This window comes from Lygodium microphyllum, chromosome 19, assembly GCF_053477565.2.
Source record: "Lygodium microphyllum isolate KBCC chromosome 19, Lygodium_microphyllum_v1.1.10, whole genome shotgun sequence".
Lineage (NCBI taxonomy): Eukaryota > Viridiplantae > Streptophyta > Polypodiopsida > Schizaeales > Lygodiaceae > Lygodium > Lygodium microphyllum.
Window position 1 is genome coordinate 2,523,826 of NC_141153.1, and position 72,089 is coordinate 2,595,914.

At 39.4% G+C, this 72,089-nt stretch overlaps 1 protein-coding gene and 1 pseudogene across 2 annotated transcripts; one reads left to right on the top strand and one right to left on the bottom strand.

Annotated features, from left to right (window-relative positions):
* Window positions 1-13,354: 13,354 nt before the first annotated feature.
* On the bottom strand, window positions 13,355-45,329 carry LOC148019497 (uncharacterized). Of its 2 annotated transcripts, none has more exons than XM_087700763.1 (6): window positions 44,769-45,329; window positions 44,600-44,661; window positions 44,305-44,521; window positions 13,977-14,048; window positions 13,787-13,891; window positions 13,355-13,682 (listed from the first exon to the last, which is right to left on the bottom strand). In XM_087700763.1, exons 1-6 carry the CDS (start codon window positions 45,249-45,251, stop codon window positions 13,500-13,502), a joined length of 1,122 nt encoding a protein of 373 aa, XP_087556889.1. In that variant the 5' UTR covers window positions 45,252-45,329; the 3' UTR covers window positions 13,355-13,499. The 2 variants fall into 2 exon arrangements, with proteins under 2 accessions (XP_087556889.1, XP_087556890.1); XM_087700764.1 differs by having other exon boundaries at window positions 13,518-13,710.
* Window positions 45,330-55,289: 9,960 nt separating this feature from the next.
* On the top strand, window positions 55,290-56,408 carry LOC148019498 (uncharacterized; annotated as a pseudogene).
* Window positions 56,409-72,089: the final 15,681 nt, after the last annotated feature.

Sequence of the window (72,089 nt, forward strand, 5' to 3'; positions counted from 1 at the left end):
ACAAGGCCCAAAGCGACACTGCCCAAGACGCAGGCCAAAACTCCCAGGAGGAGGAAGGCACAAGGGAACGTCCGGGGGGTAGTGATTAATGTTAGTTAATTTTTTTACTTTAGTTAGTAACCTTACTAACTTATTAATTTGACTAACTAACTTTTGAACTAACCAACTCACTTTTATTGCGTGGAAATATTACTGCCTCATCCTACATTAGTCAGCACTAGTACTCAATTTTAATGGGAAACACAGTAGCAATAGCCCTATACCATTGATTTATCTATAGAAAAGTCACAAGAAGACTAAACCAAGCCGAGCTCACTGCCCAAGCCTCAATGAGCATTCCATCTTGATATACTCAATACCTCCACACTTGTTGCACCTAACAAGATTTCTAGGCCCATGCAAGTTTATCAACCAAAGTACCCCACTGTGAACCCTTCAGTTCCTCTTGAGGTACACACATCACCAAAATTTGAGCATCTGGATGACCAAATAGCATGATATTCACATCACAACCATCCTTAATCAACCACCACTTCAAGAAAGCATTTATAATACACCTCATGCCTTAATTGGTCTCCCTAATGAGCAAGACCTTACCGTGTCTCCCTTTAGGATCAGTATTACATATAGTGACCTTTGGTCCATTTACAATAGAATTGTGCTCAATCTACATAATGGAAAAAAGAACTAACCCATCAAACCAAATGATCTTCCACGGAATGCTTTTTGAAACTCAACTCAACCTTTGGCACCTTCACCAAATTCCTTGCCATGACCGCTTTAGGTTTAGCGATGACATGATTATGTTCACATCCCAATGGCACTCTATATGGTAAAAAATAAAAGAATTTGTATCACAAAAGCATTTTAATCCAAGAGAAACTCTCAGATGAACTATGTGAGAAACAACTACAAAAGGACCAAGTACTTCCCACCTATGTACCCCTGTCAAACTTGTAGACCCATACAAGGTTGAAGCACTTAAGCAACAATGTACCTCCTCCAATTGCTTTGCATATAGTTGGTATTAACTATGGTACGAGACATGGCTACTAAGGGCAACTGCCTCATCACCTTGGTGAATAATATCAGGCAATTATTTTAGTAAGATGTAACTCCACATATTGCCCTCTATTTCCTTACAATCCACCATCGAGCTTGCAAACTAGACATACCAAAAGACTTAGTTCATCACCTACTTTTGGATGAGGTCTTGATTGAAGAGGAGCTCCATATCACTAGTCAATTTAATGGACCCTTGTTGCTCAGTGACATTACGTCTTAGTTGTCTATACTCATAATTAAATCTTCAAACCAAGTTGCCCTAATTGAGCTCAAGTATAATATTGCTTTCTATGACTTATGGGTCCCTAACACAATTGCTATGCATAAATAAAATCTCTTATTGTAAATGTCAATAAAAATATCATTCTTATTTAACTCAAAACTCAAAAAGTTGATATGCACACTTAGGTCTAGTTCCCAATCTTGAAAGCTTCTCTTTTTTTCTACAGGGAGAGGAGAGCTCAAAATTTATTCTCCAAAACTTTAAACTCATCCATATGAGAGAAATTGTCCATCGCAGAGGACCTTAACCACCACCTACAGTAAACTTTTTGCGGTAAAATGTTGAGTTAAAATTCATTCTTTCTTGATGTATAATTCCAATGGACATTTATCTTTTTTGTAGATGGCAGCTCAACAGGACCCTCCAATGCAATCCACACCTCTTTCAATATTGATTGGAGACCCTCTAAATGGAGATAAACTAGTATTTACCACACAACAAAGGCAAGACTTTGGCTTGTAGATAAGCATGCAGGGAATGGACTCCTACGATTCCAAATCTTGACCAATCTTAGTGAATAGGTACCAAACCACTCCAAGAGCTCATGCTTAGTTGTGGCTTTACTAACTATGTCCAAGCTATAGCAACCCATGTTCATTTCAACTCTCATTCAGAAATTATAACCCAGATACCAAGATCAATAAGTTTTCCTATGCCCTGAGGTTTGGCTAATGATTTAAAGAGAGAGAAACAAATTTTAACTTACTTCGAAGCTACTAGAGGAGACACTAGCAATAAAGGCTGGAACAGTAAAGTCCCAAGGAGTCCACCTTATAGAACATTTAAGACACCACGTGAGTTAAAAAGAAAGGGTATTATATTTAGTAAAATTTACAAGATTATATTCACAAAAGGGGTTTTCAAATTATAATTTGAAAAAAAATCGTAAGTTTAGTCAAGTAAAAGAGATCATTTTAAGGCCTTATAGCATGTAAAGAAAGGGTATTTCTTAATATCCTTTGAACGCACGTTGTATAGATCATTTCTTATTGGTGGACTTCCTAGGAGTAAAGTACAAAAAAGCACAAAGAATACCCCAAGTTGCATAAAGATGGGATGATATCTTGGTAAACAATGAACAAGTCCTTTTGAAGGCCATACCTAATGAAGAGTCACAACATAGGTGTTTCATCATCTATTTACCTACAACACGGCTATGACCATCTCAATCAAGGTGCCAAAATGGTTATTTGAGATATTATATTTGAGAATCTAGTCCATTAGGACCTAAATGCCCTTTGGTTTGAATGTGTGGATAAATTTCTCTAAAAGGATCCATTGATGAATCTCAATTGCATAGGAGCAAGACACACCATTGTCAATCAGGACAATGCATCCAACCACATCATAGTTGGTAGTGTAGGAGTACTCTTACAAGAAATCATGCCATCACAATATGTGCATCCACCAAAGGACTGAACTAAAGAGCACAATACTAAATGAAAGGAAAACAAGCAGAGAGAAGAGGCTGAGAATCCTAACACTACTTATTACCAAGACAAGCAAAAAAAGAAATAGAGAGAAGAAATAGAGTTGAGCTCATCATCAAGAGATTATGATGAAGAAGAAATCAAAGAGTAGTGAATGATCATTTGAGGTGCTAATAAAGAATGGAAAGATCACAAACTAAAGACAGTTGGTCTTTTGCAACCAAAAACATCCCTTCTAGCATCCCCCTTTTCCACAAAGCCACCAATAGTCATGATTACCCCCCCCCCCCCCCCCAATCTACCATGATACCCCCCCATTAATCTACCAAAACCACTAGAGTTCAATGCAAGTGAATCAAAGGAGTAGACAACAAAAGATGAGTATCAAGAGCAAAAGGAGGCATACATCACCATGGTATAGACACTAAGAGCACAATCACAAAAGGTGGCTGAATACCCTCTTTCCCTTAAGCTCCTACCACAAGAAGCAGGAGAAAGACCCAGAGGAAACTATGTCAAGGTATATGTGAAGACAAAAATCAGGCAACTTGGTAGTCTTTGACTTCAAGGTGAGCGAGAAACACAAGTTCAAAATACCATTATCCCTATGCACAATATGGCTTCTCATACGCATAGTAGAGAGTATAGCAAGTAAGTGACTCAACTCTTTAGATCTCTCTACAACTCCAAGATATTGTTGTGCACGTGGAAGCAGGGGTAAATGTTTCAAGTCAAAACCAAGAAAATCATGGCTAGGTCAACTAGAGTGGCACTAGCCCATCTTAGAAAATAACAAGAGGACATGGGAAGCCTTTTGCTAGTCACATGAAGATGACATGGTAGATCCACTTTATTGCCCCTACACATGGAAACATAGCAAAGAGTATCAAGAAAGCAAACATGATATGTACAACTTTTCTAAGATTTTTAAATATAAGATCCACTTGTGCTAATAAGACCTACCTATTCTTGCCACATACCTAGTGCCATCCTTTGGCCATTTTGTGAGAGAGAATTTACCAATTGTCGTAACCCCGCCTTCATCATATTGCAAGCTCTTGATAAAGCTACTATAACAATTAGTTACATTATACAAAGATGGGCTCAAGCCACTATTTTTTTACATAAATGCAAATACTGTTCGAGTGACAATGGTTCAACTTCACTCAAAGCTACATTGTTACCCACATTTTATGTGCAGTTGTTGCTAGAAGACATGGTGGATAGTAGGTTCACCATATGTACATATCCTTTCTACCTCAAGTCACCATTGCAATTGCATGAATCTATAAATGAATATTTCATTACCAGAGGATGCCTCTAGAGAATACTTCAACCACTCCCCAATTAGTGTGTTAACTTACATGCTCTCATTTGTATTTTAGTCAAAAAAAAAATCATGGCTTTGTCTATTAGACAACCACCATTGTCCCACTCTTAGATGCAACCCTATCAGACTGCAAACAACTTTTGACTCAGCAAGCTCATTCTGCTTTACCTAGATCTTCAACATCAACCACAATCCCTTCTCTACCATGACCTCCTTATTGGCCATCCAAACATTCCTCACCTACAAGACAACAACCTACCTTCGGCATGAGTGCCATGGGACACTTGTTTAGGAGGGGGCATAATGTTAACCACAAATATAAAAGGCCCCATAATTTTTTAGGAAAAGATTATTGTATAAATCAATTGGATATTTTATTGAGAGTCGAGCTCCTTTTCATGTAAACTGTATTGAATTAAGCAATATCATAAGAGTAGGATATTTTATTGAGAGCTTGGCTCATTTGCATGCAAATTCAAGTAACATCATAAGACTAGGATATGCACTAGTTAATTTTTCATGAAAACTAAGATCTAAGTGCATGCAAAAGGAGGGAAGACCAATCATGTGGTCACAAGGGAGGGCTGGATCCCCAAGGGAAATCGAACAACCCTAAGCCTAAAAAACATGTATAAAAGGGATGGAAATGAATAGAATAAACTATTCATATGTGTGTGCTAAGTTGGTTTCCTATCTCTCTTGCTACCCTATTATCCAAGTGTGGAAGAGTGAAGGAGAGGGAGTGATGGAGAGGGTGTGGAGTGAGGGACTTGTGGGCTGTGAATTTTCATCTATTATCTTCTTTTCTCTACATCTCCATCTGTTCGTAGTGAATTGAGAGCTTCAGCTAGAGTACATGGTGTTGCATTTATGAGGGAGTGAGAGATGTGCAACATGAATCTCTCCTCTCATTCATGGCACCAAATTCTCTTAAGTGTGTGGATGGCAATAAAGTCAAGGAGGCAAGTAAGGAAGTACATGCATGGATCATGGAGCGTACCTTGTCGATGTGGATGAGTACAAGGAGGTGAGTATTGGTAAGTGTGTTCACTATATTGCATCGATTTGTTTAGATTCCTGTGAGTGTGTGAGTAGGCTAGGTGAGAAATAGTGTTATGCTTTGTATGTCAAAACCCTTGAAACAATAAGAATGTGGCTTGATGGTGCCAACATTGAGCTCATGGAGTGTAATAAAAAATTTTAGTTATATCAACATTCATCTAAACATGCACCCTCGTTAAGAAGCAACACCTCTCCTTATGAAACTAGAGGAGGGGGTAATGTCATGAATGCACAAGCTAGTTGAAGGATTCTAGAAAACTTTAGAAAGTCCTAAAAGGATCTATAAAATTTTGGAAGTCTCTAACAAGATATCAAAGATTCTAGAAGTTTGTAAAAGCATTTGAAACATTGTAGAAAGATCTAGAAGGCTCTAGATTTGAAAGATTCTTGAAAGATCTCAAAGAAAATAAAAGCCTCTAGAAATATCTTGATCTAGAATATGCTAGAAATCTCAAGACAGAACAATCTAGAAGGTTTTACATGATCCTTGGAAGTTTCTGGAATTGTCTTGCATTGTACTTAAGTCATGATGTATTCAAGCATTGTCTTGTATATGTTCTTATATATCAATCTCGTAATCAAGAATCATAGGTTTGCATTCAATCATATTTTGATTTTATATGATCTATCAAGTTATCATCTTCTACTTTTGTGGGATTTTTACATGCAAAAATTGTCATTCTCACCTTCTTACCACGCTCATAATACTCAAAGTATTCAAAAATCCAATAGCTTGAGCTTGATGTTTCAATGAAGGGTGTATCCTTCTCAATTGCAGTAACAAGTGTCTGACCCTCTAGGTCAATTCAAGCACCCATGATATGTAGACATGATGTTCAAAGGAACGGTACTTTGAGATAACTAGAGGCTGTTGCAAGGATTCAAAATTTTCCCTTGAGATATCAAAGTGAGAATACCTCAAGTTGACTCTCTCTAAAGTGAAATGATATCCACACAAGTCAAATTCAAGTCTCAAGCTCCTAAGTTAAAAAGTGGTTATAATAGTGATGGCATACAAGGCACTCCAAGAACTTCTCAATTCCTACTTTGGTGTTCTAGGAAAGAAAATGGCTCAATTTGATTTGATGCCTTGAGGTATTAAACATGGGAGTGTAGTGATTTGTTGCATAAATGTAGCTATTTATCTTCAAGTCAAGTCCTTATGCAAGGAGCATCAACTAAAGTATTCAAGTTAAATATCTCTAGATTTCTAATTTTTCAAGTTTCAAAAGTATTTTTCAACCAAATCAAACAAGACAACATGCCCCTTAATACCTATGATTAGTTGGAATGTTGGTGTCGAGATTACGAAAATTAAAGAGTAGGTGGGCAAAAGCACTAATTTAAACTCCTATGAATGGTGTTAAAGATCAACCCAAGGCATTACAACCCTAATGTCTCTAGTTTTTATGTTTGAGTAATACATCATTTTGACTTATTTTTTATATATTGGACCCATCTAGAGAGCACTTGAGTACTTTTATTTTCTCATAATGAGACTCCATACATTGTGTGGCATAGTGCCTTTTGTTCACTATGGGCTGTTGCGTAGAAACCACTTCTAATGCAGGAATTGGCTGAAAATTTTAGGTATTTCCAATGAAGATCTTGATTTGGCACACATTCATACAATGTCTAGTGCAAGACTTGAGCTCTCAAACCTCAAGCAAACATTCCCTCAATATGCCACTCCAGTGCATGGTAAGGAATGCATCATTGATTATGAAAGACTATCAAGTTTATGGAGAAAATCAAGTACAAGCTCAAGAATTGTTAGAAGCGGTCATATCACATGTTCACGGGGTCCCACATCCTAATTTATGGGCACTTTCTTTATTCTTTATTTGGTAATTGGCTAGCCTATTTTGTGGTACTAGGACAACTCCATTATTTTTGTCTATAAAAGGAGGGAGTGTGGCCAGAGTCCATTGTCAATCACACTTGTACTTGCATGTTCTTGGTGTGGAGAGAGGGAGCTTGTGGAGTGTGTGAGCTCTTGTCATAATGGATTCCTGTTCCCAATTAGGTCCTCTGCATTGTCTCTTTCATGGATCTTGTGTCTTTCATTATTCCATCTCGTGTTTTGGCTCTTCTAACATGGTATCAGGCATTAAGGTTTGTTGCTTTCGATATGCTCATTTTGGATGGTTGGCCACAAAATTTAGATGTTGAGACTATTTGCGTTCTATGAGTGCCTTGCAAGTTGCACTTGTGGCTACATGGACCTTTGAGCTTGAGTTTTACCGTGTGTTGGCATGTACTTGCTTGCTCTTTGGGATAGCTCAACACCCAACAACTAATGAGTACGCCTGCTGTCGTCGATTGGCCCCACGACCAACTGCGCGGCTGTGGTGATCCTTTATCGTTGCATTGGTGCTTGGCAGACTGCGTTGATTAGCTGGTGCGGTTTGTCATTATCGCTGTCGACTGACTCTATGTCGCATGTACACCTTTCACTCAACGTTGAGTATTGTCGCTATGAAGTGTTGGCCTGCTACTCGCTGACTTCATTCGGTACTGCCATGCCAACAAATGTGCTATTGCTGACGTCTGTCATGGTGCTATTGACATTGTGATCGCTTGCCTTTTGACATTGTTGATCCTGTCATCACATAACATGTCTTTTAGCTGCCCACCATGTGTGGCCTTCTGCTGCTGCCATTACCTGGGCTCCCTTCGCTTTCACGTGTGTTGTCAGCGTTTATTGCTGCGTATACTCTGCCTTGCGTTGCATGTTGACGTTTTGAATCCATGTTTGACGCTGACCAATTGGCCTTTCTACATTTTATTTTTTTTGTAAATCATTGCTTGATATACACTTTAATGTTTAATCCTCTCTCCTGAGGCTAGTTCACGTGTATATTCTATACCAAGTGGTCATATGTGTGGTTCCTAGCTGTTCGTGACTTGCTTCATTTGTTTGAGCTTAGTGGTTGCAAAGGCTGTTCACACTCCCACTACCACTCTCTCCTTATCAAGGCAACAAGCAAGTCTTTTTTAGTTCTCATTCCACTTCATTATGATTGTGCTTATACCCTTGTGATTGCGTGTTTCATTCTTCTAACATGTATCACGAAGGTGTGGTTGAGCGTTCCTACACTCACTATTGCTTTTCAGAGAAGGTGTTGGATTGCTCCAGTCTTTGAAGGCATCTCTACGTATATCATGATGGAGCAATGTTGTCATCTTGCATATGAAGGTGACAAGACGGAATGGTGTGGTAAGGAAGATACGAAAGGCATGTTGCTACTTTGTGTGGTGGATATCCAGATTGTGCTTGGTGGAGCACAAGACCACGTCTTGTGTGTCTGCATCCTCTTTGTTCACTTAGGGCCTACCACTGGCTCCATTGGATGGTTCTTCTCAGCTTTAGTGATACTACATCCCCTCACATGCTCCTAGCCAAAAGGGTCAAGTGTGAGGGTGGAGAGAGCGCATGCTAATACTCTTTTGTTATGAGTGGATTTGATGTGTGTCGTTAAGTTCACATCTTCTGGAAATCCAAACCTTGGACTAGTGTGTCCACTACCAAGTTCATGCTAGGGACGAGTGACATGATGTGTTCGTATGGTGTCGCATGAGGGGACCCAAAGGGCATGCTAATGCTCTACTGGAGGAATCTTGATGTCACAGCAAGCTATCCATGGAGCTTGTGGCTACAGGAGGTGTAGGTGGCTAGCTTGACTACTTTGCTTTCATAGAGGGCTTATGGCATTTGGACCTCTTCTTCAAAGTACTTTCTTACCAAGGCATATCTAGTAGAGTGCACACTACTAGAGTATCCATGGTGCATCTTAGGTATTCTTGTTCATTGCTTGTTCACCTATGCTTTGAGAGAGGATGTTAGAAGTGGTCATGTCACAGGTTCACGAGTGCCCACAGCCCAATTTATGGGAACTCTCTTTATTCTTTATTTGGTATTTGGCCAACCTTCTGTGTATTCAAGCTTACAAATGCAAGAAAGCCAAGGAAAATTAAAGAACGATGTGATAGGCTTACTATAATCTACCTCTCTTGCCATAGTGCACTCCATTCAGAGGAACTCCAATCACATCACAATTAAAGAGATGCTCTTTTGGTTTTCTTCAAGTTACCTCTTCCATCTCATCCATCGTTTATTTCCAAGAATGCCACATTGAGAAGAAAGAAAAGAAGATGATGAATAAAAGCAAGAACTTCAAATAGAAGCTTCTTCTTTGGTCCTCTCTCTCTCTCTCTCTCTCTCTCTCTCTCTCTCTCTCTCTCTCTCTCTCTCTCTCTCTCTCTCTCTCTCTCTCTCTCTCTCTCTCGCAAGGCTATGGTTCCCTCAAGCTCTGCACAAAAGGATGAACATGAGATGAAAAAGGAAAAGCAGGAAAGACATGAGAAAAAAAAAGATAGCAAGATCTCTCAAGTTTATATATAAACCAATGGCCTCACAATAATAAGACCTCTACTCAATTTTAAATAGTATATACATCAGGTTTCCTTTTGAATGGGTACCCTCAATCTTTTCATGTCCCTCTCTTCTCCACTTACAATGCTCAATCTTTAGACTTCTATAGAATTTTAAAATGCATGCATGGGACTCTACACATACTTTCAATGTATAGTAACTTACTATACATCTCCATTTTACTTGCAAGTTCTCACGATTTGCACATGAGTGAACCCAAGTTTACAATAAACATTCTTTGCATATTTTGGGTATTTTACATGTTGGGTCGAAAATGATGTTGATCAATCTTGGTACTAAAAACCGAATAGAGATGAGATTTAAAGAGATACTAAGGTCTTACATATGCATCTAAAAATCCATTATTTACTAAGCCATGCCTTGGTCTCTTCTTGCTATTTTCAATTACAATTCATTACTTCTTATTATTAGACTTGTTATTTATGAAAGCTTGTGAAATTAGTGCTTTTAGTAACCTTGAGTACCTTTGATAGCTTCCTTCACACTTTTAAACCTTAGTAGCTACTATTTTTTGTAATTACTATTTTTTACACTTGCTAGTTTTAATGTTCCTAACCATCTAACAATTGACCATGCATAGACCGTGCTGTCAACATACTCTTATTATTGTCCATGAATGCACAATGCTAATCGATGCAATCTTTGGCATCAAATGTGTCTTTCCTTCTAGATATTGATATCTAATATTGCATCACCTTTTATCATTCTTAAAGCATTAGTTTGTGATAACTCTTGTTAGTGCTTGACCTAGCCAAATTGGATAAAGGGCATCAAATGTTCACACTACATAATCCTTTCTAACATCTAGTGTAGGATCTTAGTATATCCCTACTCGAGAGGATGAACGAGAAGGGATGCATATCCTAGCTACACTAGACTAACCATTCGCAAATAAAGGGTTTAAAAAAGCAACCAAGAGGTTTAAAATGAAGAGTTTGAAGCATGGTACTTGTAAACTAGATCTCTCGTCATGAAGATGCAAACATTGAGAGTGAGATCAAGAATATATTATTGCCAGCACTAAATGCAACACATCAACTTGTTTAGAGTAAATTAATTACTTGTGTGATAATAGTAGAGTAGTTGTAGTGGTGCTTTGAAATATCTTTATATTATGTGTTGTCCTCCTTGGTTGCTCCAATTTGTTGAGAACCTCCTCCCAATAATTTGTTGTTTGAAAACTAAACTAGAATACTCTAATTGCATTCTATTTTTCCAAACCCACTATGTCCAATACTAAAGAAATTGTAACAACCAAGTTTTACTAATGCGTAATTCATCATGTATCTAAACATGGGGGCCATTTTAGAAAGCATAGGTTTTCCTTCTCCATCTATTTTTAATAACTCGGTATCACCTTTTTCCAACCAATCAAGGGTTTTTAGATGCATTTCATATTGGATTATAAGAATATTACCCAACAAATAAGAAATATAAATTATAACGACTTTAAATGTTCAACCAAGACATTCAAGCAATCAAATAGGTAACCATCAATACACCTTTTAGAGTTTGGGACTTGGGTATATACTTATGACCACGATCAAAAAACCTCCAAGAATCTAGCTCAATCGTTCTAAATGTTCCCTTGTGGAGACTAGTAGTGTGAATGAGCAAAAACCTATCTATTCTTATTTTTTTTATATGCAATGACCAAGTTGAAGTAACAGTTTTGATGAAGCCTCTTTTTATCCTAATTATCAAGTCAAAGTAGCAAGTTGATATTTATCAATCCTAACGTAAAGAATCTTTTTTTAGCATATGTCAAATTGTTACCTAAGCCATCACATATGCCAACGAGTCTCCCTAAACATCAAGCTCCTCAACTATTCACATGATTGCATATATTGTATATTATCATGAACATTATCTCTTTATAGACTAATGTCCACTCTTTTTAGATATTTCAAGTAGTAAGCTACTAAACTCGTTAATTTTAGGATCCATAAGGCCAAAGCCCTATTGTGAAATATCAATAACAATCTTGTCCATGTTGATTCTATCTCATGCAAAATGTTAACTTCTTTATAAACATTCAAAATCAATAGTAGGTTCTCTGTCCATAAATTCTTACATGAAACTCTATAAGCCTTTTGTTGATGTGCATTGTCGTTTGCCTTACTCAAATTGCTATTGGTGGTTAGGCCTACGCACGGGGGATGTGTGTGTGTGTGTGTGTGTGTGTGTGTGTGTGTGTGTGTGTGTGTGTGTGTGTGTGTGTGTGTGTGTGTGACATAGATTATTTGCTCTAGATAACTTAGCCATTCATAACAAGAATAAAAAGTCCAAACATACATGCATGTTAATAAACAAAAGCTACAAAGTATCCCAACAAACCCTCCTTTAAAGGAAGTATGGATGAGACCCCAAGATATGAAGAACATCATCATTCACCCTTCTATAGGAGCAAATCTCATCACCACAACCTCCACTTACGTACCACGACTTTCACTTTAGAGATGAACCATTAGAACCTATGGGACTGAGTTAAGCCCAATCCCAGAAGACAATCAAGGTATCTAAAAACCTAACCTTTCTTTAACACCTTGAAACCATAGTCATTAGCCCCCAATCTAGAGGATCATCAAGTACTAGGAGTAAAATCTTAGTTTTATTGCAATGCTCAGTGACATAGAGGTGTCCGAGAAGTCTTGAAAGACTTCCAAGAATAGATCCATCTAATCCTTCTCAACCTTAATTAATCACGTTGGGATTATCATTCACCAAGAATTGCAACACAAAGTGACCATCCCTTGAGGCTTGATGAAACCCTTTTGAACAACACACTAATGTGTGCTCACATACTAGGATAAATAAATCTAACACTAGGATAGCTAACTCAAAGGCTATGCAAAGGATTGCTAGTAAATGAAAAGAGAATTAAGAAATCTTAATGGTGTGAGGTATCTAACGAGAGAAGGAACCCCAATCTCATGCAAGTGGTTTGGCTCTATCATGGTGCCTGTGATGGTAACTTCTTACCCATTAGTGACAATCCTCGACAAGCCAAAGCCATGTTTAATATAGAAGTAAGAAAATGGCTAGATTTGTGGAAGGTTAATGCGCTCCTCTAGCTATCCCCTCCGAGAGATTGCTCAAAAGGGGAAGTTATTAAATATTGAAGCAAGTGAATGGTGGAGGTCCTTTTACATAGGAGGGAGGATTGACCCATCTTATTCAAGTTCTAATCTCTAAGTTTATTTAAGTGCTTAAGACCAAGAAAGAAAATTTGTCAACAGAAGCTTCTAAGAGAACAAACTTTCAATTAGGAGGAGGAAGGCACATCTTCAAGACTTAGGAGTATTGGAGGAAGAGATACCTCAAAAGCAAGCTAAGGACTTGGACAAGAAGAAAGGTGCATTTGCATAAGCACACCATCAAAAAGACTAGATCTTGTACTTTAGAAGACCATCATGAATAAGTTCTCCACCAAGGAAAGGCTCAGAAAACCAAGGAGAATGTCCCTTGTGTCTTTTGTGTAGGCACCATGCGGAATATTCCGCACTTACTTGGGGAGTGTGTTAAAGCAAAAGGACTATGGGGTGCTCTTATGAAGGGATTGAACTTGGTAGTTTCTTTGGCAAGGTAGGTGTGAAGTGTGCTCTTTCTAGAGATTGTGGTCACCTAGAGGAGGCTACAGCTATCGTGTGGGATGTAGTAGGAGCAGTCACTATGAGGTTCATTTGGAAACATAGGAATGCCATGCTTTTTAGGGGAACACACATGTATGCTGGTATGAACAAACAATTGTGTAAAGATGAGGTGTCTGTTATACTCAAATTTCTACGATTAGAGCGTATTACAAGTTTCAGAGAAGAAGAAGAAGAAGATGCTGAAGATGCGCGTGTTGGATTTTTGGTTTGTTTTCTAACATCATCTCTTGGAGGACCTCAGTTTGAGAAAATTGTCCATGCGCTCTACCATAACGGGTGGCCAACGCCTTATACGGCTCAGCCAATACGAGTCCCTGTACAGACCACAGTTGTCGAATACCTGACCTGCATTGATGTTCTCGCAGGTGAAGCGCCACTCCTCTTCAGCAGCTTCCTCCTCCCCCTAAAAACGAAAATGTCCATACGCTTGTCTAGATGAGAAGTTTTCATGGCCTCCATTGGGGATCGTCAACAACATCATCCTTGTGTAGAAGAGAACTGTCTTACCCGTGACCAGTACAAAGCTGCAAGAGCAGCACGCATGTCTATACTTGCAGGTGCTCGCCTAGCGACTCCCATTAATTCTTTCATGCCTTTCTCATCATCGCCTAGCTGTAGTGGAAACACAGATTGAAAGTTGAATAATACAAGAAAATGTATGAAGTTGGAGCTATTTGATGCTACACGTTTTGACGACCTGGATGCGCATAAGAGCTGCATTGCTGGCTGCATAAATGGCTCCATCAAGTTCCTTGGCTTTCTGAAAGCCCTATTATTTCAACACAAGGCGTCTTTTAGCTTCACACCATAGTTAAGTCGATCATAAAAAGGTCTGATGATACATACAATAATCAGATCACCATACTTGAGTTGATCATAACAAGGTCTGATGAAATATAAAAAACTTACTACCTAAAAGGTAGTGTTTCCACCTCACAGCATGAATGTCAACCAAAACATTTCTAAAGATTTAATATTAACATGACGGATTTTGAAAGCCAGTGCATGGTCTTCTTAATTGACCATTGCATCGACACAATCGGTAGAAGCATTTGCCTCTTACATTAGTGGTATTACCATAGTTGATAATAAAAGGACAGCTCTAGACGTGACGATGAAGGTTCTCTCTTGCTCCCTCCCTTGGAAACAGCTTTCCTTTGTGAGATCATGGAGAAAAATCATTTGTTTACAATATTCAATGAAGCGATGATATTATGATTATAAGCCAATAATAATTCGTGAAGATCGTGCCCTTTTGTTTGTGCCTTATCACCTAATCAAAGGTGGCTGGTGCATTGATCAATTGAAAAAGAGTACGCAGAAGCTCACAAATACTAAAATAAGCGTGAAAAGCTGTTTTGTGTGCATCTCATGGTATCATAATTTACATTAAACCACTTTTTAGATCAATGGGGTTGTAGGCTTTGGACTGTCAATTTGGAGAATGGGGAATTGACAGTCCATCTAAAAATACTGTCAATTTGGAGAATGGGGAATTGAATGGAATGAATTGGCCAACCTTTCCTTCAATGGTTATGCAGGTCTTCCACTTTCTAAGTTGTTTTGCTTTCAAGGCATTCAAATTATTTTTACATATGCTTAAAATAAAGCAAACAACCAGTTTCGATGAAAAACATTTTTTTAAGTATACGAAAACCTTCAACCTAAAATTTTTGGGTCATTGTTGATTCAAATATTTGCCAATTAATTCTTGACTTTTGGAAGTTCCACCTCCTATTTTGAGCATGGATATGTGAGGTTTACCTTATGTTTCAATGCATATCAAGAATCAGAAAGCTCAAGATCTACAATACAAAAGGTATTTAGATTTGTCATTGTTGTCTCCAAGCTGAAATTGTTTCAACTTCCCAATGTAAGGTATGATTGACTTTAATGAGTTACAATCTTGTGCATTAACAACTTGCTGGAATTCTATTAGAGTCTAATGTCTGTATTCTTTAAGCCAAGCTCTTTATGGCCAATTGCCTAGTGACAATTTGTAGAATTTATCAAGAACAATGTTTGCTTCCCTTTATACTGACAATCGTTGATGATCTTGGGATCATGATTTGTATTTCCCACTATATTGTGTATGACTTGATTGTAGCAGCTTCTTTTGGTTCGTTATTAGAGGCCTTGTTTTTCCCTCCATTAGGATATTGCTCTGCTATGTGGCATGTTTATCTAGCTTTTCTTCTTTAAAAATTGTTGTGCTTGGCCGTACTATTTGAGCAGAACCATGGAGCAGTGGCAGGTGCATAGAGGGCGGCAGCCATAGAACCAAGAAAAGGAAAGATACGGCCCTCTATGCACCTGCCACTGATATATATATATTTCAATAGGGATAATGATTGAGTCACAATACAAAGGATCTACCTTTAAACACCCTGAACTTAACTTTCGGGGTTGCCACTTCTTTAAGTCTAGAAACTTCCAAAGTAGCTCTAATTGTCATATTGCTCAACTTATGATGCCTCAGCATCGGAGGGATAATGATTGTGTGCTTAGTGCAATACAAAGAGTTGAATATAAAACTCCACAAAACTGTAGGCCATCTCATGGGCTATGCATTGATGCTGTTTGATGCATGATCCACACTTCCTAGGTATTTAAATTGTTATCAAAAACAGTTGTTGGCCCTAGTGTCCTAGGCAATAAGTGACATTAGGATTAGGATTTCAATTAGGTTTTTTATGATAGTTAAGTTGTTTAAGACTAGTTTTTATTATAAAAGGCACTTTGTGCTCACTAGTACACAAGTGTGGCATTTTTTATTGTGATCACCTGTACTCTCTCCCATTCATTAATACATCATCTCTCATTTTATGATTGAATATCATTGTGCATCAATTTTTTCATTCATTATCTTTTATTCTCTATCAATTAATCGTGCAATTACTTCACCTGGGCCAATAGTGGTATCACAGCCACTTACCTCCATCTCCATTGCCATCACTCACAACCACCTTCCTCAGCCATTGCCATTGAGCACCACACTTCGAGCAACCGGCTGCACAAAGCCATTGCCATTGTGTTTGCTTTCATTGCCCAAACTAGTGTTTGTCAACGATTGCATGTCACCTATTGCCATTGTCACCATGCCCCGTCATCATCTAATCAATGTTTTACTGATTCTACTACCAACTCCTCCATTAGACACTGATCCAACCTCTCCTAAGCTACGTTTGCTGCTGTCTAACATCTCATCTATTGTGTTTCAAGATCCGTCTGAGTATGGCACACTCTCTTACTCATACTCTCTGCCTCGATCCTTGAGGCACGAGTTCGAGGGTCAATATTTAACTTTTGCATACTCTCTACCTCAATCCTTGAGACACAAAAGTTCGAGGGTTAGTATTTCACCTTTGCATAGTGTATTTGCTGCATTGAGCATCGTATATATATTCATTCATTATCTTCTTCAATGTTCATTGTCTCCAAGTTACCCTAACCCTAACTGTATTCTTTATCAGTATGTGCTTTGTCATACAATTGTGTTTGTTATCTATAGACAAGTATTTCTTTACATTCCTCATGTTGTGATCCAAATTCAAAGAAGCCTAAATGCCCACATTGTGGGAAGGATTACCATCACAACGAAAAGTGTTGGAAAAAAATACCCTCACCTTTGTCCAAGAGCAAAGGATGAAGCTAAATCCTCTAAGCCTTTATCTACCTCTTCACCAACTGCTACACATAAGTCCATGTTACTTCATATCCATGAGATCGAGGAGCCTTCTTCATCAGTTGTCTTATCTTTAGAGAGGCCTTGGCTTATTTGCAAGATCTTCGTCCATTTGAGAGTATAGCCATTGTTGGTGACATTTTTTAGTGTCAATTAGTGGTATAATCAACTAGTTGGTTGAGCTTGTGCACAATAGATTATAAGAAAAGCAGCATCATCAACATCCTTATTTCTTCTCCTCTCAATACATTCTTCTCATAGGTCATGGGTGTGGAGCAAGGGGAAAAAGGAATAGGGGCAACCTTCATTTATGAATACATAAGGTAAGCAAATTATTGAGGTGACTTTATTTTATATTTTTGAATACTTGTCAATCTTAATTCTTGAATCTTCTAATGTTCTAAGTTCTACTTATAACTTGTTACTTTATCTACTTCATCTAACGTTAGATCTACCTCATCTATCTCGTCTATCTCAATCTTAAATGCATCTATTCCTTTTCCACTTTTAGCAATCACCTTCCTCTTGTGATGTGTGGGTTGGTGTGGCCAATGTGGAGTAAGTAGTCGCCAACAATGGTGGGAAGCTTGTTAGAAGCCGAATTTCCAATCATTGCATGGACCCCATGTGCCTCCCATTACATTGATATTGGAAGATATTGGAAATCTAGATTAGGTTAAGAAGATTGTTAAGGACATGTGTCTTATAGTTAGTTTCATCACAAATGAGGTGAAAGTATTTGATCATGTTTTGTGTATTCGGTGATTTTATATAATGTGTAAAACAAAATTCAATAAACTATGGGACACAAATAAGCTACCATCCTTGCAATCCATAAGTCTAAAATTGATTATCACTTGTGACTATGACGGGATGCTGTATCTAGGCATGATGACATTTTTTATCTTGTGGAGAAAGGGTGAAATTGGATGTATAGACCATCCATGGACTTGCTGCCCTCTTGCATCTTGTCTATAAAAGCCCCTCTCTTTTGATGGCTTAAGAGCTAGTACGAACAGAGATACCTATCTCCCCAAGGCATTGGATGGGGAGAAGCATGGTGCGTTCTTGCAACAACTCATCCATTATGGCGACTATAGAGGAAATGGGTTTTGCTAGCACAATGTGCTAGAGGAAGTTCTTGTGAGAATGTGCAATGGAAGAGATACATGAATAGGGAGAGAGAAGGGAAGAGCAGAATGCAATGAAAGAAGAGAATGGTAGAAGAAAATTTGCACCGAACTCCAAAAGAATACTGAATACAAATAGGATGGATGAGTCCCTTCATGCAGCCCAAGGCATTATTGAGGGCACTAGATTAGGTTGATGATGGAAGGTACCACCAGAAGAGGGAGGAGAATCTGAATATTGGAGTGTTGCTGAAACTCGCAAGAATGATGACTACCCAAATGAGGAGGGTAGAATAAATAGACTGCTGCTCACAAAATTAGCTGATTGGCATCATACCAAGCATTTAATGCTAGCTGACCTGCATAGAGTAATGCAAAAAATGCTAGCATTGAAAATAAATGTAGATCACAATAAATAATGCACAGCCGCATCATGGATATCATCCCCCTTTGAAAGAGATGGAAGTTACGAGGGAACCGCCAAAGGAGATGGTGGGGACTGGGATGGAACCTGTGAATAGATGGTACACAATTGGGAATGGGTGTGGCAAGAGACAACTGTCTTAGAGGACCTTGCACAATAGAAGGAAAACAGAGCGTGTATAGTTCTCTCTCTTATCAACCTGTTACTAAAATGACTCTTGAAGAAGAATCCTCAATAAAGACGACTTGCTGATGAAGATAACTTGGGGCTAGAGTCTAGTAAGGTCATAAATTGAAAGAAGTGGGAAGCCCAAGTCTAGAATATGTAGGACTTCCGAAGCAGAGTGCAATGGACAGTTTGGCAATAGTGGCAAAGTGCCAATAAATGTCAAAAATAGTGGATGGTTAGGCAATAGCAGCAAAGCCTCTCCCTCTCCTCGTTAAGAGTTTTGGTCAGTATGTCATTACACGTAAACCCATACCACCCCTCACATGTGTCAGTGGCAACTATGGCTTTGGCCATCATTCACCATTTATCTACTCTAAGCAAATGGGAAATTGCACCCAATGATAGCATGTTCTACATTCCTTTGCCTCTATTTAAGGAACGACAAAGGACAAGGAGCATCCCACATAGCTTCATGTAAAGTGTCACAGGGACATGAAATTTTTGAGATGCTTTAATCTTGCTAGTAACATTTGATTGAGTTAATAATCAAATGTGCAAGGTTGTTAAGCACATGTGTTGAACATGGCAATTATTTAATGATAACAAGCCAAGGACCTCGAGGATACAATGGGTATCAAAGGCAAAAGTTGTGACAATTATGCTTGTTAGGCTTCGATAGTTAGTTGGTGTCAAATTTGACCCTAGGATAGTTGTTTGACCATTAAGCGTCAATGGTGGCACTAGGGACTAGGCATTAATTAATTGTTTACTATCAATCTAAAGGTCAACAAGGGTTGGGGACCACTCCAAATTACAAATGGTCTAGCCAATTTATTTATGGATTGGCACATTTAATTTTGGACAATGTTAAAAGGGCTGAAGTTAATTTTTAAATTAATTAATTTTAAAAATTAATTTGATAGCCAGATAATGCTCAAAAATGGATTTAGAAGGCTGCCACTTGGCAAAATACCCATGCAACTAAGAAAAACGTTTTTTGGGTCTAGTTTGAGCCATTCAATCCAACCTATGCGAGAGAGAAAGGAGCGACTGCTAGTCTGATTTGCAGCCCTCTAAGAGGACCTTTTGGGGCAACCAACAACAGAAGAGGACCATTTAGAAACAGACGACAGTAGTTTCAACCCTCCCAAGTGCAGATGACAATAGCAAGGGGTCGATAATAGCAATTATTCCCCTGTCGACAACAAGCGAGCGCATTAAATGCAACCTGATACATGCAATTAGATTTGAGCTCTTTCTCGCATTGAAAATCAAGGATTTCTCTCTCCTGCATTCTCTCACAATTTCCAACCCATTCTCATGTTATCTCAGCATTTTCCAGCCATTCAGAGAATATCACAACCAGATTTTGCAGATAGCAAGAGAAATTCTGCTATAAACCCTAATTTATAGCAATAAGTAGGGTTTAGCAACCACTTTGGGACCTGTGCCATTAGTCAAGGGCACGTTGTCGTGTCGCTACGCGCACCGTGTAAAAAAATCTAGAGTGTGACTTTCTTTTAGATTTAGAGAGCCAATGCCACTTTAGGCATTAGTATTAGTGTCCATGGTTCAAAATATTAGAATTTTTCGGACAAGTTTTTAGTCAATTTTTTATATTCTAGATATTATCTCTTGTAAAAATCCATAAAACTATAGATAACTTCTAGATTAGGAGAACATGTAAAAGAAAGCATGTAGCTTTCAGCCAATTTGAGAGGATTTTATGTTTAAAAAAAAGAGATTAGAGAAATCGCACGACGCGCGATCGCTGTTTTCAGGTAGTGAACAGCACTTCGAAAGTGGAAGATGAAGAAGGACTGATCTAGCAAGATTCTAGCCAAGCGTCCTGGTATTTAACCCCCCTTTCAGAGCCATTGGAAGCATCAGATTGGTGATCTGAGCAGCATAGAGGAAGGTATTATTTTGTACCCGTTTTTATCTATTAGAGTTATATTTTCTCATAATGCTGAAAGAAACTGATAGGCTTCATCTCTATTAGTATTCTTCTATATTTTCTAATTCTTTTTTAGAGTATTTTTCTACATCTTCAATCTCTTCGAACCCCTTCTCTTCCGTCTACTCCTCTTCTTGAATCTACCTACACCCTACTGTCTCTTATCTTTAAGAACTTGGCTTGAAACCTTCAATCTTTCTATTATCTCTACCATCTCCAAAGTCTAAGCTCTTGAACCCCCATACATTCTTCTCTTACCAAACCCCTGTGGTGACCTTCAACCCTACGCGCTACGACATTGGTGAACCCAACGTGAAGGTCGATGTAAGAGAACTCCAAGATGGGGGATTCTTCAGGAGATACTCTACAACAATTGGTGCGCATACTGCAGCAGACTTAGCAACAACAAATCCAAATGTTACAACAACAACAACAAAGGCAAGACGAAGAGAAGATTGATTCCACAACTATCATGGCCCTAGAGGAAGTTGGGCGTGAATTAAAACAATTTAATGGTCAAAATGTCTCTGTTTTTATTCACTTATATGTTGAAAAAATGTTCTTCTTTGGTGTACCACAACATGCATGGAGCCGTTATTTTGCCAGACTAGCCAAGCATGGTCTTCAAGAAAGAATCCATGGTCTTTTTCAACAAGATGCGAATTGGGCTGCATTCAAAAAAACCCTACGCGAAGAATTCTTCTTAGAAGACTCTGGCCTAATGACGAAAAAAAGTTTCACTGAATGGGTTGAAAAACCCAATAAAGGTTTAGCTGCAACAGCTCTATACTATGAGTTTGAAAGTAAATTTGGACAACTTGATGCTGAAGACCAACAAAGTATGAAAGTTTAGAAGATTGACTTATTCCTTAAGGCTGCAGATCCCATTCTACAAGAGAAGCTTGTTGATCGCCTAGAAAATGCTACCTCCGAATCAAGAGTCAAGACTGCATGGATAGATGTTACTGATGCAGTTAACATGATTGCTCGAAGAGAGCGGATGCGACTAAGATTGGGCTCTACTTCAACTTCAACAACTCCATTGATGGAGCTTGTTCCACCTTCAAAATCCCCTATTCTTTTGACTAATCAACCAGCTCTTTCTTCTTCTGTTCCTTCTAAAAATGATGTAATGGATGAACTTATTAAAAGCATGTGTGACCTTCATCTGAATCTTACAGAAATTAGTTTCAAAGTAGAGAAGCTGGATGTCAAAGTCGAAGAGCGAGGACAAGCATCAACTCAAAAACCCATGAGAGAAGGTTTTAAGAAGCGTTGTATTTGGTGTGATAGCTAACAACATGACAAGAGGGAGTGTTCTGCCTTCCATGAGACTGAAGCACAGAAGCTCGTTTTTTGGAAAGACAAAAAAATTCATGCAACTGAAACTGGTCTTCCACTGGAGCCAAATTTTGGCAATGGTGGAATGAAGAAAAGATTAGAAGATTTAGCTGTAAAGAATGCCTATGCAGTAATTGATGCAACTACCTATGGGCTGCAAATTGAGCCAATTAAATCAAGTTTGAATGCATGTAAAGCTAATGTGCAATCTAAAGTATGGATGCAAGCACTAGATCAAATGAAACGTGGTAAAGCAGTCAAAGAAGATTTGACTAACGCCAATCAGTATATTCGAGGAATAATTGGTTGGAAAGAACCGGTAGATTCTTTTTCTGCCTTTGCATATTTGACTGACGTCAATCATAAAGAAGTCTTGATTGAAGAAAAGAGAAGAAGAGAAGATGAACCAGAGCCTTCCTCTTCTGGCCCTCCAAAACGGGTAACTAGAATAACACCTGAACAACCAAAGATTGCTGAAAACATAACCCCTAATCAAGAGATGGAAGATGCACCACAAACAAAGAAGACCGAAGAAAAGAAGAAAGGCAAGCAGCCAAGCTACAAATAACAGTCTGACATAGAATCTGCAACCGATCTCAAACGAGTCCTAGAAGAACGAATTCTAGAAAGCAAAATTGAATTCACCTTAGGCGAAATTCTTGGAATTGCCAAACGTGAATTCCATTATGTAATTATTAATGTAATCAAAAGGAAAAGACTACGTTGGTGATGAAAAAACAGTGCATGCTTTTTTGCAAGTTCTTCGAGTTTTTGTGTAGGATGAAGAGAAGTTGACTTCACAAGGAATTCAACTTGAAGCACTTAAAGAATTAATTGCAGCAATTGAGCTTTTTTGCAAGTTCTTCGAGTTTTTGTGTAGGATGAAGAGAAGTTGACTTCACAAGGAATTCAACTTGAAGCAATTAAAGAATTAATTGCAGCAATTGAAGCTGAAGATAAAGAAAACATGAATGCAAAACTTAAAGAAGTGAAAGCTGAAAATGTAATGGTCGGCTGGTCCAAACTAGTTGGACAACCCACCTCTCAAAAAGAAGGCCGTCTACAGCACATGCATGAGGAAGAAGAGGCTTGGTTCATTCCAAGCAATCACTACTCCCATACGCATTGGGCAAGAGCAACAACGGAGACAGTCATCAAAATTGGAGAAAGAAAAACACCATGTATTGCACTCTTAGACCATGGCTCGGAGATAAACGTCGTGGCAAGGAGTCTCTATGAAAGTGGCGGATGGCTCATAGATATTGATCCAGGTTGGCGAATGAGAGTTGCAAACAACTCTTCTGGAGAGTTATATGCTGCATGTCCTAATGTGCAAGTAACTATTGAAGACATAAAAAACAATTTTCACTTTTTTGTTCAAGACTCTTGTAGTTACCCTATCATTCTTGGGCAACCTTACATTTCTAAAGCCCGCTCGGAAACAAAAGCTCTTGATGATGGTTCTTCCTATGCTCGAATCCGAAGCAAGGATAATGAACGAGCTGTCCAATTGCTTACTATCTGTGTTAACCATCATCAAAACAAAGATCGACTGCGTGATTATCCTGTGCCTCCTAATGCCCAAGAATTCAAGGGTTTTCGGACTGCACTACTATAAAGGAAGGCTATGGTAGTGCGTCATGTAAAAAGATTGAACCTCCTCATGCAACAAAAACTGTCTCTAGCAAATTTATATGTATGTACAGCCAATAGTATGGGCTGTTATAAGTCTCTTCCGGCCATGACTAAGGTTGAAAGAAAATATTTATGTCATATAAAAAGGTAGCCGAAAACTTATGACATGATGGCTGAAAATGAAGATATTTCGGGCTTTTTTCTTTTTCTGATTACTACTGACACATTGGTTGAAATATATGCAACTGCTCATGCAGAAAATCAGACAAAAAATCAGTCCATAGAAGTACGTACATTGGATTTTTATCAAACAATTCAAGAATTTGTTGAACAGGAAGACAATGGTTTACTCAACAAGGCTGAAGCACAAGTGGAAACAAAATATAAGACAGTGGATAAGAAAGTCAAACCTGTGGCAGTCCAACTGTCTCCTGAAAGTGAAGGACTCGCTGATAGGGCATCAAATCAGCCAAGTCTTCATGATCCTTCCAACATTGGTCACAAGTTCACATCTGAAAGTATAAAAGAGCTCAAAATAGGTGAAAATTCTTTCCTTTCGCCAGCTGAAAAACACTCTTTTATGCAAATGCTAATGAAACATGGAAAAGCTTTTGCTTTTCAACCAAGTGAAATAGGCTGTGTGGATCGAAATATTGTGGCTCCTATGGTCATATTTACGGTCCCATATGTGCCTTGGAACCTCAAGCCCATTCCCGTTCCAAGGGCGCATTTACCCAAATTATTGGAACTTCTAAATGAGATCAGAATGAAGATTTTAAAACCTTCTTCAGCTCCTTACTCAAACCGATGGTTTACTGTGCCTAAGAAAAATGGATCTTTACGATTCATTCAAGATCTACAGCCTGTTAATCGTGTCACAATCCAAAATGTTGGTCCGGGTACAATTGTTGATGAGTTTGCTGAAGCTTTTGCAGGTAAAGCAATTTATTCTATGGGCGACCTATATTTAGGATATGACCAATTTCAGCTTTCATTAGAAAGCCGAGACATTACCACAATGAAGACACCTCTTGGATTGGTCCGCATATGCACTCTACCACAAGGTGCAACAAACTCCGTAGCCCATATGATGAATGCCATGCACAAAGTCTTAAGGGACTTTATTCCATAACCTACTCTTCCATTTCTTGATGATATATCTATCAAGGGATGTGAAGTCAATGAAAAGAATAAGGAGCTTGACAAAGATGGTTGCAGGACATTTGTAGTTAACCATATTCAAGATTGTGACAAGATTTTGACAAAGCTAGAAAAGGTACATCTTACCCTTTCTGGAGCTAAGTCGATTTTTGGTGTAGAAGAAGTCCTAGTGATCGGTCATCTATGTGGCCCCTATGGACGCAAACCTTCTCCAATCAAGATAGATACCATCAGCAAAATGCAAGAAAAATGCACAAATGTTTCAAAGGTAAGAAGATTTCTTGACGCATGTGTATTCTATCTTATATGGATACCACATTTTACTCATGTAGCCGAAAATCTTTATCAATTATTAAGAAAATGCCAAATATTCTCTTGGAATAAAGAGCATACTCTCACTATGCGTAAATTAAAGAAGCTATTAATTTCAACCCCCACTCTCAAAAGGGCTCACTATTCAAATGGTCAACCCATCATCCTTACTGTGGATACAAGTCCCATTGGGATAGGATGGGCTATTGGCCAAGAGGATCTTGAAGGTAGCAGGAATGTAATTCGTTTTGGAGCAAAAGTTCTCAATGAACGTCAAAGAAGGTATGCACAAGTAAAAAGGAAATTGTGGAGAGTTATAACAGCATTAAAGTGTGATTGTGAATACTTTATAGGTGCTTCTGTAGTGGTAGAAACTGATTGTCTTCCACTCTTGGGCATGATTGCCAACTGCTCTACACCCGACATTGCTATGCTAAGATGGATTGCATATATTAAGTCTCTCAACCCCGAATTAAAACATATTACAAGGAAGGCGAATCCAGTTGCTGACATGCTATCATGTACAAGATATGACAATGAAGAAAAGCTGATGAAAGAAGATGAAGCTGAAGAATCTATACTTGCTGAATTTCATTCCATGGCTGCTGAAAATACATTTTCAGTTACTGCATATATTGGTCCAAAGCTGAAAACAACAGGATGGTCAACTAGAAGCCAGCATGCTCATTGCATTGCTCAAGTTCTAGTTCATTTCCTTGAAGAATATTGGCTAAAGATTGGCTAATATTTGAGCACAATGAAGAAGAAGGAGACTTGGACTGATGAGGAGTTCAAACATATCAAGAGGAAAGCTTATGGCTTTTTTATTAAAGAAGGACATCTATGGAAGTACACAAAGAAGAAGAAAGGAGCGTCTGTCCGAGTTTTAGGTAACAAAAGATTGCAACAACAGGTAATGAAGGAATTTCATGAAAGCCTGTGGGCTGGCCATAGAGGCATATGGGGAAGCTTTAGCAAAGTCAAAGAAAAATATTAGTGGCAAAACATGTATCGGAACATAGCACATTTTGTTGAAACCTGTTATATGTGTCAAATGTATTCTATGGTCAAGCATCCAAATGGGTTACAACCAACTTATCCTTTGTCTATACATTATAGATGGGTTATTGATCTCGTAACCATGCCTACAAGAATATGAAATATGCGATATTTAGTGCTTGCAAGAGAGGATCTAACCAATCAAGTTAAAGGCAAAGCCTTAACAACCAAATCCACTCAAACTGTTTGTCGTTTTTTGCTTGAAGAAGTGTTTTGTAGATATGGTTGTGTGGGTTAAATAACTACAGATAGAGCAGAGTTGGATGTTGATGAGGCATGCAACTTCTTTGCTCAATTGGATATTAAGTTGGCTTTAACTTCATCCTACAACCCTGAAGGCAATGGAAAGAGTGAGAGAGGTCATCAACCTATTCTCAAAGCTCTAGCAAAGTCTTGTAGAGGAAAGATCAAAGAATGGCCTAAAATGCTACCTTTTGCATTATGGGCTGACCGGACTACTCACAGTTCAGTGATTGGCTATATGCCAGCTGAACTTATGTATGGACAATAACCAATTATGCCAATTGAAGAATCTATTCTCACATGGAGTCTTCTACCTTGGGAGGAAGGCATTAGTAGAGAAGAGTTGCTAACTTTGCGCATATGGCAGCTAGAAAGAAGGTCTGAAGATGTTCAAGCAGCTATTGAGAAGCTAAAGACAGCAAGACTAAAGAACAAAAGAAGATTTGATAAGCGACATCAACTTCGGCCAAGAGCAATTCAAGAAAATGACTGGGTGCTTGTCTATGACAGCAGTCTAGACAATCAATACAGTGCTTTAAGGAAGATGGTAAAGCGATGGTTTGGCCCATATGTGGTAAAGGTCGTTCATGACAATGCCACATATTCATTGGCTGAATTGGATGGAACAAGCATAAAGATACCCATAGCTGGAAAAAGAATCAAGCTCTTCAAACAAAGAGAAAGTTCAACATATGAGCTAGAAGACTTAAATATAATTCAAGAGCATGAAGACATAGAGGAAGAAGAAGAGGCAGAAGATGAAGACATTGATATAGCAAAAGATACTTCTTCTGACACTGCAAATCCGTAAGACTTTGGCACATGCCAGAGGATGTGCAGGTTAGGAGGGGGTAGATGTAGTGTCGCTACGCGCACACCGTGTAAAAAAATCTAGAGTGTGACTTTCTTTTAGATTTAGAGAGCCAATGCCACTTTAGGCATTAGTATTAGTGTCCATGGTTCAAAATATTAGAATTTTTCGGACAAGTTTTTAGTCAATTTTTTATCTTCTAGATATTATCTCTTGTAAAAATCCATAAAACTATAGATAACTTCTAGATTAGGAGAACATGTAAAAGAAAGCATGTAGCTTTCAGCCAATTTGAGAGGATTTTATGTTTAAAAAAAAAGAGATTAGCGAAATCGCGCGACGCGCGATCGCTGTTTTCAGGTAGTAAACAGCACTCCGAAAGTGGAAGATGAAGAAGAAGTGATCTAGCAAGATTCTAGCCAAGCGTCCTGGTATTTAACCCCCCTTTCAGAGCCATTGGAAACATCAGATTGGTGATCTGAGCAGCATAGAGGAAGGTATTATTTTGTACCCGTTTTTATCTATTAGAGTTATATTTTCTCATAATGCTGAAAGAAACTGGCAAGCTTCATCTCTATTAGTATTCTTCTATATTTTCTAATTCTTTTTTAGAGTATTCTTCTACATCTTCAATCTCTTCGAACCCCTTCTCTTCCGTTTACTCCTCTCCTTGAATCTACCTACACCCTGTTATCTCTTATCTTCAAGAACTTGGCTTGAAACCTTCAACCCTTCTCTTATCTCTACCATCTTCAAAGTCTAAGCTCTTGAACCCCCATACATTCTTCTCTTGCCAAACCCCTGTGCTGACCTTCAGCCCTACGTGCTGCGACAATGCACATTGAAATCAGCACCTGAAATTCAAGGAATTGTCAAGGATTTCAAATGCCAGTGCATCCATTGCAAATTTGGGGTGACATTTGGCCAGTTGGGATTCCATTATAGAGTAAGTCTTGGTGAAAATCAAGGGGCAATTGGCCCAGATTGCTTGTTGATTGTTTGGACAGTAAGAAGCTTTTGGATCAGCAAAGGAGATTGTGAATCTAAGCTTGAACGTAATCCATTGGCAATATAAGTTTAAAAAATACTGCAAGGGGTGCCAATTTTGGAGCAAACACGGTGTCTTTTGTCCAAGATTTTTGAGGTAAAAGTGTACATTTCAATTTATGATCATTTATCGATTGTTGTAATTGAGTGCTTAATTAGATATTACCACCCTATCCGAGAAGAAAGGCTGGTTTCATAGAGCAAATTGGCTCTCAAGCCTCTTGTTTCCAATGGTGGAGGTAGAGAATTGATCTTAGTCAGGGTGACTAGACCATCATCCTCCAGAACCTGTCTGATAAAATGATACCGAACATCAATATGTTTGGTACGTGCATGAAACATGGCATTCTTAGCCAGGCATACAGTGCTTTGGCTATCACATCCGAGTACATGTGTTTTGGTGGGCAGCCCAAAATCCTTGACCAAACGACCAAGCCAAACTACTTCTTTTGAAGCTTCAGTGGCTAAAATATATTCAGCCTCAATGGTAGAGAGTGCTACTATTTTTTGCAATCTAACGTACCCTTGCCATAGCAAATACATTTTCTTTGTGTGCCCTTAAGGTACCATAAGATACATTTCACTACTTCCCAATGTACTTTGCCAAGATTTGACATGAACCTACTTACAACTCCCATTACGCAAGCAATGTTAGGTCTAGTGGCAACCATAGCATACATGAGTGAACCACAAGTTGAAGCATAAGGAATATCCTTCATAGTACTAGCTACCTTATCATCTTTTGGGCAATCTGCTTTGCTAATCTTAAGATAAGGTGAAAAAGGTACACGAAGAGACTTGGCATCAGCCATAGAAAAACAATCAAGTACTTTGCTAATGTACTTTTCTTGTGAGAGAAATAAGAGCTATTGCTCTCTATCTCATGTTACACGCATGCCCAAAATATGTTCAGCTGCACCCAAATCCTTCATGGAAAAGGCTGAATTCAGCTGTCTTTTCAATGCATTAATCTAGCTTTTATGCTTACCAGCAGTAAGCATATCATCCACATAAGCACAAGTATAATAAGGCTTCCATCATCAGCCTTCTTAATATATAAGTAGTGATTTGCACTACTTTTAAATCCATGTGAGAGCATGAAGGCATTAAATTTTTTATACCATTGTCTAGGAGCCTATTTCAAACCATACAAGATTCTCTTAAGCTTACATACCAAATCATCCTTTCCATGTACAACAAAGGCTTCGGGCTATTTCATGTACAGCTCTTCTTCCAGATCACCATGTAGAAATGCAGTTCTAACATCCATTTGATCAAGTTCAAGATCCATAGATGCTACAATGTCAAATAATACTCGAAGAGTGGTCATTTTGACAACAAGAGAAAACACTTCCTGAAAATCAATGCCCTCCTTTTGTATATAGCCCTTAGCCACAAGTCTGACTTTGTATTTGGGTTTACCATCCACACATTTGATTTTATAGACCCATTTGTTAGGAATGGATTTCCTATCCTTGGGCAATGTAACCAAATCCCAAGTATCATTCTGATACAATGACTTCATTTCTTCCTGCATAGCTAGCTCCTACTTTTTCTTTAACTCACATGATAAGGCCTCTTTATACGTAAGAGGCTCACCTTCATTTGTGAGCAAAATGGAGTCCAAAGAAGGATCAAATCTTTGTATAGGTCTTCTGACACGCGTAGACCTTCTTACCCAATGATCAATGTTATCAGGCAATGGATCCACATCCAAGGGAATGTCAATGACCTCATTGTTTGGCTGCTGAACTGCATGTTCAGGTTGCTGTAATACAATTTCAGGCTGCTGTAATTCATTTTCAGCATGCTGATTTTGGTACTCAAGCTGATGTTCAGCATCTCCTTGCTGCCCATTTTCATCTGGCTCAATAATGATACACTGATTGTCAAAATCAGCATAAAAAGGAGCTGAATTTTCGGCGGCTGATGGCTGCTCAAGTAACTCATCATGCTGAAATTTAACTTTCTTTTTGTTTGAGTCATTAGATGTGACATTTTTGAGTAGCTTTGACTCATTAAATACCACATCCCAACTGCGTAGCACCTTTTTCATGCTTAGAACCCAAACTCTATAGCCCATTTCACCTTCATCTCCATAACCCATGAAGATGCCTCTATGAGATTTCATGTCAAGTTTGGTTCTACTAACAACGGATACATGTACATAGCATTCATAGCCAAAGACTCTTAAGTGGTCATATGAAGCAGGTTTGCCAAACCAAACCTCTTTAGGGATGCCACTTTCAAGTGCACAATGTGGAGATCAATTGCAAATATGCACCGCGGTTTTAAGTGCCTCTCCCCAAAACGATTGCGAGAGATTAGCTATGGACAACATGCCCCGAATCTTCTCACATAACATGCGATTCATTCGCTCAGCCACACCATTAGATGATGGATTGTAAGGAGCTGTAAGCTCTCGTTTAACCCCATTGTCATCACAAAACTTATTGAATTCTTTAGATACATACTCTCCCCCATTATTTGTTCTTATGCATTTTAACTTTAAGCCTTTTTGAGTATTAACCAATGCATAAAACCTTTTAAAAGCATCCAATGCCTCACTTTTCTACTTAAGCAAGTAGACCCATAGTTTTCTAGAATGGTCATCAATAAAAGACACAAAATAACAGAAACCACTAGAGACTGCAAACCCTTTTGGCTCGTATGTCCAAGACGCTTGTGCCATAACTTCATGTACAACTGTACTTCAACAACTGCAACAAACTTTCCAAAAAGTGCCTTGCAGTAGAGATAATACAAGCCTTTTTACCACCTCTAGTGACTAGCATAGATCCTTTCTGTATTTTCCACATACCACTACCAAAAGTAGTGAAGTAATCTTTGTTGTCTAGCTGCCCAACAGAAAGCAAGCTCTTCTTGATGCCAAGTATATACCTAACATCATGAAGAATAAATTCCTGACAATTTTCTATAGCCAGGTGTATGGTGCCCATTCCTTTAATATGATATGCATGATTGTTGTCAAGGTAGACTTTTCCAAGATTATCTTCTACATAAGTAGAAAAACACTCTAGAGATGGAGTTACATGAAAAGAAGCACCGCTGCCAACAATCCACGATTGTGACAAGCCATCATGAGCTGACAACAAAGCATCTATCACATCTGTTTTAGTGATATACATGTCCTCCACTATCATAGCAAGCGAATCTGAAAATGCAACCAGCAAATCAACATCTTTATCCATCAACATCTTTATCCTCTTCTATTTCCTCAATAACAACACTAGACACCACATTTACTTTTTTTGTCTCTTTAGGGATAGAGCTGTCATCTTGTCATTCTTTTTGCCTTTTGCATTAGCCTGCTTCTTGTGTTCTTGTTCCTTTTTAAAGTACCTACAATCGAGCTTTTTATGCCCTTTGCGACCACATTAATAACAAGTTACATCTTGCTATTTTTCCTTGCTTTTGCTGCGATTTTTGTTTTTATTTGCAGCATTATATCTTTTTTCAGTTCTTCCTCTTACATTGTAGGCTAATGATCCACTATTTTTCCCACTTGCCTTGCATCTAATCTCTTCATTTAGAATAGAACTATGTACACCATCAAATGTCAAGTTGGGGTTATTGCTCAACGACACAACCAATGCTTCCCATGAATCGGGCAAGGTCATGAGCAAGAAGGTAGCCCTCAATTCAGGATCAAAAGCTAGTAAACCTGTATCATGTAATTGACTCAAAATACCATTGAAAGCATTCAAATGCTCTGAGGCAAGCTTGGACTCATAAAGCTTCAAGTTGACCAACTTCCGCATGAGATGTACCTGATTGACAGGAGTTGTATTCTCATAAGTGCTTGAGTTTCTCCCAAACTACAAAGGCAATATTAGGCCTCTTTTTATCAACTTATCATCTGTGACGGCCATTTTAATGTAAGTAATGGCCTTTTTATTCATTTTAGTCCAATCCTCATCTCACAAAGTAGCAGGCTTATATTCTTCTAAAGCATCATCGCAATCCTTTAGAAAGAGTATACCCAGCATACGATCTTTCCAAAGGAGCTACAAATTTCAGTCTCAAGTACTGATTACAGCATATGAACGAATCAAATCCGATACATTTGCATTAAGGACAGCTCCCACTTCAATAATACATCACCAAAATTCCCAAATGCAATGACTCAAATGCCGTATTTACCACTGTTTCACTACAGAGTGAGTATTCAGCAATACATGTACCAAGAAAAACTGCCCTTTTTCAACATTTGAAGCATCCAAAAACTCAAAAGACTCCCACTTAGCAGTAAATCAGCTGCAAATTTCACTGTCCAATCTCAAAACAACTCAAAATACATCACCAATGTGAAATGACCCGAAATTTCTACAGTGAATCTACTCCAATTGCATAAATACATCTTCCCGAGCATCAAGTATAGGCTAATGTTGCAGAAATTTCACGATTTCTGCAAAAGCCCCAAGTTTTGAGGTCCAAGAGTGCACAATTTCCAAGAAATTGGCTCAACCAAGCAAAAATTTCACTTGCATTTGAGAATCCCCAAAATTTCTAAGGCCTGTGCACTCAATGTCTGCAATTTATAGTTCAGAAGTCACTAAAATATGTGTCAGGCCCCAAATCTGGAAAAGCCCCAAATTTTATGGAGCAAATTGGCATAGATTCGTGTTCTATGCTTGCTTGCATGAACACCCGCATGAGGGGAAATAAATCAGACTAAAGATTTCTGATTTAGGAAAGGAAAAAAAAAGGAATATTGGGGCCGTTGACCTGGCCGTCGATCGTGCGGCCATGTGACATGTCCGTCGTTCGTGCAGTTAGACCTCCAATCGCCCGACACACCACAGTCACCCGTCACGCAGCAATATTTAGTCACGTAGCAATCGCCTAATCAACAGTCCGCTTGCCTACACCGATCGCGAAGCTATCGTCTGTAACCTGCGACTGCTTCCCCTCACCTGGGACTGCCTCCCTCACCTGTAGTTGTGGCTATCGCCTACACATGTCAACTGTGAGTGCTGGCTATTGTCTGCAACTGTCGATTGTTGAGTGTTGCCTGTGCCTATCAACTATAAGTGTTGTCTGTCACGTCTACCAACTTGGACTGTTGAGCTCTGATACCAGATTGTAGAGTTGAGACAGAAGCAGATAGAGAAAGAGAGCTGAGAGCAAGCACATTAATCAAGGAGCTCAATAGCCCAAGACTGAACAATGTTTAACAATGAAATAGAGTAAGAGTGAGTCAACGGATAGGTGTGTATCAGTGTGGTACACACAAAGAATAAAAGAATGTATTTATACTGAGGATACAGTACACTTACACCCGCTAGGGTGAGTTCACATGTGTGAAGTAATATATACACGGGAGAGCACATAAAGGGCCTTTACACCCAACATCGTGTACTTCATCGTGCAGCCTCGCGTAACACAAAACCTAGCACTCAAACTCGTAGAAGGTTGGCAATCTAGATAGTGAGATAATGTGTGGATAAATGGAAGTATTTATCACATAACTTGTTCAAGAAGAACATGACATGATCATCATTTGACTTCGGGAGCCAACCGTGGCAAATTCGGCTAGTAAACGCCAATATTTGGCCAACTTGAATTTCAGATCATTCCATTCCTTAATGGAAAACTCTTGTAGCTCAATATTGAGATTGATATGTCGAGTGCGATCTCAAGCCGCATAGCAATCAATGAGATGACTCCAACTAAGAGTGGAATTCAAGAAGCAACCCCTATATTAACTCAACATTGGCCGTGGCCTTGCGAGCTCTCCATTGACGGATGTGATCAAGGGGCTAATCGAGCGTCTAGCATAGGCTCGGTGCCAACGAAGAGGTCCCAAAGTCCTTGAGATTCAAGCACTAAAAAATACTCTTTTAGAGTAAAAACCCTAAAACGAGGAGCGGTTCGAGAGAATTCAATGGAAACCCTAATTTTTGGGGCGCCCTTCCACATCTATAAATAGACAAGCTACCCCCATTTAGATTCATTCTGTCTATGCAAGTTTCTCACTCCACGTGCAAATTTCAGCCATCAACCTCCTCCCACGTGCCTGTCCAGCCCTCAAAACTGCTGCCACTCCATCCGTGTTTGCTCCTGCTATGCTGGCACCTTCATCCATGCTGACTTCCGTTGCTGGCAACATCGTCATCTGCTGCGATCTGATCATCCAGTCATCCCCAACCACATCAGACACTGTTTCAGCCTGCTGTTTACAACAGACTGTGCTTAGTTTCCAGCCTCTGATTGATGGTACACTGCTGCATTTACCAATTTCCAGCCTCTAGACTGCTGATTTTTGGTGACCAGCCTACTACCATTCACTATTCAGCACTCCTACACTCCGACTGGTGGTCACAAACTTGGGATCCGTCTCCGGGGGACGTCACACTCTAACATTGCTCTGCCCTTGAGCACACTGTACACTCTTACATTCATTTACAGCATTCATTCACTTCAGAGTTGTGTTCTCTCTCCCTTCTTCTGTTTGTGTTTGAGTTTTGAGTTTTACGTTTAGGGTTTGAGTTTTGCCCTCTGTGTCTGTGTTTGTCTCTTTGTGTTTCTGTCGTGGTCGTACACTCTATGTGTCCTCAGTGCAAACCCTAGCAGTTTTCTTCACAGTTTGACCAAGTAGTGAAATTCGACCCATTAAAACAAGTCTTATCCGTAAAGGCATTTTTTGCCATTGCAACAGGAGTGGTAGTGCTAGGAGATGGAGAAGGTGTGTAATGAGGGTAGGATGAATAGGGTGGATAGGAAGGTAGAGTGGAGTATACTTGGAAAGAAATAAGAATGTGAGTAGATTAGAATGTGAAAAGGGTAGTGGTGGGATGGAAGAGAGTTGAGAAGTGTGGTTTATGTGCTCAAATGAAACAGATGGTAGAGATATACATGATAAAGGGTATCACTTCAAGAGCCTGCTCTATTAAAGTTAACATACTGAAAACCATCCGAATCCTGCACGCCAAAAAGAGAAACACGAGGGTTTTGGCTCATATGACTCAAAAGGATTAGATGAACCTGGCACAAGGCTTGGCTAGGATAAAGGAAATGGATCAAGGAGATAGCCAATCTCACCAACCAGTCCAAATGGAATAGTAGCACCCGTTGGAGGAGTGTAAACCGAATTGTACGTGATGCACAAGTACTCCCCAAACTCTTCATTTGTAAGATAACCAAAATAAGAAGAAGAAGATGGTAAAGATGAAGGTATGTCTATCTCCTCCTCGAGACCATAATGCCTTCTCAAAGCCTCCAATGATGGAGAAGCCTAATAGGGCATGATAGGATACGAAGAAGAAGGTGCCTGAGACATTTTGAGTCAAAACCGAGTCGCATGTGAGTCTCGCACGAAGATTAGCCTCCACAATCATTGCAGGATACTCTTTAGAAGAGCATCAGCTCTGATACCATGTGAAGATATACTAGGGTTTGCATTGAGAAAACACAACATGTACGACCAAGTCTGAAACACAAAGACTCAAACATAGACAAGGAGAGAAGAAACTTTCAAGTGAATGAATCAATGCAGTAAATGAATGTGAGAGTGTACAGAATGCTCAAGGGCACAGCAGTAGAGTATCAAAGTGTGACATCCATCGGAAATGGATCCCGAGTGTTATAAACACCGGTCAAAGATGAGAGTGTGTTAAATAATGAAGGGCAATAGGCCGGTCACCAAAACATAACAGTGGAAGGCTGAAATCTGGTAAACGCAGCCATGTACCACCAAAGAAGGCTGAAAGCTGGTCACCCAAGGTAGAGAACAATCAGGCAACAACAGAAGAGGTGTGTGTTGATGTAGGCGGCCTGTTGGATGGCAAAAATGCAAGTACTATAGTAGTCACCTAGTGGGAGAGACGGTAGCAGCCCGTCGTCTAGAGCCAGATGCTGAAAACGCAAACTGATCAGGAGCTATGATGATGCGGTAGTAGAGTGTCAGAGTGTGACATCTACTGGAGACAGATCTAGAGTCTTGTAACCACCAATCCAAGATGAGTGAGTGCTGAATAATGAAGGGCAGCAAGCTGGTCACCAAAACACAACAATCGGAGGCTGAAATCTGGTAAACGCAACAATGTACCACCAGAAAAGGCTGAAAACTGGTCAATTGAGGCAGAGAATAATCATGCAACAACAAGAGAAAATCAGTGTATAAATTGTGATGTTTACTTTCATTGTGGGCTATTTTTCAAAAGGAAGAAGATTATGGATCTACATGAAGCTGGTGCAACACTACTCCTTGGAACTTGAATCTCAAAATGTGTCTACAAACTTAAGGAAACATGACATGGATTATGAAAGAAAGATCATGTGAAGTGGATTATTCGGACACTGCCTTTATACTTGGACACGTTGCGCTTTATTCAAATAGCAAGCCGAGTGTTTTCAAGAAGGGTATCAATGGGACTAAAGGTTAGAATCATGGGACTCAATTATGTGCTTGGCCGGAAGAAGGATCTTTATGTGAAGAGTGTGCAACGGACAATTATTTGGATGGGTAGGAGGTAAGAGTTTGTGGAGGATGTCCCTTGTGGAAACATTGTTGCTATGGCTGGTCTTGATCAGTTTGTCACTAAGAATGCCACAATAACTAATGAAAAGGAGGATGAAGCTAAAAGTTGAAAATAGTCTATTAGTGATAAGAATTTCAGGTGGGCAGTAATGGTGGTTGTGGTTGGCAACCGGTAGCCATTTTGATTGTAGCATCAATGTTTCAAAGTGGAAAGCATAAATCCGACAGCTTCTAGAATAAAGAATAACGTTGGCGGCATGTTCACTAGCAGTGCGGCGTTTGGGATTGCAAGTAGCAATAAACACGAGCAAGATGACGGCAGCTAACGCAGATGGCGGGCAATGACAGTGGCATAAATGTAGATATTCATGGCGGCGTACAAAAAAGCACGGAAGGCGGCTTCACAACGATGACAACCGACGAAGCATGCGAGAGTCTAGAGATACTCTTGACATGCTAATGCTAATTCAAAAGTTGAAGAATTTGGACTTTGTGGTGGTGCCGAGCATTGGCTCAAGGCTTTCAAGGTATGAGAATACACTTTACTTGGTTTTGTCTTCAAATTATTAGTGTTTTTCGAAATTTCAGTTAAAGTGATGCTCTACCTGCACTCGTTTTTTTAAGTTGTTTTTACAAGAGGCATTACGTGTTGTTTTGTTTTCGTGTGTGGTTCTCGTAGAGGACATACTAACAAGGAACCTGGTTAAGCAAGACTTGAATGCTCTGTGGTGGCTAGAGCATGTCACAAAACCTTGGGCCAAGGCACAAAGGGTAGCCCCAAAGATTCCCAAAGTGAAGCTTAACCACACAAAGACCAAGCACAACTTCATTTACTACGGCAACTCGCTTACCCGCATCATCACTGCCATGGTGGGAGTGCCCCTCCAAGAGATCTTGCCACCACATACAGAGCCATCCACACTATCCAAGCATTCCTCTGAGGACACCACACAAAGAGAAAAGAGGCAAAGAGAAAAGAGGACACCTCAGAAAGAGAAAAGAGGACACCACAAAAAGAGGAAACCCTGGCATGCACAACAAGAAACAATCTATTACACAACAAGTGGCAAATGTTATAGCCCAAAAGGGAGAAAGTCATTTTAATAAGAGAAAGGAGAAAGTGACGGGCGTTTGCATGCATAAGCACAGTGTAAAATTTTAAGCCGAAAAATTAGGGCTTTTCCGAGATTTGGGGATTTTGATGCAGAACAAGACAATTTGATTCAGAAATTGCAAATTTGGTGCAGAATTTGCCCAAGAAATTTGGGGCTTTTCACATTTTAGTGAAATTTTGTCATTCCACTTAAATTTGTGCACACTGGACCCGAGAAATTCGGGCTTTTGTAGAATTTCATCAAATTGTGCAAGAATTGCTTGGTATATGCACTTGGGTACATGTATTGATGCAATTTGGGAGGATTTGCCTTAAAAAATTTGGGGCTTTTGACTATAATCGTCAAATTTGTGTCTGATGATACATTTGGAACAGAAATTGCAACAGAATTTTGGGGATTTCACATGCAATTGGTGCATTGGCCTATAAATCTAGCTGTAATTGATTGTGGAGTGCAGTAGAAGACATTCTCTAATTCTGAAAATCAATTTGCAGATCTGAAATTTCTGCAATCTCTTGATTTTCACTGCCGGTTCATACTTCAGCGTACCGTGGTCATTTGTGTGACATTTGGGCTTGCATTTGCTGACGTTTGAGTCAATTTAGTGCTGCAAATCATGGCTGGAAACAGTGACAACAACAACCTTTTGTACATCAAGAAGCTTGAGGGTGTACACAATTTTGCAATACGGCAAAAACGGTGCTACAATATCTTGATGCAAAAGAAACAGGTGAAGCCCATCAAAGCGAAGGGAATAAGACCAGCAGGTATGGAACAAGAAGAGTGGGATGATTTGGATGAGCTTGCATGCTCTACCATAGAGCTCTGAGTGTCAAACAACTTGCTCTTTAACATTGAGAAGCTGAATTCTGCATATGAAATGTGGCGAAGACTTGAGAAATTGTATGCTCAAAAAAATGCAACAAGCAAGATTTATTGGCTGAAAAAATTGATGGACCTTTGCATGAAGGAAGGTATAGCCATGTCTATACATTTGAATGAGTTCCAATTTTCAGTCAGCTGATTGCTCTAGATTTCCACATTGATAATGAGTTCAAGGCTACTTTCTTGCTATGCACTTTGCCTGAAAATTGGGATACTTTCAGGACAGCTTTGAATAACTCAAATGCTCAACTATTATATTTTGATGTCGAGAGTTCTTTGCTGATGGAAGAACTCAAAAGGCAAAATAATTCAACAAACAAGTCTTCTAATGCATTGCATACAAGGGGCAGATTTCAGCAAAAGGACAGTTCTGAAAATAGAGCACGCAGCAAGTCTCATGGCAAAAATGTGGAGTGTCATCATTGTGGATTGTTTTCAATTGAAGAAAGAGAAAGGCAAAAGCAAAAACACTAAAGACAACAAGGTTGAGAAAAAAGATAGCCAACCTGCAAAGAAAAGCAGTGTGAAGATAGAGGAAGTAAATGTAGTCATTCATGAGAGTGACAATGACGGTGATGTACTTTTTGCTTCATCTTTGAGTACACGTGCATTGATTGTAGATTCTAATGATGACATGCACACTTGGGTACTTGATTCAAGTGCGTCTTTTCATGTCACTCCAGATCATGAGTGGTTTTCTAACTACAATGGTGGTACACGTAGTGTTGTCCACTAGGGAATAACTATGCATGTCGAATTGCAAATATTGGCAAATGTGAAATTGGAATTTCAGCTAGGTTCCCAGTTTGTTTTCCATAATGTGGGGCATGCATCTCAACTCAAGAAGAGCTTGATAACCACAGGGCAGCTAGATGACGAAGGCTATTATACCACCTTTGGGGATAGCAAATGGAAAATTTGTGAGGGCTCTTGCTTTGTTGCCAAGGGCTCTAAAAGTGATACTTGATATGCTTTGTATGTATCTAGTGTGCATGACCATGTAGTCGCCATAACCAAGCAGCCAAGTGTTTCTTTGTAGCATAACTAGTTGGGACACATGAGTCAAACTGGAATGAAAGTGCTTTCTCGTTTGAGTTATTTGCCGTATTTGAGGTATGCTGATTTTAAACAATGTGATCATTGTATTTATGGTAAGCATGCTAAAACGTCACATAAAAAAATCTCTCTAAATTCTTCACCGTTAGTGTAAAGTACCAAGGAAAGGGATTCGATGTTGGTACATTCAGATATATGTGAGACAACACAGTTATCTCTAGGGAAAAAGACATATTTCATTACTTTTGTTGATGATGCCACACGCAAAGTATGGGTTTATCCAATTCATCGTAAAGACGAGGCCTTGGATACATTGAAAAAATTCCTGACACTTGCTAAAAATCAAACCAGCAAGACATTAAAGTATCTTTGTTTTGACAATGGTGGGGATCCAAAGCCTTTCAGGACTTTGGTGACAGCAAAGGGTTTAAAAGGGAGCTCACCGCCCCTCACAATCCACCCCAAAATGGTGTTGCAAAGTATATGAACAAGACCATTAAGGACAAGGTCTGTATAATGTTGTCACATGTTGCTTTACCTGATGGACTTTGGGTAGAGGCTGTTATGACAACTATACACTTGATTAATTGGTCACCAAACAAGTCTCTTTTTTTTTTTTTTTGGTCCCTTAAGAAGCATGGTCGGGCAAGCCGCCTTCGTATGCTCACTTGAGAGTGTTTGGCTGCGAAGCATTTGTGCACATTCGCAAGGAAGAACGCAACAAACTTGAGCCAAAGTCCTGCAAATGTATTTTCCTAGGATATGGTGATGAGGGTGAAATGGAATATAGGTTATGGGATCCCAAAAAAAGGAAAATTGTACATTGCAATGATGTTATCTTCCAAGAAGATCGCATGCACAAACAACCTAAAAAGACTGAGAAAGTCAGAAGGGTTTCCAAAAAGATGTATCGATAGGACAGCAAAGAATACCTACTCGACAATAGCAAATACCTACTCTAAATGGCCCTGAAAATGCAATGAATGATGCTAAAAATGATCAGCAAGATATTGCCCACGATGTACCACAACGCCAGCAAGAACTGATGCCTTTGGAACAACTAGAACCAACTGTATAGCATGCTGAACCTACAGAACAATAAGTTGTTAATACAGATTTGCAGGCTAAACAGCCAACAAATCTTAATCATTGGGTCCGTAGGTTAACCAAAGTGCAAAGACAGCTAGATAGGTTTGTTCTTGGTGTCAATTATATGGCTAATTACGTCATGTTGACAAATTGTGGTGAGCCGTCATGCTTCAGAAAAGCAATGGACAAAAAAGATAGCAAGAAATGGCATAAGACTATGATCCCAGAGATGGAATCTCTCATGAAAAATGGCACTTGAAATTTGGTGCATTTGCCTAAAGGGCAAAAATTGCTACCATACAAATGGGTTTACAAAATGAAAGTCACTTCTGGTTCTTTGCCAAGGTACAAAGCACGATTGGTTGCTAAAGTGTACTCACACCATTGCCCACTTTAGATCCACTGTCCATAAACCTTTCTCCCCTATGTACACTTGAGTGCTCTTAGGCATACTTGCACTGATAGTAACATCGGCACGTGCGAATGCATGTGCATATGCACAAGCACTTGTGTGCACTTGTGCCTATATCCTTAGCTACCCTAAATCTATTACACATAAACATCCATTATGCCTATCATTGTGCACTTGTATGTATTTGTATGCGCTTGCATGCACTTTAGCATACTTGTGTATACTTGTGTGTCCTTATGAGCACTTTTGTGTGCTTGAGCCTCGAAATAGGAACATGGAATTGATTTTGATGAATTTTTTTCTCCTGTAGCCAAAATGACTACTTTGCGAACCATTTTGGGCTTGGTTACATCTAAAGATATGAAACTCATATAGATGGATGTAAAAATAGCTTTCTTACATGGTGATCTGCATGAGGAGATCCATATGTAGCAGCCTGAGGGTTTTGTTGCAATAGGGGAAAGAGCATATGATATGTAAACTCAACAAGAGTTTGTATGGGCTGAAACAGGTACTACGAGAATGGTATTATAAATTTGATAAATTTATGCAATCTCAAGGATTCCATAGATCTCAAGTTGATCACTGCTTGTACACCAAGAAATAGCAAATGGCAACCTTATTCTCTTGGTTTTGTGTGTGGATGACATGCTGATTGCAGATAGGGATGTTCATGCTTTGGACTCCTTGAAACAAAGTCTACACAATACTTTGACATGAAGGATCTTGGTAAGGCCAATCATATTCTTAGCATGCATATACTCAAGGACAGATCACAGGGTCTTCTCTATCTGTCACAGCAAGAGTATGTTACTAAGGTTTTGCAGCGTTTCAATATGGAGGGTGGGAAAGCCATTGGTGTACCGTTGCCTCCGTATGTAAAACTTAGTGCAGATGACAGCCCTACATCTAATAATGCTAGGTTTTTCGCTAAGAAAACACAATGTACAACCACGACTAAAATACATTAACTCGAACAAAAATGTAACAATGTAGAAAAGGGTAGAGGAGAATCTGATGAAACTGAATGAATGCTGAATAAAAGTGAACTCGATGTGGGTACAATCTCCAAGTACCACTTTAGGTTTTTGATATATATATAACCTAGGAGTGGTGGTTGGGAATAAAGGGTCACCGTGCCTTTTACGGTGTTTGGGTGTGCACGCACCATTGTACATGTGTAAGGGTGCATGCACACCGGAACACCGTAAAAGGCATGGTGACCCTTTATTCCCAACCACCACTCTTAGGTTTTGTGTGTGTGTGTGTGTGTGTGTGTGTGTGTATGTGTGGGCTTCTCCTTCACTCGAGGCTCTGAGGCAACATCATGCTCCCAATGAGAAGGACAAGCATCTTCCTTGTCATCTTCACACACTCTAATAGATATTGAGCAATTGTTAGATGCGGAATTGACAAAGTACATGCAAAGAAGATGGCCTGATTACACTCCTCTTTCAATATTCTTCACTCTATTACAAGCTGTATATCAATCACAGTATCCGATTGGTGAGGCTGGCCACCTCTCCACTCAGGGAGGACATTCCACAATCACAATGATTGGTGAATCCTCATCTTCATCATAGTTAGGCCCGATGTCAAGTTTGTATAATCCTTTTGATTCAAATAGAAACCCTTCTCTGTTGCTCATGTTGTGTAGGATCCAGTCATACATTACCATGGAGACCATGAAGGGTATTAGTATGTTGAACGTCATAGAGGAGGCTCTAGAGGTAGACGCCTATCTTCAAGTACACTTGTACATTACAGTCAGCTTCATTTGAGCATGTTGTTGGTACTAATCAATCACAATTCCCTCTTGTTTGTCCCACTTCAACTACTATTTCTTTTGCTTTCACTATATCTTAGGATTAGAATCAACACTTACATCATGCACATTAGGTTTGGCTCCTTCAATGTCAAGTACCATTCTTTTTTTTTTATAGTCCATTTTCCTTTTCAACTCCACATGTTAGTTATCCATCTACACACTAGTACTCCTTTATCAAGAAAGCTACCCATATAAAGCGTACCTTACCCTTACCTACAAGTGAGCACACCTATCTATTTTGGGATAGATGTGTTGGTATCCTCCTCAACATCTACCCACAACCACTCAGATGCAAGATATCCATCCTCTGCTTATCGTAAAATTCACACATTCCATGGGTACTCAAACATACAAATTCCCATCCTCTGCTTATCATGCACCTATCCACCCTCTTTGGGCTATTCATATAGTTGCCATGCCTATGCCTAGTCAGCCCATACACACATATGGATTCATTGTGAGCACATATCAGTACATGGTGGGCAGTTTGGGGTAAACTCCCAATTGTTCTCCAGTCCCCTGACCTACCACACTCAATAACATTCAGCATTAACTCCTATTGCTACAACCAATAATGTTTATTGATATACATTGAGTTGATAGGTAATTCAACATATTCTAGGCTTGTCAAATCCTCGATTCCACTCATTCATGTCAATTAGACTTGTCAAATTGCCAACCTTAGCTCCTTGATGGAGAGGCCCATCCTAGAGCATTGGCCGGCCACCCTTGAAGTCCTAAAATACATATGAATCATGCAAATAGAAGAACCACATTAATAGGAGACAAGATTCAAATTGGGTCCACTACAAGGTTTTACTTTATCTTGAGTTAAAATGCAATTTTCATGGGGTACAAAAATGCATGCAAAGTGCAATAATTAGTCTACTAACTTGCAGTTTGGTGCTGTGGTATAGAACAAAGAATTACTCTAACAAAGCGCAGTCAAATAGCATGTCAAGCACATAATATGGCTCCTTTCTGCTGCATGGTGCTAATTCTCTGTTCAATCTCAAGTTCTGTTTTTCCTATATAAGATTCTTAAGTTAGGTACTTGTTGAATCTTTAAAGGCAGCAAGAAAAATTGTGTAAAAAGATGAGCAGAAATAATTGCATAAATAAGATGAGAAGGAAGCCTTTTACACACAATAAACTCTAACTTACCTGGACACTCTGCAAGTAATCCTGGAGTGCATCAGAATATTGACCAAGTGATGCAAAAGCATTGCCTCTGCTGTTCATTATGTAGGGTTCAACAGATCCTGTCAACCCTTGTGCTACTTCTAGAGCTCTTGTGTAGTCATCCACAGAACTTCTCCACTCCCCAAGTCCCTCATGAGCAAGGGCACGCCCAGAATAAGCTCTGAAGTTATCTGGAGTCCTGCTAATCAAATTAGGATCCGGAACTTAGCATCACAAACTCGTTCAGGGCATGCGAATTTGGAAGAGTGAAGAGCACCTGCGAATGACTTCAGTGAAATCCGAAACAGCCTCTTCAAACCGCTTGGAGTCAATGCGGACCTGCATCATCATGCATACATCTGAAGCATGCATTTCAGCTCCCATGGGATGTGGAAGTGTGTCAAATGTGTGCAGCAAAGAGAGGGCATTCTCAGGGCAGGGGATACCTGGCCTCGAGCTTCCAGCCATTCAATGTGGCGAGGGTCGAGGGCCACGATTGTGTCGAAGATCCGGCAGGCAACATCCAAGCTCTTGAAGCGGTTGGGGTTGGAAGGGTCCAACCCTTCGCCCCATGCCTGCGATGCACGCAGCAACAACGGTTCAATGCGCGCCAGCACTGCATCTTCCTCATCGATGCTGATGTTCTTACTGCTGCCGCTGCTGCTATCCCTGTTGTTGCTACGGCCACCATTAGGAACAGGAGGAGTAACTGGGATTGCCAATACTGCACGAGCTGCAGGATCCACTGCGAAAAGGAGGCGCAATATACCCCGTCTCGTGGTGCGACTGCCGTCATGATCGACTGAGTTTCTGTATAGATGACGATAATGAAGACGACTGGACCGATGATGATGATGATGCCGACAATAAGGCGTCTTAGCCGCCATTGTCCATGAAGGAAGCAAGCCCGTCTCAAGGCAATAAGCCATGTTCTTCTTACATGGGGGTGCTTACCACCACTGACGTTTGAAGCATTGGAAGTAGACACTGCACTACGCTGTTAATGTTATGCGTGACAATCAGATGCCATACTTAACGACACGTGCATTTACATATTTATCCACATTGTCATGGGGTCACCTTATGCGTTGCCATGCCCTTGGGGGATTTTATTTTTGCGAGCTTTCGTTTTCATTCTTTTGCAATCAATCTCGTTTATTTAAGCTTTTTCATGCAACATACATTCATAGCATGATTATTAATTCATAGTCATACAAACTATAGACATGAAGTGACATAAAAATAAAATTGTACTTCTTCATTATTACTAAAATAGTATGACAAGTTGTGTTTACATAAACACACATCAAGAAAACCAGACCAACGTGGTATATTCTCAACATAACCAACCAAATCAAATATCCCAATGCATGTGATCCCTTGGCTAAAGTAATGATAGGGAAAGAAAAACCAATATAGTCACATGCTAACAATATAGTTGAATGATATGGTGTCAACACAACCAACCGCAAAGCATAATGTCAGACTAAACAATGTAATAAGTTCGAATGACACACTCCCACCAACCACATAGTCACATGGCATACTCAAATATCAAACCATAATCATGCAATGAAGTACATAATAAACATCTAAATATAGCAACAAAACGAGATGTCTAGAGTCTCTCAAAAAACCCTCTCTCCCTCAGCACAATACCAATCCATATACAAGGGTGGATAAACATTCCCCATAGAGCACGTCATCTAGCTCTAGACACATGCAGTGTCTCATCTCCTCTACACAAACCATCACACCCCGCAAACAAATCCAAAACATAGTCATAGCATTTTGTAAATGTAGCCAATAACCACCTAACCATATCACCAATTAAGATACAAAACATTTGCGACCGTGCAAGTAGAAACAATGAAAAAACTATACAACGAAACCTGAGAGCAAAAACATACAAAACTACTTATCGATAAAAAAGATGAGACCTCTCTGCCCCACCTCTAAGAATGGCATAATCAATATCTGTGGGAAAGACACAATCATCCAACATGTAGCTACGATACGCTAGAAACAACCTCTCTAAAATCTTCTCCCCAGCCTCTCTATCGTAGCAAGGTACAACATGACTGGCACGATGCCAAAGACACATTGTAAGATCAAGTACCTATTCATGAGTGGAAATAGAATAAGTGATCAAACCTTGTTTGCAACACAAATCTTGTTTGCAACATATAACAATATGTTTAAAGTATCCAACTTTGTTATCTTATTACCTCTCTAGTAATAGGGTGCCGATAAGCCTTGGAATTACACACGAGTGTCCAAGTGCGGGGAAGCACAAGCCCCACTCTCGCTGCATCCACAATGAACTCACCTATATGCTCTGCCAAGCACATACTGACCAAGAATCCCTCGTCGGCCAAATACTCTCACAAGCAAGATCCATGCAACCCGTAACCAGACGCTTTGAGAATGTGTTCCACTTGGGAATAGTCATGTCCTCTAAAAGAAACACAAGGGTCATAACATATGGGAAGTGATTTTGATGTAAACCTTGTATGAAAGAAAACGTAGCTTACCCAATGAAGCAGGACCTAGAGCATCCACAAGCAAGCCCGTAGGAAAATCTAGAAATATCAATCGAGCTACCTCTTGACGTGGAAGGTCATCTTTGCTATAAAGATGTGTCTTCTGTGTTGCAAAAAACTTGTTGATGCTATCCAAAAAACAACACAGAGTCATTGATGCTAAGCAAACAATGATGCAATGCTACACACAACAGGTAAATTGAGGTTCTTGCAAAACGTGGTCACCATGTTTACCTATCAAGGGCAAATCTATTAATCTGAGTCATATCCACTAGCAAAGCATCAATGTATGTTTGATATTGAAACCTTGCAATAATTATTTCAAGTAATATATTTTTAATTATCATACATGTAAGTCTTCCTCATGGGTGCCAAACAAAGCAAATGAATTTCAAGTTAAATAAGAGCTTCTCACCTTACTGAACAAGTTATGGGTCGCCTCTCCCAACTCTCTCGGCCAAGAGATGACTCTGCAAAACAAAGGAGGTGGTGGGTGTCATAAATGATTGCATCACATTTTTTCTCCGTGGATCTATGGAGGTGCTTGGTTGGCTTATAAGCCCTTTGCCTCTATTGTCAACAACGGGGCTAGCAAGAGGTGTAATAGTGGCCCCAATGGTAGCTTGAGTAGCCTGCACATGATCACGAGTACCTTGGGTGGCTTGTGTAGTATCCTTGCGAGCTTCGATGGCCTGAGTACTTCCTTCTGCACCCTCAATAACTGTAGTTGCTTGCTCCTCTACAGCAATGGGCATGGCAAGTGAATCACGAGCAGGAACCTCCTCCATGAACCCTAAAAGCATGATTCAACCTTTAAACCCCCATGCATGAGCATAAAAAGTAATTCTACAAAAGCAACAAGGCACTTTACATGGGTTGAAGTACTTACTCTTATGCAAATCTTTCTCTTGCTTAGGGATAACTCCCACTAGGTAATCGAGCCACCAAGGACAAACATTTGCCTCCCATGCCATCAAGTTCCTCTCACATAATGTTGGAGAATACATGGTATTCTCATCATGGATATCAATCCACTCTCTTGTGAATTCCAGAGCTGCATCCAATGTCTTCTCTTCTACACAATGTAGTATCCATTTGCAACATTCTCGATCCAAATGACTCCATGATGATCAAAACACAACAATGACTCCATAATGATCACTCCTCATGCACAACAATCAAAATAAACTTATAAATCACGTGTTTGGATGAATGCACAAGCTCTGGCATCTTCTTTGCAGTGTCTGAAGACTTCAGTCTATCCATGAGACATAGAAAAGTCTACAAACATTTTACAAAACTTAATATTGACACGGACATTAAGAAAAAGGTCAAGAAAGCAATATGGATTTATTGTGTTGTGTCAACCTATATGACATGATTCTTCAAGTTAAGTTTGAAGAACTCCTCAAATGAGTCTGGCAGTTGTGGACCTTCTACTTGTATCCTTTGGATCTGTAGCACGACCTCCAAATGCAAATGAGCCCAATATGTCTCTTTCTTCATGTAAACCCGAAAGAGCTTGTAATCGCCAAAGTGAGGGTATTGGGAATCTTTAAACTTCGTAAGACTCATAAGATGCAGTAATATTTTTTTCCTACGTTGCACAACAACATGCATAAATAGAAAACATTGAAGAAAAAAGGCAACACGCACGCAACTTGCTTTGTAAATACAAATTACCTTTCCAGAGAGATTTTTGAACTTGTAAGACAATACAACTTGTCTCTTGTGATTTTGAGCATGTTCGCATCATCCCACCTTAGGCTAAATAACAACTTAAAGAAATCATCCCCATTTTGGGGATTGGCAATGCATAAGTACTTGTAACCCCTATCTTTGAGGCACTCCTCTTTCGCTCTTATAGACTTATCTAATCGTTTCTTCCTCTTTGTCTCATCTATACCAAGAGCCTCAACCTTCCCAGTTTCTTTTGAGATAAAGGCATGGAATTCATCCTTTCATGCCAAAACAAAAATAAAATTATAGCAAGAGATAGAAAAGCACATTCCATACAAGAGAGCTAGATATAGAAAAGCACCTTCCATACAAGCTGAGATATTAAACTGCAAGGAGAGTTATACCATGGAGCGGCACCATGATAATTCCTTCTCTCTATACTCATCTCAACGTCAACCCACTTCCTCATGTCTGGACTCAATCTATCTAGAATGGATTCTTTGTTTGCAAGACCAAACTTTTGGAACATGTACACCTCATGAGCAATATTTGGAGTTACATGCGCCCTAGAAATACTATTGGAAACAAACATAATCATAAATATGATAATGTAATCATAAATATGACAATGAGAAGCATAGTTTAAGGAAGAAGACTTATGCATTGGTGGTATCCAATGCGAGTAGTAGCTCTGCTTCCTTCTCCATTGGCACCTCAAGGAATTGACACCGTACATAAATATGAAATTGAGCATTGCCGGAGTACTCTATAATTAAGAATCGGAGAACATAAGAATAGGATACATATATTCAATGCCTACATGTATAATGGACAAAGTATAAATGATTACTCACTTTCTTTGATGTGTCTCCACCATGTTTTTAGCCTATGGTTTCCATCCCAAACCAGGAACTTCTTGCCCCTAAGATCTTGCCATTCTCTCCCAAGAGCCATCTCAAACTCCTCATTTCTTTGACACCAAATCGAACCCTAGTCATCTAGATTGTTGGTTGTCATAGGTATGGTCTCCCCTTTAGGACCCGCAATCGACACAAGGAAGTGTCCCATAGTCTCTAGATAACCAATAGAATCAAAGGAAGGAATCAACCACTGAGCATCGTCTGTGGCAAATCCGGCTGCCTCATGAGCCACCAATCTACAAAGAGGCACAACAGGAGGCAACGTCCTCTTCTTGACATAAAGCTGGCTCAGGACATCCTTCATCAAGCCTAGAGAGACTTGCTTGCCTAGGTGCCTTGAGTGCTTTTGTTATTTTCCATCCTCAGCCTCCCCTTGAGCATTATCACCACTCATCTTTTCATTATCGTCCAGACCCTCATGGTGCACATTGGTCTCTATAAACACAAATGTTAATAAACAACAATAAAAAACAATAGTAGCAAAGCAATTATATATATAACGATAAACAACAATGAGTAACAATAAGCAACAATGACATATAAATGAAATGAATATATAAGTGACTACTTGTCTGCTCAGCAATCTCGTCAATGGTATTGGAGTCCCCATCTACTTGTGCTTCATCGCCGTCAATGAACACACATCTTTTTGGACCACATCCTTTCTTCTTTGGAGGAGTGTCCAAAGGTCTCACACGTGATGATGATTCCTGGTCTATGATCTGCCTAGGAGTACATCCCGAATGTAGCTCCATGCTGACTTGGTGTTTACTATGATGTGAGACATATTCCTTTCTCTTGCCAGGCACTCTTTTTGGTGCCATAATATGCCATCTAAGTATAAACCACAAAGAAAATTAAAATTCATGATGCCATTATGTATTGCTTAATGTTGTTGAAATCCTCGTTTAGCATAGTCAAAAAGTGAGCACATATAAAAAATCACACAACAATTCCATATAGACATACACATACATTTTTCTCCACAAGATTACCAATACTAAGCCTATTGGAAAAATATTGTATTCTATTTATGTTCTGGGTTTCTCTCACACTTTGCCGGTGGCTCTAGCTACTAACAGTGGAACAAACCTTGATGGTTGGTTCTAGGAAGTCAATGAAATCTTTTGAATCCCCTTAAAAAGGTCGAAAGTCTTAAGGCAGTGACTCGGATTTGGATACAAACCCAAAAGATGATAGCAATAGTGAGACAATGAGAATTTAGATGAGGATGATGGGAAGAAGCCCTAAGATAAAGGATAACATCAATAAATCATTAAATGGTACTTGCAAATCTACTATGAAGACCTTATGGTATTCCAAGTGTAATAGTTTAAGCCACTTGACAGCAGATTGTGGCATGATAGCTTGTGTTTGTATGTATGATTGAAAAGTAAATTGTAGTTTTGGACTAGTTTTGAACCCACTTGCTCAGTGACACAAATAGAGAAGATAGAGGGTTTGGTAGTAGCCGCCTAGACCTAGTCTAAGTCATGGACTTACCTTTTTAATTCTTGAGTGGAGATACTTGTGAATAAGTTTTTTACTATTTTTTGTTGAAAATTTCTTATTCATCTTTTGAAATCCACTAGAGTATCAAAGGGGGAAACTTATAGCCACTATGAAATTGATCAAAGTAGTTAGACATGAAGGGCACTACACACATTATGGTTGCCATTGCAATTGCTTAGACATCCAGTTGCCATCCCATCCACTTGGGAGACTTGCAAATATCATTGTGAATCTTGAATCATACATTAGATCTCTCTTTGGGCCTCATAGTGATAGAGACCTCCAATTGTGTATAGCGCTTACACTTGCTCCACAAAGATAGAGGTTTCACTTTGAAAGTCTTATGGTACATGCAATGGGAAAAACATAGGGAAAGAGGTCCTTTCTTTTGATTGGCTCTTTTTCTCCTCTTAGATGTGACTTTGATGAGCTCATTTTGAGCACCAATATCACAACTATCTTGTGTGAGCATTGTTAAGTTCATCACCTTCATTAACACTACCAATTTGACCCACATAGAGGGGGGACTACTAAGCCATTGTACTACTAGCATCTCCAACCTTCCAAGGGGACCAATCTTCAAATCATCAAAGGAAAAGTTAGCACTTACCTCAAGTTACACTCTAAGGGACTAAATGGTCACATGCTCTTGGGCCTAGAAGTCATCTTGAGACTTGGCAAATGCATGGGTAGGTAGAGCTATACACCACCACTTTTCTAGAAAAGGACTTAACCCATCCTGAATTTTCTATTCACCATCACTTCGAGTTTTGGATGATCTTCTACTTCAAATTTCTCTTGATGCCACCCCTAAGTTGTTAACTCGACCTATAAAGGTCACTCACTCACATGGTTCAGAACCAATGGAATCAAAATCACATGGTTGAGGTCCATCTACTCAAAAGAACTCGTTTGAGCTCAAGTTACAAATCAGATTGATCACTTTGGGTGATACATGTTCTCATAGCTTGAGCACCCCTTTGACTCATGAAATGGACCATCCCCGACACATGGCACCACCTAAAAGTGGACTCCAACGCCCCAAGCAGCCTATTTTGTAGCCAGCCTTAATGATCTACTCCCTTTAAGGCTTTGTGTTATGGATTTTGCCCCAGCTTGATTTGATCATCTTGAGGCTTGAATCCTTTCCATACTCAAAACATCGGGCCGACGTGCGGACGCCTCTCGATCCATAGCGCCTCTTAGCCTGTCGTATGGACTCCAATGCCTCTCGATCCATAGCACCTCTTGATCCTGTCGTAGCATGTTGTGTCGTAGCCACTCGATCTATGCCGCTTGATCTATAGTCACAGTAACAGCCATATTTGCATTTGATCTACAGTCATAGCCTGTTGTATAGTGCACTGACAGCTGTATGGTGCATTGACAGTCGTATTTGCATTTGTTTCTCCTTTGACTTGCAACGAATGACCAAGAATGATCAGAGTTAAACAAAAGATTACTTGATGAGAGCAAGGAGCTAAGCTCACTTCTGGTCTGCGTCCACGCAAACGATTTGGCGGCTCTTGTGGTCAATTTAAGATGAACTTGCACATGCTTATGCACGTTCTCTCACAAGAATCAAATAATCAAAAGCTCTTTCCTTTCAAAAGCTGACCCACCAAATAATAAGGCCTTAGGGCCTACCCACACTTATGAGGACATTTGAACTCACAAGGCCCATTAAGATTTCATTACCTACAATCAATCGTGTGCCTTTCTCTTCCAAATTCATTTGATTGTCCGTGGTGCTAGAAAATTTTTTGATTTTCCATTGTAAAGGCCATCAAGGCCATTAAATTTGGCAATTCTCAAAATGCAATTTTCCAATTAGAATTCATCCAAATTTGTCTAATGGAAAATTCATCTAGTTAAAGATCTCTAGATTCACCTAAGTGTGATTCATATTGATTGATTCTAGTTAAAGATCTCTAGATTCAAATTTGACTGATATCCAATTTGCAACCTCCAAATTTATTCGGTCATCCGATTTGACAGTTCCTACTAAAAGCAATGATTTGGGTTTTCTTACCCTTGACCATTAAATGACCAAGTAGGGACGAAGGATTAGGAAATACACATTTGTCCCAGACTACTCAAGTTCCTGCATAGCAACAAAATGAAGGGTCTTTCAACAAGAGATATTATAATCCAAACCTTCATATAACTATTTTTTATAGAAAGGTAAAACTGATAACTACCTTGAACAATTATTTTTTATAGAAAGCTAATGCAACAATTATTATTTTTTAGAAAGCTAATGCTACCTTGAACTTCCTTTAAACAAGAGTCTATCCTCATTGTTTTACAATGGAGTCTATCCTCCGCAGTAAAACATGTCTACTCACACACACACACACACACACACACTCCTTCTCTCGTATACTGGCCTATGTGCCTGTCTCACCTAAAATGGTTATATGATCATAATGTGCAAAAAAAGGGAGGTTGGCAACCCCCCCATCCTTCGCGTGCACGCAAATGATGGTAGGAAGCATATGCAAAGGACAAGATCCTTAGTGAGTTCACCTGTACACCTCCCTTGTGATCTGCGTGTGCATGGTCGACCTGACTGCTTTGCAATCTTGAGGATGATGACTTGTGGCTCAATGACCCAATGCTTCACGATCTTGAGTGAGAGAGAAATACATACACAGAGGTTGAGAGAGAGAGAGAGAGAGAGAGAGAGAGAGAGAGAGAGTGTGTGTGTGTGTGTGTGTGTGTGTGTGTCTTAGCTTGAATTAGTCAAGGTTTGAGAGAGAGAGAGAGGGCGGGGGGGGGGGGGGGGGGGAGACACAAAGCTGTGTGAGAGCGAGAGCGAGAGTAAGACATTGAAAAATCAAGAGTTCATGTTGAAAGACGTCTTCTTTTTGGCAAGGCAATGTTCTTAAGTAGGATTATACTGAGCTCTTACTACCAAGGTAGATGGCGGTGACTCTGGAGATTATATTACTAGGCATGGAAGGTCGTACTAATGCATGTGTAAAATGTCCTAGCAAACAGCCCAAATGTCCTTCTGTGTCATTTTTATTACATCTCTCATGCAAGTCTCTCACTCAATCTAATGATGTTTTAGAGTTATTGAACCGTTACTACTAAACATTCTCTATGATGTGTCATAAATGGATAGTCCTTCTGTGGCTCTTAAATTTTGATGATTCTGCTAATTCATTAATTAGTCTTCTCAAGTTACAATGATGGCCACCCACTACAACTTTTACGTTATTCAAACCCTCTCGAGACTTCCTCTATGACACCCTTTTTCCTTTGCACTTTCCTTAATTCGAGAGTCGTTGCCTTCTCTTTAACAAATCCACATTGTAAGCTCAATATAGAGTTGTCTTATTTTTCATCAATTTTCAACCCAACATAGAGCACAACATGTAAATTTTTGCCATTTTGTCGTGGAGAATAGCTGGTGATTACATAGAGCACAGGGTTTCATTAAGAAATGGAGAGCTTGTTCTGAGTGAGAACTACTTGCAGAATCTATTGCCTCCAATACAAAAATTTCAAGGGTTGCAAGCCGTCGTAGAGCATGAAGGTGGAGCAAACAAGGTCAATGTGTCTCCAAGATGGGATCATGAAGGGCATGCACACTACATGATTAGTAGCACACTATCAACCACCTACTCCATCATGCACAAAAGATTTTGTATATGTATTTGATAGTATTGAGTCAATAAAAGGTGGTAGTGGTAGTAAGTCAACTCCAATGTATCTTGATATACCCTTAGATGATAGCAAGGATGTTAACCAAGTGATAATGTCAAAAGCTAAATACAATGACAAAGGTGTGCCCATAGGGATGCATGACACAAATATTGACAAGGAGTTGCATGTGGGTAGCCAAAGCAAGGATGTGTCTTCCTATGATAAGTCCATTGTGGCCTTCATTGAGAAGAAAGCTAGTCCAGGTAGATTGAAAAAATTACTAGCACTTTGTGGATCTCCGCAAAAAGTGGATGAGCTCCCAAGAGAGTATAATGGTATGATTGCTTTTGAGCTTCTAGCTACACAAAGTAAGAAACGAATGATGGGTATAGAATAAAAATATGATGGTCACCTTTGGTCGCAGCCCTCACAAACAAATATGGCAATAGAGTGCACAATGTGTTTGAGCTATTGTCTTGGAAAGATAGACAGGTGAGCATGGGCTATCCTGTGAGTGAGGGAAACTCCAAGATAACATGTCACTATTGTCAAAAGGTTGTTAGTTGTATAGCGATTTGCAGATGCTCAATCTATTATGTGTTGCCACTAGACCCTACAATGACACGATTGGTGATCCATGTTGGGGAGCATGCTCACGATGTTCAATAGGGCACAAAGAGGGCAGCCATTGAAAAGGTACGGAGCCTTTTCAGCACAGTCCTAAAAATCGAAAAGGGAGGCCCACGAAAAATATAGATGCTAGTTGCTTGGCAGATGTTGTTTGAATCTTTGACAAAAGAAGATGAATCAAAGGCAATCTTAATAATTTTTTAGAAGAAACGATGCCACTTGTATAGAATAAAGGGTAAGCTTGTGTATCATTACTTTGTACTTATGTTGTATGCCTTGCATTTGAAATGACCATCTAGCAAACACATAGGTTTAAAGGTATTTTTTCACAAGAGAGAGCTAATCAAGTTTAGGTCATTAGTGATGGGTATGACAACATACTTCTTTTGCAAAGATGTTGTGTCTTTCCATTTTTCCATGGAAGTAGATTTCCTAGGCAAGGTGGTGTCAAGGAGAAGTGCTTCTTGTTTAAAATGTCCACTAAGGGACCAGCATCAGGGGTACACTTAGTGAATCGTATGAGGCGAACAGGAGCCGAAGATCTACGAAGTGCATGGATGCACTTCGATCATACCCATAGGGTTGATGGATGGGCAATAATGTCTTGTTCTATTTATGATCCTAGGTATGTGATAACATTATTATAGCTTACATTAAAATTTAATTGTTGCTAGCAAATACTATGCTAATGTATCAATCATCAACTAGCATGAGAGCATTGCAGGTGATTGCAATATGTGAATTTAAAGAGGAGGATGAAGAGTCTCAAATCTTGTTTTGGGAAAATCTGAATTTCGTCATGGTTCGATGTGGTCATGATCCACCTGACTTTGTTGGATTCATGTTCGATGAGGCAAGTGCAAATTGGTTGGCATTAAGGGTTGTATAAAATGGAGGATCGCATAACATAATGGAAGGGAGAGAGCGGTCTTGTCTTTTTCATTAGGAGCAAAGTTTACAAAGGCATACCAAGAAATTAGTCACTATAGATAAACAAATGCATCACATTGAAATGTGTGAAGCATGGAGCCTAGCAACGACAAGTCAACATGCATCGCTTCATGCCTCTACTATTTGAGATTGGTGGGCACAAAATGTAAACAAGGATAACATTAAGGCTTTGGATAGGTGGTTACAATGGTGGTAGCAAAGAATTTCCCATTGGGGAGGAATTGAATCTGATGTAGGTCTACTATTTTTCTTAGCTCATTAAAAGAATTTCTACACAATGTAATAATGGAGAGAGCTACTAACTTTGTTCTTAGATTTGACTCTATAAGATAACAAAAATCCCTAGGAACATGCTCAGATTCCAAGCATAAACTTTTCGAAAAGCATCCATGCTAGCCGGTTAGGAGGTGAAGGTGGAAAACGAAAGATATCACTCTATGATGCATGTGTTACTGATGTTTTGAATGCACATATCCAATGTGCAAAGAGGTTGGGCTATATCACGGGTAGGTATATTGGATTTGGGCCTTCAATGGACTCTTTAATGGCTAATGCTAGCAAAAGGAAATCCCCAAATCCTGCCTCTGTTGCACCTGCATTCAAGGTGTTGTAGCTAGCAATCCTTTGTATGAAGAGCCCACAATGCAAGGTGATAGGGAGACCGTGCATAGAAAAAAGGGAACTGGAGCAGCTGCAAGTTCCCACAACCCGGGATACGTGATTGAGTCAAGGCAACGTAAAAATAGGGGCAGGCCAGGAAGTATACAATTTGATGATGGTGAGTTGGAAGAGATATATATTTAGGATGTGGAGGAGAATGAAGAGATACCAGTCAAGCCCTTGGAAAGTGGAGTAAATGTGCCAAATGCAAGAACGTCGACTTATGTAGAAGAGGTAGAAGTGGCACAGGAGGAGTGAGCTTTATGAAGGATGCCACCTAACTGTTTGAGAAAATGTTTTGGTATGGAGGGTAGAAAGAGTTGTAGCAACAAGTTACAAAGTTGGCAAGTGGGGCTAGTCATACCATGCTTTTGGTCCGAGAGAGCCTATAAGGACAAGACCATTGCACAATGGATATGGTCTTGCAATCATGACGTCACGCATACAAACGTTGTGCAGAAACAAGTGATAGTACCACCAATAGTTCCTTTTTTGTGGCCAGTTAATATAGGGACAAATATATCAAAGGAAGAGTCTAGCAGTCTAAAACATGTTGGTTTCAAGTTTGCCTATTTTGCAACACCATCAAAGAATGAGAAGAGAAAACCTCTTACTTCTATAGAGGGTGGTTCAAGTGGGAGGAGACACAAGTGGAGGCATGGAATTTCCAAAGGCGCACAAAAGAGAATAGAGGCATCTGCTTGCATGGTTGCAACCTTCTTGGAGGAGATAATGAAACTTGAGAGGCAACATTCAGTATTTTGAGACTTGACAGAGAGTTGTTATGATGTGCACATCAAAGAAGAGCCTAGGTGCACTTGTCCTGATTTTCAAATAAGAGAATCTACCCAAAAGACATTTCTTGCCTGCAAACATATGTATTATGTGTATGTGCACATACTTGGCCTTCGACCTAAGGAGCACATGATTATACATCAGCTTGCACTAACTCCCACTGACCTTGCCTTTGTGTTAGGGCAATCACATAAGATATACCCTGTCATGTGGAAAGCCCAAAAATAAGCATAACTCATTCATTGTTTTGGCCCACTCATCATCATGCTCACATTAGTAGGGTGTGGCATGTCCTTTTTTATTGCAAGAAGATTAGGGTGTAGCAATCTTGGAAAATTTCTAGATATTGTACTCTTTTTGGGAGATACAGAAATTTTCCATTGCTCACTGGAGGAAGGTTGCCCATACTCTTTCTAGATATTGTGCTTTTTTTGGGTGATGCAGAATTTTTGGGTGTACTAATCTTGGAAAATTTCTAGAATTTTGTACCATAGCTTCCTCAATTCTGAATAGTATATGTCTTGTTGCAATTTTGAAAAAGATCAAAAAATCAATTTCAATTACAAAAGCACGAAATCGAAAGCTCGCAAAAATAACACACTCCATGCCTTGCAAGCAGCTGGGAATTTCTCAGGCCACACAAATATGTGATTTGGGAGGATGCCGAAACCTTTGTACGAAAGGGCTGTGCACAAGTCAGGATGTAATCAAGCTAGGAAAGGATAGAGATTGGAGAGAGAGACTTATTAATAGGCATTTAACTGTTTTTTTAAAGGAAATTAGGTTGACAAATGTAGCTTAGTGAGGGAGTACAAACTTCCATATGCAGTTCTTGTATGTTTGTTATATAGCAATTTTAATGATGGTGTACAAACATGTGACGTGTTTTAAAGGGAAGTACGTTTGCAGATGAGTTTTTAGTGTTGTTTAAATATATCATGAATCTCGAAAGAGGAATATGTATACATACATAGTTTGGGTGAATGATCGTGAGTTCAAACATTGACCTTTTTTTTGCTATGTTAAATGAGGTTTCTTTTCTTCAAAAAATAATACTTTTTACATCTTGTTGGGTGTCAGTATAGGTTGTTGTACCTTGTCACAATTGCATTTTTCTTATAGGTGGTGGCTTGCTCAAAATTCCTAGCCCTGCCTATGCTATCAACTATTGCTTCTATGTTAACCTCAAAGTTATTCTTGAACGGTTGAAATGTTTCTATGTCTTTCTTCATTTTCTTGGCGGGATTTCTTTGGTGTTGTTGGATTCTTTTCTCAATGTTATTCATCTGTCCTACATGCTCCTTGCCGTTTTTCTTACATTTTATGTTGTACATGAAGTACTTGCTTTTGTGTCTCTGCGTTGGCATTTCTGGATTGGCTCTTGGGTTTTGGTTGTGTAGATGGTGCCGGATGATATGGAAGTACTTGAGATGGTGGCAGGACTTGCAATGGTTGAGGTTGCATGTTTGGCACAGTTCAGTTTCTTCTTGATTTGCTTCTATCTGGATTTCTACGAGAAAAGTTAATATTATTAAATTTTTTAAATAAAACGTTTGAGAAGAAGTCATGTTTGAGAACTTGCATGTTACGTAGATTATGTTGTTGAATGGATCAGAGTTGGAACCATGTTTCTGGGTGTAGACCTTTTTGCTTAGTAGTAGGTACGTGACCTTCTCAATCGTTATTGTAAGATTGTCACGACCATAATTGTAGTGATTTTTTTCATGTAATCTTCTAGTGTGTCCTTGCCTTGTTTTTTCATGACCTCTACCAATTGGTTGAGCGAGATGTTAAATTTGTAGTGCAATAGCTCAATTGGGTATGTTCTAATGTCATTCGTTCTTGTGTCCAAAAGCGCTTGGGCCGTGCTTGTTTGTAGTGGTTTATCAATCGAGTCTTCGTACTCTACTTCGAGTTTGTCAAGTATGTCTTTGAGGAATCCTGTATGTTAAGTGCATATGAGATAGTGTTGTTATTTCAAGTGAAAATGAAGGTTGTGAACTTTGTTGGAGATTATGTACTAGTTGCAAGCTTGTCATCTGATGCTAGTCGCCATTTGTTGCCAAGAATTTGAGTAGATGTGACCATCAATTTCTAGAGGTTGTTGTACGTTGTGAAGCTGTTGATGTATGTTGAAGGCTTTTGGTCAGTGACATTTGCCATTCTCATCTAGTTTGTCGTTATATACTTGAGATTTTGTGTATTTGCACGATGGTTCTTGATTTGGTGTTGGGCGTTCTTGTGGTTTTGAATGTATAGCTCAAAGATCTACATGATGGATCAATGTGGTTAGGTGAAGTAATATATTTGTACTTTTATACATACTAAGTACCATATGGATTGTGTGTACCTCGTTCGGAGTCATCTTTGCCTTAATGGGTGTTGTGTTTCTAGATCAAAATAAGAAAAGCACATTAGTATGGTAATAAATCTATTAGTATGAGAAAATTAATAGGAAAAAACATTAGTATATTAGAAAACTCCATTTAAAAGAAGGTTTAGAAGATTACTTTATTACTTGCTACAAGAAGCATATAAGATTGTTGTGTGATGGAATGTGTTGTGTTTAATATTTGTTTGTTTTTTGTTGAGTTGTGTTGTTTCTTGACTTGAGTCATGGTATTAGGAAAGATGTCAAAGTAAAGGCAGATGGATTTGGAAGGCCAATGATACACAAATTTATTCTTTGGGTTACATGAGAGAGTATTAGGTAGACTACTTTGAGCGCGAACACACTTCTAATGTGTAGACGTGCTTTCTGGTTGACTATGGCTCCTTGCAATTTGTGATCGGTAATCACGTATGCGAGTGTCAAAGAGAACATGGATTTATGGTACCACTTGCTATTCAATGCCTTGCGTTGGTGCTTGTTGTGTCATAGGGTGAGCTGTTGGTTCGTTGACTGGATCGTGACCTATATTCTTGATATCATTTTGTCGTTTGATGTGTCAATATGGTTGATCTTACAAATCACACCATTTGTTGCACCTATGGTGAGGTCAATGTTCTCAGTTATTATTGTAGTCATGCCAACTGCTATCTTGTCTATCTTGTGGAAGTTCTTATCATGTAGCTAGGTCTGCAATGCTAGCTCATCATTTGCATTCATTTGAACTTTAACGGTGTGGATCTGTTTGGTTGGATAATATTTGTGTAGAATCTACTTGTTGTGGTTACGAACATCTTCCTTATGTGTCCATATGATTGTTGTTTTTTAATTGACAAAATCTAGGATGTTCTTCTCATTGACCATGCACTAATGTAAGCATTCGTATATCTCTTGCTTTGTTGGACAACGATGCTTGATCACTTGTAGAAACTATAAGAATGGCAAGTCGCGTGAATGCCAAACTGATGTTTGGAGAGTATGTTGCTTTCCATGTGCCCAATACGATGAGGAGGTGATGTGATATTGTTTGCAGAACTTGATTTGATGGTTTTGCAGATAGACGATAATTGTGCAAGATCACTAACTAGTATCATGAGCTTCTTACTAAATGGATTGAGCAGCAAACCTTGGCATACGCTAACTATCTGGTGCACTATTATGATGAACGTTGTCCTTGTTAACATGGACATCTCATCGATGATAATTGCATTAGCTTCTCTTATTGCAATGTAGTGTTCATCCGTCTCTTGCAATTGTACTGGATATTGTTGTGCACGTACTGGTATCTTGAACTGGTAGTGGACCATGGTGGATAGGCTACATAGTCTAGTTGTAGATACTCCTGTGCTTGTTGTTAGAAGTACACTCTTATTTCTAGCAATGAGGTTGTAACTGTAGTAACGTATGAGGAAGCTCTTTCCACTGCGTGGTGTGCCACCGCTGACAATGTGTAGACCGTATGACGCATTGATGATGTGGTTGTAGATAGCTTGTTGTTCTGTTATGTTAGAGTATTGTCAAGAATTATTCAAAACTCTTTCATGAGTTGTAACATCTTTATCCTTATTGATACAATGCTACTTTCGTAATTAGAAGCTGTTGGAGGTATTGTGAATGTCGCTGGATTATCTTTGATGAAAGGGATCTTTTGAATGATCATGTTTATGAGTTGGTGGGTTCGTCGGTCCAAGGCAAGCAAGTTTTTTAATGTGTATTTTGTAATGAACATTTGGTGGTCTTCCTCATTGGCCATGAGACCACAAAGTTTGCACTTGATGTAGTATGATTGTGTTGAGTTCTTGATGCTTATTAGTTTGGTCTTTGACCTGAATATTGTTCATTGCAGTAATGTGATAAAGAAGAAAGCTTAAGTTTAGTGGCCTGGGTGAAAATCAGTGAATCATACCAATCTCATATGTTGCTCCATGGTATTGCCATAAGCATCGCAGAAGGGTCGGTTCGAGATTAGATGCATTGGTCATTTTGGTGATGCTATAGTTTTTGTGATAGTGATAGGATGTTACATGCTCTAAGCTCGATGGTTGGGCATAGTAAAGGTCTATAGGATGCATGAGGATATTCCCTATTCTTGTGAGCTTTCACTGTCGTATTTGTGCAAGGGAGTTGTCAATGTACTCGATTGGACTCACTTTGTATGACTATCGGGATTTGCATTCAATTTAATGCCACTTCGGTGGGTGATACTGGCTTGCACAATATTGTGGTAGAGATTAATTTTTGCTTGTTTGAGTCCAAGTCTTGCAATCCTAGTCTCTTGGTATCTTCTTTCTAGATGTTCAACTTTTCGATCGGCTCCGCCTTCATTGCGTACTTGAGCATGTCGTAAGAGATGGAAGAGTTTATTACTCATTGAATATTCATGGAGCTCCCCAAAGAAGCAGTAGCGTTGGGTGATATGGCACAACATTACGATGCTCATCTCCAGGACGGTAGTAGATGTATTGTTGAGTTTCAGGGTCTATTGTTGGTTCCAAATTGTTATGTGATGCATACAAAAATCCGTACTTGCATTTACTGTGGCCATTAATTTTGCTTATGTAACGAGCACAACATCACCTATGAATTTGCTTTGCCATGATGAGGGCTCTTAGTTTTCTTGTTGAACTGCATTGTTTATCGTTGGATGGAATGTATGTAGATATCTCATTTGTTGTATTTGCTATGTCTGCTTGATGTAACCATAGGATGGCATGTGCATGTAAGGAGCCCCTATGTTGTATCTCATACCTAATGACATGGTGTTGGATGTGCCCTACACAAGCATGTTTGCCAAGGATGTACTGATAGAAGAAAAGGTGAAACCTAGTGTGGAAGAGGATAGCGCACTCAACAAGGCAGTCTTTCCATTATGATAAGATCCTTCAAGTTACACCGATGCCAAGATAGGGATCTATTGAAGTGGGAATACTATAGCGGAGGATGTGCCTAACGACCTCCTCATTGGAACTGTGCTTTTTGTGTACTTGTAGTTGTCAATGTTCCTTTGTAGGCAAGTTGTGCTTGTATTGTTCGCGATCAAGACAACCTATTTCATTTGGTATAGAATCAACATGTAAGGCTTGTGTAAGGTGTACACAAAGAATAGGGTTGATGCCCGCATCTTGATGTATTCACTTAGATAAATATTGCCATCGTAGGCACCATGGCCAAGTGAAAATAGGAATGGAAACATTGCATTTTCCAAGGTGATATCTAGGCATGGCGAGCTTCTTACAAGCAGTCCATCCGTCCTGAATGTTATTGTTCTTTTTATGAGGCAGTTATTATTCCGTAATATGATGCATGCGAGCTTATATTGATTGACTCTTTGAAATGCCCATCGTCGACTTGGCTTGACTATCTTGTCGAGAAAACTATAACATGTTTCATTATCATGTTCGGCTTGGAGCATTAGGCCGAATGGAGAGCTTTCACAATGGAGCTCTAGATTCCTCTCGATGGATTGCTTGTTGAGGATGCAAAGCCTTGTCCTTAGATGTGGATGTTCTGCTATAGCCATGTGCTTTTGGATCAGTGGATTATGTAGCATGTTGAAAGCAAACACATCCACAATATCAAATGTAGTTAGGTCAATTCTAAAAAATGACTACGAAGGCAAACCATGATTCCAAGAGACTAGAGGGTTGTCAAGAATAGATCGACGATCCGAGGTTCCATTCGCAAGTGCTATTTTCTTTTTGGAGACTGATATGGATGTATTAATGATTCTCAAAAGTTGAAGTTGTAACAGTTTTGCATTGAGAATTCGTTTTGTGTAGTCTGGTAACAATGAGACCATGTATTTGTTTCTGTCTTTGTTTGCAAGACACGGTTCGCATTTCGTTATCATGATGTTAACTCTGTGTTGATGGCATGCAAGGATGAGAATAGTGCTTGACAAAGTCATTGCTACTTGTATTTGAATTGTAGATGGTTTGTTCTTTTGCAATATGATAGCATGACCTTGCATTGTGACTATACCATAGGATGCGCACATTGTTAGTCTTCCAATGATGTTGTCACATTCTGTTGCCCAAGGTGATTCAAATTTTTCTATGTCATACCAAGTTGCAATAAAGGGTTTTAATGATGTTTTTCTACAAGCTATAGTTTTCCTTTTTCTAAAAGTCATAAAGAATTCCTTGTGAATTTGTTTCTGTGTAGCGTCCATTGATCCTGATAAGAACAATACATTTTTATAATTCAACTACACTATAATTGTTCATGAAATCAACATGCTAAACTTTGTAAAAACATATTTCAAAAAAAAAAATGAAAGCTAATTTATCTCTTTTACATGCATGAATGATGGTTTTACTTTTTTTACTTAATAGTAATTCTAATTAATAAATATAATAAATAAATAATAAACAATAACAATACTTCAAAAAATAAATGAAATGAAAAAAACATGCTATATAGCATGCCGAAGAGTTGGCACATGTCTCTTTGTATTTGAATAATTATGGGGGAAGGTGCCATTCCCCTGTCCATTTAATATATCCCATTTGTTCAAGATATACGGTTTCGGTTTTTTTTAGTACATTTGAAAGATAGTTACGCTTTCATTTTTCCCATTGATTCTAAATATTGCTTTATTTTCATTTTGTTCCACTAGTAATTAAGAGTTGTCATTCACAAGTGGATGTCCTTGGTGTTATTCTCCTTGTGTCTCTTATGGTGATTGTTGTGTTGCTCAATGCCTAATGTTGGTGGCTTGATAGCATCCTAGTCATAACATCCCATGGTTGTATCATATATGGCAGAAAGGCTTAGCACCAATTCAAAGGCTTAGATGCCTCAAGCCTTAGATGGATCAACATGCGCGATGATTGGATGAAAAGCATAATGCCTATAGATCAATCAGATGCTTAAAAGACATAAGGGTTCAACACCATGCTAGTTTTGATGCGTTAAAAGCATAAAACTTCAATAGCCATGGCAATCAAACATATTAATCATGGCATGCTAATGATTAAGGCAATCAAAAGAAGACATTTGGACTAAAGGATCAAGCATTAATCATTGTTTACGAGGTGCCAATGTGTCTAAACTGTGCCAAGTCTCAAGACGAATCTATTTGTAAGCAAGGATCAAGCATTAATCATAGTATATTAGGTTTGCAATTGAGTCCATACCGTGCTATAATATGAGAAGGAGAAGATTGGTGAGGCAATTTGATTCCTATTGATATCCTTGGTGATCTCATTGTTATCACTAATCTCACGTTGTTGCTCTTTGTGGGACTGATGATTCTTGGACTTGGCCAAGGAGTTGCAGAAATTCTTGATCTCATTGTTAGTTCGGCCAAGGAGGTGCCAATTCTTAGGATGAATCCATTTGTAACCATTGTTCTCCTCATGCAAAATATAGAAGGCTACCAAACGGCCATGGATTTCATACATACAATCATAGAAATTCGACACGGTTAAAAGGTCATGCAGCCAGTTCACATCATGAGAGAGAGAGAGAGAGAGAGAGAGAGAGAGAGAGAGAGAGAGAGAGAGAACCTGACCAAAAAGGATATGTCGATGTACTCCTAGATATTCTTTGCCATCACCATTTGCCTCTACCTGTCCATCTGCGGGGTTCTCTCATCCAACAGCTTTGCTGTGCACCCTTTATATTGATATGGTTAGCTTTATCATTAATTTTGGAATGAGCAATGCATATGAGATGCATTTATTTTTTCCCAAGATGCACTCAACACGAAATGATTTAAACAAAAAAATTTGCAAAAAATGCAAAGCGCGTTTATTTCTTCCAGAGGCAAACACAAAAAAAAAAGCAAATGAGATTTATGAGTGGCACGCGATGAAATAGAAACACGAGAAAAAAGTTGTGATTATTTTTTGTAGCGTTGTTGTGAAAAAATGTTTTTCGTAACAAGCGAGAAAATAAATGTGAATTGCGAAGATTTCATTGCGAAAAAAGTTTATTCTAAGTCTCGTGAACAATCTCGCAGTAAGTCTTGTGGAACGTAAGTCTAATTTGACATGCCATTATTGTGGGAAAGTAGGACATATCAGGACACAATGCCATAAAATGCGCAATGACAAGCACAAGGAAAAGGGCAAAGGGAAAGCGCAGGATAAGTCTAATGATCGTAGCATTGTCCCTATTAAGTCTAGTGTTAAGATCGAAGAGATCAATGTAGGGCACCAACTTGACTCTAATGATGATTACATACTTGCAGCTTCTTCTTTGGATTAGTCACAACTATCTGATGACTTGCTTGGTTTTACTCAGTGTTGGTTGATGGATTCAAGGACTTCCTTTCATGTGACCCCTCATAGAGAGTGATTCCACTCCTATTGCAGTATGACTGGATCTGTCCATTTGGGGAATGACTTGGCATTGCGGATAGTTGGTATTGGTGATATTTGACTGTAGTTTGGTTCAGGTAGTATGTTTATTTTGCATAATGTTCGACATGTATTGGCTCTCACGAAGAGTCTTATCTCTGTTGACACACTAGATGATGAGGGTTACTTTGTTTCCTTTGGAGATTCTTCTTGGAAGATCACCCCTGGGAACCTTGTTTTGGAATGTGGTGCCAAGTTTAGCACTTTATATCCCTTGGTTGCATCTAGATTCGTAGATTATGTTTTGTTTGTGCTTGTAGTTCCACATGTATCTCTTTGACATCATCACCTTGGGCACATGTTCTTAAAGGGAGTGAAAATGCTTACTTGTTTGCAGTATTTTCAGCCCCTTGACTATAAGTGTTTTGAGTCATGTGATCATTGTTTGTATGGCAGGCAGACACGTAGTACACATAATAAGTATGGCACTCTGCGCATGGGTGAGCCTTTGGCTCTTGCTCATTCTAATGTTTGTGGACCTATGTCCTATCAGTCTTAGGAGGTGCGAGTACTTTGTCACATTCATTGATGATTACTCACATAAGGTCTAGGCATATCCAATAAAGTTGAAATATGATGTTTTGGCTACCTTTTAGCATTGGCTTGCATTGGTTGAGAACTAGTCTGGGTATAGAGTGAAATATCTACGATCAGATAATGAGGATAAGTATGTCTCTAAAGCCTTTGAGCAATTTTGCGATGAGAGGGGTATTAAGCATCAGTTGACTGCCCTATATATCCCACCCCAAAATGGTATGACTGAGCATATGAATAGGACAATATGGAAAGGGTCCATAGTATGCTCAGCCAGACATGCTTACCCTAGCAGTTTTCGACTGAGGCAATGACTATTGTCGTACACTTGATCAATCCATCTCCTTACAGTTCTATTAACTTTCAAGTTGCAGAGGAGGTGTGGTTTGGAAAACCTCCCTCATATGATCATTTGCATGTCTTTGGTTGTGAGGCTTTCTACTATGTACCCAAGGAAAAGCACACAAAGCTGAATCCCAAGTCTGTGAAATGCATCTTTCTTGGTTATGGGGATGCAAGTGAGATGGGCTATTGCCTATGGGATCCACAAGCTCGAAAAGTCATCCGAGCCATGTAGTTTTCCATGAGGAAATTTGATACGTTCTGCTGCTAGAGCTAGACGTCCTTCTGAGCGGTTTGAGCCCTCCATTGATTATGTGATGGTAACAGATGCAGGTGAGCCTCTCATTTATGATGAGGCCATGCATCGTGGTGATAGTCACTCTTGGGACAGGGCCGTGCAGTCAGAGTTTGACTCTTTACATAAAAATCATACATGGGAGTTGGTTCCTTTGCCTTGTGGAAAGTGTGCATTGCCATGCAAGTGGGTGTATAAGTTGAAGAGCACCCCTAGACGCCCCAAGCTTGCCTATAAGGCTAGATTGGTTGCTAAGGGTTTTAAACAGGAGCATGGTGTTGACTTCGAGGAAGTCTTTTCTCCTATAGTCAAGATGACTATCCTATGCCTGGTCCTAACATTGGTTACTCAATTAGATCTGGACCTTTTATCAGATGGATGTTAAAACATCTTTCTTACATGGGGACTTACATGAGGAGACTTATATGCAGCAACCTAAGGGCTTTGAGAAAAAAGGCACAGACCACCTAGTGTGTAGATTGAGAAAGAGCCTTTATGACCTAAAGCAGGCACCTAGGGAATGGCACCACAAGTTTGATGCTTTTATGCATTCACATGGCTATACATGCAGTGGTATGGATTTGCGTTTATACACGAAGAAGGGTTATGATGGTAGCCTTTTGATTTTGGCATTGTATGTGGATGACATGTTGATTGCTGGGAGAGCTCTTGATGAACTAGATGCTCTGAAAAGTTAGCTTAAGAAGAGCTTTGAGATAAAAGACATGGAACAGGCCTCACATATTCTTAGGATGCGCATTTCGTGTGACTGCTCTAGGTCCTTGAGTAGTTTCATATGCAGGATGTTAAGCCTATTGGTTGTCCTTTGCCTTCTCATATGAAGGTGAGCTTGGCCAATTGTCTACAATCTAATGAGCAGAAAGCTGAGATGGCCAAGATCCCTTATGCATCCATAGTGGGCAGTTTGATGTATGCCATGATAGCCACTTGTCCTGACATAGCTTTTGCCGTGGGAGTTGTGGCACACTATATGGCTACACCTGGCAGAAGGTGGCATTGGGATGCCATCAAGGCTATCATAAGTAATTTGGAGGGCACAACAGATATGTGCATATGTTATGGTGGCTAGGATATAGGAGTCATGGGGTACACTGACTTTGATTATGCAGGATATGTAGACAATCATATATGGCTATATGTTTTCCTTTGCTAGGGGTGTTGTTTCTTGGATGTCCAAGGTGCAGAAATGCAGAACACTCTCTACTTCAAGGGCCGAGTATGTTGCAGCCACTGAGACTTGCAAGGAGGCTCTCTAGTTAGGCCGTCTAGTGGTAGACCTTGGTATGACTGACGTGGTTCCTACATTGCATTCGAATTCTATGAGTGCTATCCAATTAGCCAAGAATCTAGTCTTCCATGCGAAGACGAAGCACATTGAGGTGCGATACTACTTTATCAGAGAGGTTGTTGAGGACAAGTCTGTTGACATGTCAAGATCTCAACTGACCAAAATCCTCTATATCTACTCACAAAAAGTCTCTCAATAGAGTATTTTGCCTTCCTTAGGAAGTTGATGGACGGTGGACAAGATGACCTCTATTCCTCATCCTATTGTACTCTATGTACACATTATAATTCATCACTTTTTTTTTCCCTCTTCACTTGAGGCACATTTTCCTTTAAGTGGGAGTTTGTTCGGGGTAAAGGCGCATGTGCCTAGCCGCCCGTGTATTACTACACTGATAACACTCGCACCTGCACACTACAGGCGATGGGTGCCCATCATTGTCACTTCATTCTTTATTCTTTTAGTGACATTTGAATAAAGGGAAGGCCGATCACACATTGTGACTGTTGGAGTTTCCACATCTTGATTCTCTCTCTCTTGCTCTCTTGCTCCATCCACCATAGCTCACACCTCTCTTGCTTCTGCTTGCTCATGCTTCCACTTGGGCTTCTCCCTTCAAAAAAATGCGAATTGCCAAAGAAGATATCTAACAAAACACGAATTACTTCAATGAATGAGAAAAAATATAATTAAAAAATGTCACATAGCTGCATCTGTAAAAAAAAAAACCATTCATTGTGTGGGAAAGCTTCAAGTTAATGTTCACGAAAATTGAGTTTTACTCTAAAATCAATCACAACAATCTCAAAAACCTTCATAATTCAAAGAAGCATATCCAAAACGTTCAATGTTAGATTAGCTACAAAATTGGCAAATACATGTAATTTGATTCAAAAATTTATTCAAATTTTTGAGTTGAAGGTTATGATTATCATGGATTTGAGTGGACCCTCGATTTTCAAATGTGGTTGTCTCTCGAATGTAGGGAGACATTGTTTTTCAATAACATTCTAGTTTCAAAAAATGGTTGTAGAAACTTATGTGGTGTGGAAGGATGTGTAAGCACCTACAATTCATTTCCTTCCCCAATCTCACATAATCTGGTGGATTTTGATCTATAGATTGTGCCACATAATGGATCACCATGGTACTTGGGTGATGATCACCACATCATGGATCATTATATTACTAATTGATTATTGGACTAATCGAAATGGCATTTCACTATCAAATGTATAAAGGAGGAAATAAACAATAAACTAGCGGTTCATTTTCTTAGGCAAGTATTTGTGCATCTCATCAATGGAGAGGACAAGCCGACACATTTCCCTTTGACAATCTTTGCTCAACAATCTCATAGATAATATGAGCCATTCAACTTTACCTCGTGCTCATCGACAATCTCCCCTATATGAGGATGCATCCACGCTCAACTTTCCTATCAAAGATAGGGACTAGGAGAGAGAAAGAAGAGAGAGAAGATTGCAGAGAAGAAGAAGAAGAAGAGCAAAAAAGAGAGAAAGACAGATATGAGGAGAGAGAAAGACTAGAAATGGAGAGAGAAAGATTGGAAGAGAGGGAGAGAAGACATGGAAGCTTGGAGAGCAAGGTGAAGGAGAAAGAAGACTTGTATTAATTATCTGATAATGAAAAATTAAGTCTCTCTCACCTTATATACCAGCCAGTGTAGCTAGTATTTCCCCGTTATTAAGTCCCTCTCTCTTACATTCCATCCCCACCCGAAGGTTTTTTCCCTCAAAAACAATTTGGGCATGTGTGGTAACTGGGAGGGGCCGATCAGAGTACTACTTTGCGGCATTATTACAAGGGTATATTGATGAATGAAGAGGTATTATTGTGTATGATAGGTCATGGGGTATGTACGATACATGGGCCTTATTGGGGAGTTATAAACATGAGTTTTGACCCAAATATCTAGAGTAAATGCGGGTTGCAGACAGTGGACATCATGATGTTTACTACAGGACCTTGATGTAGTGAATCCGTCATAACTTTCTATGGGAGGCTCCGAACGGGGTGTGCTATGTATCAAAATGGAGCTCTCGAGAAGTACTTTCAGCCATGTGTGGTGTGCATTGCTGTCCGTAGTGCGGAATAAAATCTGATTTAAAACAGAGTGCTGTCTGCAGTCAGACTGGGGGAAAACAGGGCCATAGTTAGCTAGATTTCAGCCAAATTTTTTTCTAAAAGGTATATGAACTCTTCCAAAACTGAAGCTAGCCTCCAAGAAGCTTCATCGAGTGCTAAACCTTGCCACTTAATCAAGTATTCCATGATCGAGTGAGAGCGAAGCCTCTTTTCCCTTTGTCCTATGACTTTTTTGGGTATGTATTGAATGATGCCTTCTTCATCTATCGATGGGAGTTCCTCAACATAGTCCACTACTGAGCCAATGAAGGGCTTCAACTGACTCACATGGAAGACATTATGGATTTTTGTAGATGGGGGTAATGCCAATCAATATGCCAAGTCTCCCACTCTCTTGATAATCTGGTATGGTCCATAGAACCTGTCTGCCAACTTATTGCTGGACCCATCTTTAAGGGAGGCATATCTAGACTTAGGCACTTTCAAGAGTACCAAATCCCCTTCTTGGAACTCCACATCCCCTCTTTTGTCATCAACATAAAGCTTCATTTGATCTTGAGCTCTCTTCAAGTTAGCTTTACACTGCTGAAGTAAGGCCTATGTTCTATCCAATTCTTCCTTGCTTTGTGGATTTATTTTATCATTGAAGATAACCATAGGAAGGGGCACCTTGTAGCCATACAAGGCCTTAAAAGGTGAAACTCCAATGCTAGCATGTGTAGAGTTATTATAGGAAAACTTAGCCAAATGCAACCATGAGTCCCAAGCATGCTGCACATTATGATAGAAATGCCTCAAGTAAGTTTCCAGCCATTTGTTAACCCTTTCTGTCTGACCATCTGTCTGTGGATGGTAAGCAGTGAAAGGGGCTAACTGAGTGCCCATAGAGCTGAAAACTACCCACCAAAAGTTACTCATAAACTTAGCATCTCGGTCATGCACAATGACCTATGGTAAGCCATGTCATTTGAAAACATATTCCATGAATTGGCTGGCTACTTGAGAAGCATTATATTGAGTCTTTGTGGGAATGAAATGGGCTGCCTTTGTGAGTCTGTCCATAACTACATAGATGCTAT

Bases quoted from the DNA above. Each gene is read 5' to 3' on its own strand.
- LOC148019497 (XM_087700763.1), bottom strand. From the start codon at position 45,251: ATGGCTTATTGCCTTGAGACGGGCTTGCTTCCTTCATGGACAATGGCG. The intron at 44,662-44,768 runs GTATCCCCTGCC...ATGATGATGCAG, and splicing joins GGCTGGAAGCTCGAGGCCAG to GTCCGCATTGACTCCAAGCG. The intron at 14,049-44,304 runs GTAAGTTAGAGT...TTGAAATAATAG, and splicing joins ATTACTTGCAGAGTGTCCAG to GGCTTTCAGAAAGCCAAGGA.